At 44.3% G+C, this 72,089-nt stretch overlaps 2 long non-coding RNA genes across 2 annotated transcripts; one reads left to right on the forward strand and one right to left on the reverse strand.

Moving 5' to 3' along the window:
- Window positions 1-19,091: 19,091 nt before the first annotated feature.
- LOC123383912 lies at window positions 19,092-36,614 on the forward strand. Its single transcript, XR_006594294.1, has 3 exons — window positions 19,092-19,366; window positions 27,681-27,857; window positions 35,816-36,614. It is a non-coding gene; the product is annotated as an uncharacterized LOC123383912 (long non-coding RNA).
- On the reverse strand, window positions 32,148-35,228 carry LOC123383913. The gene is made up of 2 exons (XR_006594295.1): window positions 34,966-35,228; window positions 32,148-32,883 (listed from the first exon to the last, which is right to left on the reverse strand). It is a non-coding gene; the product is annotated as an uncharacterized LOC123383913 (long non-coding RNA).
- Window positions 36,615-72,089: the final 35,475 nt, after the last annotated feature.

The raw sequence follows: 72,089 nt of genomic DNA on the forward strand, positions 1-72,089 counted from the left end.
CTTTTATTTATTTATTTATTTATTTTTTGGATTTCTTTCCTTTTAAATGAAAGGCAATGATAGTCATAACCACCCAGGATATAATATTAATTCTAAATAATACAGTGTTCTTAACTACAAGCTCCCAGGAGCAGATATTTTATTTCTTATTAAGCACATAATTTACCTGTGTAAATGTACTGTATGCAGTTTGTAAGTGCTACATAAACTTGAATCAATAGAACAGATATTCAGAAAAAAAGGAACAGTAAGCACCTAGAAGGGTATGTATGTACTTATTCAAAGAATTAAATAACACGACTTTATTGATAACCAATTATGCATCGTATCTAAAACACAAAAGCTCAACGATACTGAATCATCACTTTGGTAAAGCAAATGCCACGAATGAATGAATGAATGAATGAACGAACGAACATCATTTTATCAGATCCTTCCCCTTTTTTCAACTTTCTCTTCCCACAACATCTTATCAGAGGGTCCTACTAAAGAATTGTACACTGGGAAATGCCAGGGAAATCAAGGCACTCACTGCTTCAAGGGTGCCTGGGATTTATCTGAATTGAGTGTGCTAAGGCAGGCAGACACAGAAAAGACTGTCATAAAAAAAAGTTTTTTATACCATCAGATGCCTAGAAACAGAAGGCTTAGCATGCCATGTAGGGCCACTGGGGAAGCATCCAGGTCGGTAGGAAGCAGAGAGAGAGGGGAAAACATGGGTAAGAGCCTTTATCTGTGCTTTCTGCAGGAAGGAGTAGACAAAGCAAGGTAAGCAGGTTTAGTACTGGCTGGTTGGAACAATTTCTGTGGTCTCTGGCATGTAGGGGCTCTCTCTAGTTGTCTGGTATTCTGGCTCTGTGATGATTTGGGCAGGGGAACAGTGGCTCAATGAGTAAGAACCCAACAAAGGAGGTGGTTGGAGGTGTGAACCCTTGATTGGGTAATTTGCATATGAAAGGCATGCTCCCAAGGTGAGTTGTCTGCTATCTCTAGGAATTAGCTAGCCCAGGAAAGGAAAGTCTCTCCAGAGTCAGCCAAGCTTCAATATGTCAAAGCACCAAAAATACAGAAGCAAGTGACATGATTAACAGAACACCAACTGCAATTCTCTGGGATTATATAGGAAATGAGAGGTAAGATCAAAACTTGCATCTCACCATATCCCTGACTTCCCTGGGGCCCAGGAAGACTCATTCTGAGAATTTGGTAGAAATGAAAACCAGACTTACAGAAATGAAAGCTTACTTGTCTAAGACTTTTCACTGAATTACCATAAAACCATTTATTTGAGCTGATAATACTTGGAAGTCCTCAAATTAGAGTATGTATCGATCCCACAAATGATGTGAAGTAATTAGTTAGGTTCAGCTATGTGTGACTGGAAATCAAATTAACAGTAAACAATATAAAAGCTTTGTGTTTTTCATATAAGTGAAGTCTGGAAGCAGGCAATCCAGGGTGCTAAGGGTGCTTTGCTCCACTAAGTTCTCAGGGATCCGGCCTCCTTTGAGCTCAGGAACAAAAAATAAGAGAGTAAGAGGTATGTATTGGCTTCTTTCAGAGATGATTCCCAGACTTATCACATGATACTTCAGTTTCATCATGTTGGCCAGAATTTAGGCACATGGCCATACCTAGGTGCAAAGAAACCTGGAAAACGTAGCTGTTTTTTCAGCTTCCCTAGAAATCAAAGGCTCAGCTGCTCTGAAAGAAGATTGGGTTTGAGAGGCAATGAATATTCCCCCACACTAGCACTGAGCACTGAGTTTCTGTCACCTATCCTTCCAAATTCCTTTCTCTTATGTGCCACCAATAACACCTCCAAAAGTGGTAAGCTAGAAACTTTGCAAGCCAGAAATCTGTCAGCCTAGGCTTCCGTTTTTTTCTTTCACTGCCCACATTCAGGCCCAAACTCAGTTCGGCTCATTCTACCTCCTACGTGCCTTGAGCAATTTCACAGAAGGGTTACTACCATTACCTCCCATCTGGTCTACCACCCTCCGGACCCAACCCCCTCCAGGTCCACCCGCCTGCCCAACCCCCCACATGCGCCTTCCAGATCATACTACTCTCTGCAGCGGGAGCTATTTTTCAAAATGCTCATCTGACCACATCTCTTCCTGTCTACAGTCCCTCTGGGGCTCCTCGTGGCACTCAACCCCAAGTCCAAATCCGCTGGCATTTCATAGATAGAGCCCATCATGATATGTGGGCCCTGCCTGCCTCGCTCACCTCGTCCTCTGCCTCCTACATATACAAGCCCATGCTACAACAGCCCCTACGGGATCCCAATCTCACCGTGCAACCCACTGACCCCATGCATTTCTGCACGCTGCTATCTGGGTGCTCTTCTCTTTTCTCTCCATCTTTGGGTTCCTGTTTATCCTTCAAGACCCAGGTGTGGAGTATCCACCTGTGTTAGGCTATCTGGGCTGCCATAACATAATACCCTAGACAGGGTGGTTCATGAACAACAGAATTTTGTTTCTCAGAATTCCGGAGGCTGGGAAGTCCAAGATCAAGGTGCTGTCAGATTCAGTGCCTGGAGAGAGCCAGCTGCCTCGTTTAGACACAGTTGTCTTTGGGAAGTATTCCCAGACCCTCACTTCTGGAACTGGATGGACACGGCTTCCCTCGTGCCACCCCCCATCTTCAAAAAAAATTTTTTTTAACGTTTATTTATTTCTGAGAGAGACAGACAGACAGACAGACAGACATAGCATGAGCAGGGGAGGGGCAGAGAGGGAGACACGAATCCGAAGCAGGCTCCAGGCTCTGAGCTGTCAGCACAGAGCCTGATATGGGGCTCGAACTCATGAATTGCAAGATCATGACCTGAGCTGAAGTCGGATGCTTAACCGACTGAGCCACCCAGGCACCCCACCACCCCAATCTTTTAAATACCCACCTGCCACAGTAAGGTACAGGGATTTATGTGCATGTGTATCTATCATTTCAGGTTCTGAGTCTCTGTAGGGCAAGAACTATATCTTACTCATCTTCATAAAACCAGTACTTCACAGCATCTGGTGAGTAACAGGTCCTTAAGAAATGTTCATTAAATAAACAAATCCTTCGCTAAAGGGGATGTGTTGTCTGAGCTTCGAGCCCCCGCCAGCGTGCCTGCATTTGTATGTCTCTTTGCTCGTAAGTGGCAATTGGCTGGTTGTCTGGCCAGCGTCTCAACTGTGAACTGTGCTAGCCACGACTTGAACAGCAGCTGGACCTCTGAGGCAGCTGCTTGGGGGGGGGGGGGGGGGGGGGGCGGGGGCGCATCCATTTCCTTGTGAGTGCTCGTTTGTGAAAACAAGCAGCCAGAAGTCACTGTTTCGTACCAGCCGTTCCAAAGTCAGGTTATGATCCTTGTAGTAGAAAGAACCAGCTTTTGTTTTTACCCTACAGTTTGATGATGACCCCCCCTCAACATGCACCATTGTGAAACACATTGACATCCCAAGGCTTGTGATATCAGCTGTCAAGATTCAGATTCTGTGTCACTTCTGTACCTCCTACCCTGGTCACTAAAGCAATTCTGGCACTTGTAAAATCTGTTCAGTAACAGCGACAGTAAAGATTTCTAGGGTGAGGCAGTTGAAATTAATTAAATGGTGTGTTGAGACGCGGTGGCAGTTTCTGGAGGTGGGTAAGGGATGGGGTGAAAGGTGGCCAGGGAGGCCCTGATGAAGGAAGCCCTGAATTAAGGCATCAGCTGTGCAAGCACCCCTGGAAACGGGCTGCTATGGACCTGGAGAACATGGTCCTTGGGGGATCTGGACTGGAATCCCGGCTCCGCATCCTGGCTTTGCCACTTGCCAGCTTTGCAATCCCCGGCAAGTTGCTTAACGACTTTACGTCTCTGTTTCCTTGTAAATTAGAGATAATACACCAGAGTGACTTTACTGTGCAAATTAAATTAGATAACTTATGTGAAGTGGCTAGCGCAAGGCCTGATCCAGACTAAGTGCTCCATAAATATTAACTCTTAATTCTATTATGATTAAGAGAGAAGAGTCAGTATTGCGGAGCTGGACTGCCTGGGATTGAATCCAAGCTCCACAACTTCAGAGCTGTGTGCTCTTGAGCAAGTTGTTTAACTTCCCTGTGCCTCAGTGGCCTCATCTGTAAAAGGGACACGATAGTAGGCAGTTGCAAGGCATAAGTGAGGCAAGGTCTGTTCACAACAGGGCCTGGCACGTTAAAAAAAAACAACTTCCAGGTTGGTGCTCTTTCCAACGGTGCCTCTGGAAACAAGATATACGGGACCTGCATAGCAATCTTGGTGGCAGTGACTAGGGTTGGAGTTAATACAGGTGGTACTGGTAAGTATTAGCAGCAGCTTTACGTAAAGCTCAGCCGATCCTCCCCAGGAGGTGGACACTGAGCCCAGCCTCTAAGGTCAGGTCATGTCCTTTTGCTCACCAGAATAGAACTACCCCTTAGCACCACGCCTGGCACGTAGTAAGTGCTCAATAAATATTTGTCGCAGGCGTGAAGTACAACAGGGCTCCCATGTTTCACAACATAGACGGCTGTACATAACGAGCATGCTGATCCACAGCAAGGTTCTATCAAACTTGACTTTGTTCATGCAAGTTCCCTGTGACGGGGGCTCCACATCCATTGATGCTAGCGGCCGAGTATGAATCCCTTCAGGATTATAGCTGCAGAGTGGTTCATCAACCTTGAGTAGTATCTAATGTTATCATCATTTTTGGCCTCTAGAGTTGACAATCCCAAATGACTGCAAAACTTAATCACTCATATTTATGTTGGTCATTTACAACCAGTGATTATTATGGCAACATTTTATAAGTGACGTGCATACTTTTTTTCCTCTCCTTTTCAGGGAAAGATTTCGGATGATTCTGCCAGATACCAGTTACAACCAGGCAATGTTGTCGCAGGTTTCTTGGGCCATTCACCTAGCAGCTCCCTTTCCAAAACACGTGAGCTAAAGTTTGCTCTCCACAAGTTCATTTATGTAGCTCCCCTGCCCCACTCCCTCGCAAGAACTTTGAAAAAATTACGTGCCCTCAGCACAAATGTAAGTGCTTAACATTTTTCATAAGCTTAAATAATTTCAAAGGATGCAATTTCTGGCCATTGTAAATATGGAGATTTGAAAATAAAATTCTGACATTGTTCTTTTTTATGTATCCGATGAAACTTAAATGTCATAGCAACTTGGGGCACGTGGGTGGCTCAGTTGTTTGAGCGGCCGACTTCGGCTCAGGTCATGATCTCACGGTCTGTGAGTTCAAGCCCTGTGTCAGGCTCTGTGCTGACAGCCCAGAGCCTGGGGTCTACTTCAGATTCTGTGTCTCCCTCTCTCTCTCTGCCCCTCCCCTGCTCATGCTCTGTCTCCCTCTGTCTCAAAAATAAACGTTTAAAAAAAATGTCATAGCAACAAATTATCCGTTTTAAAAATGTATGAACAAGGGGCACCTGGGTGGCTCAGCCAGTTAAGCGGCTGACTCTTGATTTCAGCTCAGGTCATGATCTCATGGTTCGTGAGATCAAGTCCCATTTTGGGCTTTGCCCTGACAGCTTGGAGCCTGCTTGGGATTCTCTCTCTCTCCCTCTCTCTCTCTGCCCCTCCCCAGCTTGCAGTCTTTCTCTCTCTTTCCCAAAATAAATAAATAAACTTAAAAAGAAATTAAAAAAATAAAAATGTATGAACATGCTCTTAGTTAATAATTAGAATCTTTATTGTGTTCTTTCTTTAAAACTTTAATTTATTCTACTTTTCCCACAGAATTTTTTTCATGATGTAATTTTTTACATATTCATTGATCACCCTACCATACTGCTTGATGGTCAAGATATGTATATGAATTCTGATTTAAATTTGTTTTAGTTCCTCATGACCATGCCATTCCAAGTGTTAACTAGTTTTTCTAGGTTGTGTCTGTATTATAATTAGGAGTACACAACTGAGCAAAATAATGTAATTACGTTAGAAGTTTTGATTAATAATTATCAAACCCAAGAAGGGAAATTTTCCTGGAAACCATTTCTTTAGGAAAGTCAAAGGAAAGTTCTAGGGCCTTGAGTAGAGGAAAGAGCCCAGATAACACCTTTTTGCTTGTTGGCTGTCTCTTCCTGCCGAATGAAGCTTCCTGAGGAGAAACTCTTTACTGCCTTTCACTGCTGTAGCATATCGTCCAGAACTGCCTGGCACATAGTAGGCATTTAATCAATGTATGTCGTCAAATGAAAGTGCCCCTTTGGCTTCTCAAAGGTTTTTATACCCCAGGCAACATACTTCAGAAAGATTTGGGATGGGCGAAGGTAAGAGAAAGAAAGAGCCTTTCATTTGTAGAGTGAGTGGCAGAAGGATGTTGGAAAAGGGTAAACAACCAGAGTCCACATGGTTCTGATGCAGGGCAGTTTTAGAAAATCACCAATAGGGAAGTTGAGGATACAAAATCCATTTTCACATGTCAATGCTCGATTATCCCCTTTAAAGTCTTCATATACCCTCTGGGATGGGCAGGCCCCAGTCTTAAGATCCCTGGGGCTTTATAACATTAATCCAAGATGTAATGTTATTGTTTTATTTTTTTTTATATTTTAAGTGTTTCTTTATTTATTTTGAGAGGGTGAGAGCCTGATGCCGGGCTCGAACCCATGAATCATGAGATCATGACCTGAGCCGAAGTTGGACGCTTAACTTACTGAACGGCCCAGGCGCCCGGTAATGTTGTTGTTTTAAAAGAGAGCAGTGGGTATGTCGGCAGCAGGAAGAATAAGGAAAAAAACCTCTTTCAATTGTAATCATTCCAGGCTGGAAACTTCTCAATCCAGGATCAACCTAAAAAGAAATGTTGGAAGAGAAATGTATGCTTTAAACTAATTTCACAGCAGAAAAACTTGGCAAGCATATATGTAGAAGGATATGGTGATCTCACCTTTCATCATGTCAAACATCTCAGAAGCCAACATCAGTGCAAACAAATTGAAATCATATTAACTCTTAAAGATACTTACACGCATGTACACACACACACACACACACACACACACAGCCTAGGAGCCACAAACCAATTCAATTCACACACTTATGGAATGGCCACTATGTGCCAGGAGTAGTGATAGGTGTTGGCTTGTAGCAACAAATCAAGCACATAGGACCCTGCCATAATGGAGCTTAGAACTGAAGTCAGCGTGGTCAATGGTTCTAGGTGTTGTACTACAGGTTATTTTCAATAAATCATATTTCAGAAACAAAGAAACCTCATGATTTGCATTGGAGAGGAAGAAACAGCATAAGACAGTTATGTTATGCATTGGAGAGGAAGAAACAGCATAAGAGAGTTATGTTGTAGGCTCTTCCCTACAAGAGCCTTTTCTTTCTAGCCAAATTCTGTTCAAATTTTTCAAGGTAAGTTATCCACAATTCATTTTATAGCAGTGCACCTCAAATGATGTCAAACTCAGTATTTGGGGGCTAGAAAGATGAACTAAATTCAATTTTCTGTTTTTACAGGGTACCGATAAATCCTGGTCAACGGTTCACATCACATGGTTTAACAGCCCAAGATGGTCTTGCTTAAGCATCTTTGTTTTCTTTAATCCCCAGACACAACATCATGACACCCTAGCAAACCAATTCTCAATGGCCTTTCAAAAGCTGCATTAGTTGTCTTTCCTCTCCTCCAACACACACACACACACACACACACACACACACACACACACACACACACTATTTCTCTCTCTCAGCTTAGGAAGATTGAAAAAATTGAAGGCGTATTTTCCATAGCACTTCAGCTCATGGTAATAACTTCAATATAAATGTTGACTCACAGGGAAACGGTAGCCAACTGGAATTGTAGCTTAAGAAATGAAATACAAAGCAAGACCTTATCTGCAGATACCAGTTCTTTTCTGTGCTGTTGCAGGGGTTTATTCTCACCGCTGAAATGGAACACATCTTTTTGACAGCATGCGGCACAATCAGGAAATCAATTCTAAAGGTTCTCCAATTAAGGGTGCCATTTCCACCAGTGTAAACGAACCCAGGTCTCGCTCAAGACGTGACAGACACGAGTCCCCTCCCACAAGTGGGAGTGAAAATGGCACCTCCAGCCTCCTCTTGAAAGCCTCCTGAATAAATGTCTACAGTTATCCACATCCTTTCCTACAGACCTCCTCCCCTCAAGGCAGGCGTATGTGTAACTGAACCTTTAAGCAGAGACATATGATGATTTTTAACTTTGATTAGGAGCTCTTGAAGATGATTGTCTCTTCCTGCTTTATCTTCTAGCAAGATCTCCCCTTCTTTAGTTTGGTCAAAAGTGGTTTCTTTTTAAAAAGGGCTACTCGACTTTAGGAAAACCTGCAAGAAGAGACTGAGAGTATTCCCACACCACAGAAAACGGGTAGTCAGCTGTTAAGGTATTTCATTGTCCTCTCGTCTCCAACCCTCCCACCATCAAAAAAAGACAAAAGAAACAAAGTTAATCAGAAATCTAAAATCTTATCATCCTTTTGAATTCGTCAGCTCTTGTACAGAAAGCGAAGAGAAAAGCAGGAAGGAGGCAAGGATGTCAGAGGGAGGGTTAACTGCTCAGTCCTCCCAACCCCTTTAAAAAAAGGTCATTTACAGAGTAAACATCAAAGAGGGCAAGCCTTGGAATGGAACCGGACTCGGGCTCTGCCCTGCCTCTTCTAGTGACAGGGGGTCGCTTTACTTCACTTGTCAAACCTCAGTTTTACCCAAAAAATAAAGATGTGAGGACAATGCCCAGCACTTGGTGGAGTGCTCAGTCAAGGCTGGTCGAAATGTTCTCAATAATAGTTATCATAATAACAGGCAACCCTATCGACAATTAATCATGTACCAGGCACTAAGAATTTTAATCTGCTCAACAGTTCTGTGAGGTAAGTTCGATCATTATCCCTATTTTAAAAAAACTTCTTTTAATGTTTATTTATTTTTGATAGAGAGAGAGAGACAGAGCATGAGCAGGGAAGGGGCAGAGAGAGAGGGAGACACAGAATCCAAGGGAGGATCCAGGCTCCGAGCTGTCAGCACAGAACCCAACACGGGACTCAAACTCACAGACCACAAGATCGTCACCTGAGCCAAAGTCAGACGCTCAACCGACTGAGCCACCCAGGCGCCCCGACCACTATCCCTATTTTAATGCCTAGAAAGGAACAAAGATGTTACATAACTTGCCCAAAGCCACAAGGCTACTAAGAAACGAAGCCCACACTTGAACTCAAGCAGCTGGGCTTAGAGCCACACTGTCCCACAGACCTTTCTGCAGCGACTGATGCGCTCTATAATCCAAGCTATCCAGCATGGTAGCTACTGGCCACAGGTAGCTACCAAGTGCTTGAAGTGTGGCTAGTGTGACTGAGGAATCAAACTGCTCGTTTTAATTCATTTTCACTCATCTACATGTAAATAGACACATGTGGTTAGTTGCTACAGTATTGAACAGCCCAGCTCAAGAGGATACACTGGTAGCCATCAGAGATTGGCACCTCCAGTGTGGGCAGGAGACTCCAAAAAAGACAGTAATAAAATGGGGGTTAATTTATTTATACATGTGGCTGCAATGCCGGAGAGGAGTATTATCTCATTATTATTAAGTAATATACTATTGTCCTGGTCACATTTTATTTGACTTCTTCCCACGTGGCAAATTTACTTTTTCTCTTTAAATCACAAACGTATTGTATTGAACTAACAAAAAGTCAAACAACCAAAAGTGTATAACCTAGGGGCGCCTGGGTGTCTCAGTCTGTTGAGCATTCGACTTCGGCTGAGGTCACGATCTCGCGGTTTGTGAGTTTGAGCCCCGCATCCGGCTTTTATGCCGACAGCTTGGAGCCTGGAGCCTGCTTCGGATTCTGTGTCTCCCTCTCTCTCTGCCCCTCCCCCCTCTCAAAAATAAATAAACATTAAAAAAAATTTTTCTAAGTGTATAACCTATTGAGCGGAAGTTCCTCTCTCGGCCACCAACCTATCTGAATCCCCTTCAGATCAGAACTCACGAACTCTGTTTTGAGTTTTTGAGTATATGTAGACATGAGTGCACATAAAAGGATCAAAATAGGACCAACCTGCCCTTTAGTGTTCTACATTTTCTTTACTGAGAACTATCTCACCCATTTTCCCATGTTGGTTGCATATGTATCTCCCTCACTCTTTCCTAATAACTATTTCATTATATGGCTGTACCGTAACTTATGACCTGCTCTTCTATTGATGGACAGTTTGGTTAATTCTAAACTTTTGCCTTTAAAAATAATACCACAACAGGGGCGCCTGGAAGCGTCCGACTTCGGCTCAGGTCATGATCTCGTGGTCCGTGAGTTCAGGCCCCGCGTCGGGCTCTGTGCTGACCGCTCAGAGCCTGGAGCCTGTTTCGGATTTTGTGTCTCCCTCTCTCTCTGACCCTCCCCCGTTCATGCTCTGTCTCTCTCTGTCTCAAAAATAAAATAAAACGTTAAAAAAAAAATAATAATAATAATAATAATACCGCAACGAGTGTACAATTGCCATGGAGTTGCAGCTTTGTGAGACTGCTCCCTAAAAGGGGCCAGCAGACACTTCTTTGGCCTACCCAAAAGACACCCCTCCCCTCATCTCTTCCTCGCTAACAGAATTGATTTGGTTCGGGGTGCACCTCAACACCTCCTGAGTCAAACGAAGTTCTGGTTGGAATAGCCAGTCACGTGGCCCCGTTCCTGCTGGTAGTCATTGGTGAATGGACATCCAATTCGATTCTGGAAAATAGCAGAAAGTGGCTGGGGGCCTTGAAAATACAAGGGGCTCAAGGACATTCTTCTGTCACTTCTCGAGTTGCTACAACCTTCACACAGCCATGAGAGGGGACTTCGCGTGGAAACGAGGCAAAGAAACCGGGGATGGCAGAGGGGAAAGATGGAAACTCCCGGGATCCTTAACGCACCGTTGAGCTGCTGAATTAACCAGCCCCGAAGCCTCCCACCTTCTGGACTTCTTCTAAGTGAGAGAAGTTGTTTTTCCTTTCGGCCAGTTGAGTTTGGGTTTCTATTACTTGGTCAAAACTATCCGAACCAATACAAGTGGCATTGCTGGTGGAAAGGGCATGCGTGGGCTTTCCCCTGATAAGCACCCTTAAGTCATTTCTGTTTAAACTTTTCATAGCATGAATGCGGGAAGGATCTCAATGGCTTGAATATATCTTCCATTCCCTGGAACGGGGTGTAGCTTTACTGCTACACTAGTCCCAGCATATCCATCAGTCTCCCCTGCCTTCTGATGCATACAGATGACACTATACTAAATATAAAATCAGAAATCTGGCCGGTCTAGAGATTCTTCTAGCCTTTTCATATCACGGTATACAGTAAATGGTAATATTTTAGGGTACATTGGGGTAAATGGGTAATGATACTCCAGGTCAAGGGTTTCCAACCCAAGGATTCCAGCTGCCCTAGGGCTTGCCTATCTCACGGAGAGCAGGGGAGAATGATATTGTGGCCCACCTGAAACCCATTAGTGAAACATCGGTTGTTCAGTGCTACTGTAGAGAGATTCATCCTGTTTCATTGATTCTAAGCACCATATTTTCCCACATTTTAATCTCTCTGCAATTAGGATGCCTCTTACAGCTTCTAATACCTTCTAAATGCTGTCAACCAGAGAGCCGGTATCATCTCATTGACATTTTCTATCTGCATGAATTCGATCTGAAAATCTGTTGCCCCTTCTGGTAAGGTCAGGAAAGCCCCAGCATCATGGAGAGTCAATGTTTAAAGGGTACAGAGTTTCAGTTTGGGGTGATGAAGAAGTTCTAGAGATGGATGGTGGTGATAGATTGCACAACAGCGTGAACATATTTGATGCTACTGAAGTGCACACTGCAAAAATGGTTAAAATGGTAAATTTCATGTTATATACATTTTACTACAATTAAAAAAAAAAAGGCCCAGCAGCAACCTCGCAGGATGTCAGTGGCTTAGATGCGGAGACAATAGTGGGACACCCTTCTGAGAAACACTGCATCTTGGGGCAGCTGGGGTGGCTCAGTCAGTTAAGCATCTGACTCTTGATTTCGGCTCAAGTCATGATCTCAGGGTTCATGGGATCGAGCCCTGTGGATTGAGCTCTGTGCTGACAGCGTGGAGCCTGCTTGGGATTCTCTCTCTCTCCCTCTCTCTCTCTCTCTCTCTCTGCCCCTCCCTCCAAAAGAAACACTGCATTCTGACTTGTGTTCTTGTTGGCACGGAGGATAAGACTATGTGAAAAAATTAAACATTGGGGATTCTGAATATGAAGCTCTAGGCATACATCAAGCAATTTGTTTCTCTGATAGTTTTTCTTGTTATGTATGCACAAGAGTGACAGGAGATAAAAACCTCCATTCTGGCAGTTCCCTATTTGACCAGCCATTTGTACCCTCCACCTTTCGCTAGGGAGGCTGATCTCTAGGGACTGTGTTGTGTTGGCTAGGCCCCTTGAGGCTGGGTTCCAATTGGGTTCAGCCAACGGGAAGCAATGGCAGCAGCCTGCAGAGCAGAGGAGAGAGGTCAGTGTATTCACTCCCTTGCTCCCTCCCTGCCGGGCAGTGGGTTGTTGGCAAAGGCTGCACTCCTCCACAGGAGGCTATATTCTGTGTGGTCTCCCCCGTTCCTTTCCCGATCAGATGTGCACCACTTGCAGCCTGGGAGCGGTTTCTGCTCCCCACTGTGGCCAGCCCCTGGTGGCACTTCCCTCCTCCCTGCTCACATACTTTGTGAATATTCTCATCATCAAACCTCCTTCAGTGTCCTTACCTTGAAAGGGTGCTCTTTGTTTCCTGCTGGGGTTCTGACTGATTCTTTTCGAAGATTTATTTATTTTTGAGAGACAGAGCCCGAGCGGGGAAGGGACAGAGGCGGGGGGAGGGGGGACACAAGATCCTAAGCGGGCTCTGCGCTGACAGCAGCAAGCCCCAACGAGGGGCTCGAACTCACGAACCATGAGATCATGACCTGAGCCGAAGTCGGATGCTCAACTGACTGAGCCACCCATGTGCCCCCTGACTGATTTTTAAAAATCTATATCCTAATAAATCTAAAAGAGACCTTTAAAAAAACAAAGATACATAAGCACTGTGTCATAGTATAATTGGGAACACTTTTTCTTTCTTAGTGGTACACAAATGATGAGGCATCTCACAGCCATTCGAAATGCCAGAGAGGGTTAAAGAGACGATTCCAATATTACACTCCCAGAATTAACTTGGGATTATAGCCAAGCAAGTTAAATATTTCGAAATATCATACACAATGCAGTTCGGCGCCAATTTTATTCCCTGGGTGAGTACCAGCAGCAAAATGTAAGGGCCTCGGGAGCGGGCTCTCTTGGAAGTTCTTCTGTGCTGCCCCAGGTCAGCTGGTCTTCCTGCTCTCCTCCTACGCCCCTCCACACTCCTCCTGTGCGTCCCACTGGCTCTTATGGTATCTCCCTGCCTGACTCCAATGGCTTCATAACTTGCTAGAGTCCATCTCTAAATAATTCCCCCTTCCCTTTGTTGCCAGAATCCCATTTCCTGAGAAAGCAGAGCTGGGCAGGCCATTTCCCTGCTCCAGACCTTTTTACTTGCTTCCCTTGGTTTTCAGGATGAAGTTCACATTTTGAAACACACCACCCAAGGCCCTTCGTGGTCTACCCCTGCCAATCTCCTTAGCCTCCTTTCCTGTCGCTGACTTACCCGTGATGTTTCTGCCTGCCACACGTAAGGACTTGCTAATTCCAGACATGCCTGTTTTTGCTGTTCCTTGGAACTAGAAGGCCCTTCCTGCCCTTCAGTCAGCTACCTTCACTCATCTCTCCCTATTCAGCTCAGTTATCACCTCCTCTAGGAAGCCTTCCTATTCTCGGTTGAGTTAGTAGTATCTCCCAGGGCCCCGGATGTCTCACACAACCCCAAACTGCTTACATCCAGGGGCGTTCACATGGTGGGAACGCAGAGGTTGTTGAATGCATTAACACAATTTTGTTCTTTTCTGCTTCTGTTGCTTTGCTTGTACCGTATCAACCAGGACATTTATTGAAGAAACTGCTGTTTTTTTTCTCAGCACTCAATTCTGCCCAGTGGCAAAAGTGACCAGTAGACTGAAAATAGTAAAATAATCCCCAAAGCAGTGTTATCTCAGGGCCCGGTAAACCAACCACACACATTAAAGACAGCCTGATGATTTGCATTCAGCTAAGACCCAATCGTGTTCAGTGCTTTTAATTTTGAACCTGGACCCCAGGCTTTGTACTATGTTGTAACCAATTAAGCAACTGAATGACACCCAGTAAAGTGTGGCTGCTCAGGTCACAGACTAATCCAGACTGCCTGGGTCTGTACCTTGCTTCGGCCATTGACCAGCTGTGTACCTTGGGCAAGTTATTTAGTCTCTTTGTGCCTCAGTTTTCTTCTCTGTAAGATGGGAATATTAACAGTACTGACCTCAGAGTAAATGATTTAACATATGCAAATGCTTATAAAGTGCTTGGCACAGATTAAGTACTGTGTAACTACCAGCTATTTTCAGTCTTTTCCTATTAAAATGGCAGAAAGAAAGGCACATCTGAGGAGCAAATCAGTCATTTCAGGCTTTCTGCTGTAGTGAAGCCATTGTTAGCTCTCCTAGTGCCTATTTAATGAATTCACAGATCACAATCATGAGACCTGTGTCTAATATTGCTAGAAGTCTGTAGAAGAGACATCATCTTCCATCTGGTTCCTCCAAGGCTACCAAAGTGACACGTATTTTTATTTCCTACACATCACATACAGCAGTGTGAACAATGAGTTCTGCCTTTTTCTCTTCCTGCCTACAGCTTTTGTATTTCTAAGCTTTCTCCGTGTCTGTAGTGATTACCCCATGAAAGCTCCCTGTGTGTACTGCCCACGAGGAAGAAGAATTTGAGTCAAATAGCGAGAGTTCAGCAAAACAGTGGTTCCTGAAATCACATGTGGACTGATGGTGGACTCCTCTGTCTCCTGGGTATCCTAAGGAATATGTGCCCCCTGCCCCCACTATTTGAAGAACATTGAGAGCTCCCGGGGCGGGAGGGGGGGTGGTGTTCTTTGGAATGAACACTCTTAGAGACACCAGGTTCCCCAGAATCCTACAATTGTAGCTGAAAGATGGGATTTGACATCACATATGTGAGGAAGGGGTCAGTGGCCTAATGATCACAGTGATCTAGTGATCTGTGCTTCCCCGGCTTTTCACGGCAGATTTCCTAGCATCCCTCACATTTCCCAATCTTTGCACTTGGAAAAATAAAAAATGCTTTAAAAATAAGTGGAAGGCCGCCAAGGTTTAGTGATAGATGCTTTCCAATGCACCTATTATTTGGTTTATTCACTTGAAATGTTGAAAATGAAGACAGGAGGGCCTGGGCCATGCAAAGCAGGCGCTGGTGATGGTGTCCTTTGGCCCAGTGACCCAAGTTCTGATAGCACCCAGCCTCCCCGCTGCACCCTGTTCTCCCTTTCCTGGCATGCTCCCCACTTTCCTGTATTTGTATTGTCTGCCTCTGGCACAAGAACGACCTCCAAGGGGACCAGGACTTCGGCTTATTTCACTCACCGCTGCATCCTTAACACTTAGAATAGCACCTGATCCTAAGGGGGTGACGATGCACGGGCCGGTGACTGTCTATGAAGCAATGCAAGGTTTACAGTAAGCACTCCTGGACTGCCAATTGTCCCAGTTCCTGTTCATCACCATCAGCGCAGCATAAGCCAGAGCCTTCCTGTCTACCAGTCCCTTTCCTCACCAGTAGTCACAGGTAGGAGACAAAGCAGATTTCTAGGCGCGCCACTTAAGCATAAAGTCAAACCAGACAGAATCGTGTCAGGGACTCCAAACCTTACCCTTCTTTGGCGGAGACTCTGACTTCATCTCTTTGCTTGATGACTGTTCTCGCCATCAACCACTCCTCCCTCCCCACACCCTTGGACAGCCACACGCATCCTCTCACAAAGTTGAAGTTTCCTTGGAGGTCGGTATTTTCAGAATACCTCACGGACACATTCAGCCACACAACTCGGTGGAAAGAATCCTTTTTACAAGTAAGCGTATCATACATTTCAAATGAATACAAGAACATGAGTCTGAATCACTTTATTTTACTGCAAAAACATAATTTAGCCATCTTTTGGGCGAAGGATTAAAGAACTAAAGCAAAACGGTCACGGACGGAAAGGTGGGAGAATGGGTAACAGCCACGTAGAAGAGAATACAGGCTGCCTTAGCATCAGGACATTATCATTCCTGTGAAAAGCAACTCCTAAGTCCTACCATTAAGCTCTAATATTGAGCAACTGACTTACTCAACTGGTCTTTCCTCCATTAGTACCCCTCTCCCACTGATACGCCAGCTGGAATACAACCAAGTAAAAAGTGGCTTTTTCAAATGATATTTGTGTCACAGAGACACTAACAGCCAACCCCAAGGCTTCTGAAGCATCCTACGAATTACATCAAATGGAAGTCCCTCCTTCACTTGACTGTCAGCAACTTGACACAGGAGCCACTTCCTTTTTTGCTCATCATCCTGTGCCTGCCACCTAGCAGGCACTCTGTGAATATTTGTTGGATAAATGCCTTCGTTAATAAGGAGTTTTTGTGAGTCCCTGGATTAATCAGCTCCAGCCAAAGGCTCATAAAATCAAAATAAGGCAATGTTGATACAACAGGACTAAAATTTGGTGCCAGTCACTGGCCCATTGCACAGAGCAAGCTATTGAAAGGAACTCACCAACCAAAACCCACATTCCAGCAAGGATGAGAAGAGCAGTGTCTCTGTGTGAAGTATCCCTACTGCCCCCAAATGTAAATATCCCCCCACTGTCCTTCAAAATGCTTTCTTGGAAACAGTGCTCCCTTTAGATTAATGAAGTCTATTTTAAAAAATAAAAATGAATCAGACCTAAATCAGAAACAGAAGGGAGAACAGATCCCCAAACTCAGTGCTTGCAGGATCTCGCTTATCTAGCAGGTCACTTGAGTAAAAGGACCACTACCAATGGTTTTTGTACAAATACATTTCCTTCTTCACGGGTAGAGAGTTTCAATTCCTGTAAGGCACTGAACACCCACATGCCAATTAATAAACCTGGGGCTCTCCTCTCCTTCCATAAGTGAGGCCAGTTTTTGGAGTGCCTTTTAAATAAACTTGCAAAGCCCAAAGTTTTGGGGCCTTTTTTTAAACCCCAAACTCTGCAGTGAGGAGTCCACCAAGGTAAAATGGGAGGATTTTCATTCTCATTTACATGATTTAACTCCCAGGCTTCAAAAGAGTTGGCTAAGCTCCTGGGCAGCACTTGGACCCCTCTCTGGCCTCGCCCCTCCCCCAAGGGAAAGGCGCAGCGACGTGGCCACCAGGGCTACCCGACCCGGGCGTCCGAAGCCCTAGCGGTGATGGTGTTGGCGACCACAGTCTCTAGAGACAAAGTTCTGTAGTGCACTGACTTCTATCATATTCAGAGTCGGAGTGTCTCAGAACTTTGCCTCAAAAGACCAAACAGGCTGTCTTCCTCCAGAAGTTTCTGCCCGCAGGTGTGCTCCCCACCCCCAACGAAGACAAAGAAGAGTAACTCGTTAAAAGCAATTTAGCTCAGGATGCGACCGATAATGGAACGGGTCATTAATTATGGAAAGTTACTGCCGCAGTCAGCAAGAGCAAATGCCCGACAGAAATGGTGTTTTAACAGCCCGGTTCGACAAATTCTAGTTGCAATGTCACAGCAAACAGGCTGCAGTAATCACACACCCTCCTCCCCCTCCTTCCCACCCAGCCCAGAGTAGAACTCATTTCTCCCCCACCCCGAACCCCACCTCCTCCTCGGTCCTGCTATTTAAACTTTTGCAAGCGGCTAACTCACTCCGTCTAAACTTGTGGCAACTTTTACCTTCCCATCTGGAAAGTTGGTGGGGGAGGGGACCGCACGAGGACGAATTCTCGGAGCTGAAAGAGTTAACGGGGGGGGGGCGAATACAGGCCCAGGAAATGTCCCACAGATGGGATACTCAGGAAAGCAAGGTTTTGCGGGACCGCCACAGCATCTCGCCTCCCCACCACTTTATTCCCGGTCTTCCCATAGCCCGCGCCCAGCCCCAGAACTCGCGTCCATGCAGTCCTCTCCCCTCCGCTCCACCCACCCACTCTGAGATTCTCCCTGCCCCGTTAGGCAGAAAGCTTCCCGTGGAACTCGTCTGCACACAACCTTTCCCCTTGCACACAGCCCCCTACTTGTAGCCCCCGCCCTGCACTCCCAGCCCCTACAGCATAGGAGACCACCCTCCTTCTTCACCCCGATCACCCCCTCCCCCTACGTACCGCACCTGAACAGCTGTTGCACCCGTGCAACAGGTCTGGAAAGTGTCTTCCCCACCTCCCCCCGCAAACCTCCCGCCACCGTCCCCTCCCCTACGTCCCCCCATAGCCCGGGCCGGAGGTGCAGTGGGCTGCGTCCCCTGGGCCGGGGTGCACAGGCGGCTGGTAAAGTGCGGGGCTCCCAGAGGCGCCTGGGGCTAGGGGCGGGTGGTCGCGCTCCGGCCGACGGAGGCCGGGGTGCCCTCCCGTGTGGCCCCTTCGGCGCCCGCCGCAGGCTCCCCAGCCTGCCACTCCAGCGCCGGCCGCCAGGCATTCCGGGCGGGCTCCCCCCTTCGCGCTCCGCTCCGCTCCCTTCCATCTTGACTTTTGCCGACGTGGAAATTTTGGGTTTGGAGACGACCTGCGCTCTTATTGGCTGCCGGCGGGCGGGGTCGGAGGTCACGGCTGCTCTCGCTATTCCGCGCCAAGGGGAGCCGCACAGCGGCTCGTGTCAAGTCAGCAGGTTCCCTCCGCCTCCCCCGAGGTCACGTGCGCCCCGGGCGGGCCCTGGAGCCGCCTCCTTATGCAAATAGAGCGGCCGCACGGGGCTGGGGGAGGGGGAGGGGGAGGGGGCGGGGCGGGAGTGGGCGGGGCGCACGGGGTGGGGGCGGAGGACGGGCCGGGGAGGGGCCACGTGGGGCGGGGCGCTCCAGGTGGCCACCTGGCTTGGCGTCCGGCCCCGCCCCCCTGCCCCCCCACCCTCCTCCTCTACCCTGCTGCTTTTGCCGCCGGCGCTGACTACTGGTCCCTGTCCCCGGCCGATAGCAGTCGGCCTGAGGATCCCGCGTTTTGCAAGGTGCCTCGGAATGCCCGCTTCCTTTGGAGCCCCTTCCACCAGAGCAGACCCGAACCCAAACCCAGGTTGGACCCCGGGTCTTTCCTGGGCTGGGAGGAGGAAGCGGCAACGCTGCCTGCAGGGCAGAGAACGGAATGGAAACCCCGGGGAGGGCAGTTTCCTCCTCTGGCAGGGAGTTACAACTAATAGCGAGATTCCCGGTAAGAGAATTCTAGGACAAAGCAAAATCAAGAATTCATCGAGGTTAAAAGTATTCCCTTTTAATTAACTACCTTCTCCCGCCCCAAAATAAAAAGAGGCCAAAATGCTAACTAAAGTTGCCAGTTCTGGTGGTTGTTTTTTTGGTTGTTTTTTTTTTTTTTTTTTTTTTTTAACATGTCTACAAGAACTAACCGAAAGGCCGGTCCGTCTCCACCCCGCCCTCTGACTAGTACTGGACACCGGAGAGTGGAACCTGGGACACGTTCTCGTCCCCATATCTGGGTGGAGGTGTGACTCTGGGGAGCTCCAAATTCCCGGAGAAGTCTTGGGGCATGTAAAAAGAATCAGTTCCTGACGTGTTTCCCCAAGCACGCCAAAGGTGCTTTTCTAGAAAGAAAGGGAATCGATGAATGGCCACATGACCGGGATGTCTTCCCTCCCTCCCCCTTCCCCAAGGAAAAGAAAGGAACAGCAATGCAAAGGTAGAGCTCGGATTATAAATGCTGACTCTTTGATGGTTATTGCAAAATCTGCCAGCTTCTAGTCACCAAGAAACAGGAGAGGAGCTCCGTTTTTTTTTTTTAAATATAAAGACTTATCAGGATTGGCCTAGTTTTTTCCCTTTGTGTAAGAAAATATCTGTATCATCTTTATAATTTTTCCATTATAAATCTGACCGAATGATACAGAAAAACAAACAAAAAAAAAATTCATGGGAAGATTCTTACCTGTAAAATTACTCCCATCCTCTCTTCTTAATTTACTCTCTCCTTCTCCCCATTTCCCCCCAATGGAAGGATAAATCATTGCTCCTTCCAACTGTTTTATCCTCAAGGATCTTTCTCTCCACTCTCCTTTCTCTTCCCTCTCCACACTTGGTTGTTTATCTGACCCCTCCCGGGTTTGCAGGGGCCTCTCCCCCGGCATTGTCTCCTCCAGCCCCCCACCCCCTCCTCGGCCAAGGCCTGCCGGCAGTGCTTGCTGGGCCTAGGAGTCGGTCCGGGCTCTGCCGCCTGTTCTGTTGTGTGCACTGGAATATTGATTTTTCAGTGTGTGTGCGCGCCGGCTCTGTAAAAATCAATATTTCAGTAGCTCGAGCACAGCCCAGGGCAGTGTAATGGAGCCGGCCTGCTGATGTAACGTGCGGGGTCCACCCTCGGCGATTGAGGTCAGTCAGAAAATGGCAGCGTGTTTTCCTATTTCATTGTTTGCTTCAGCGAGAAGGAAGGAGTGTGTATACCATTGTGTACGTCACCTTCCAGGACAGAGTAACCTTAGTGCTGTTGGGTAACAGGCAAACCTTGTTAGAAAATGATCCACGCTTAGGTAAAAAGGTAATGATGGAAAACCTCTGGTTATCCGCTCTAAAAACTCCTACGTAAAACATTGGGGAGGAGGAAGTTGCTGTCTGCCATCAATCCTACCAAATTTCACAATGAGAAAAGAAAAATAGGCTACTCTAGGAAAGTGCCAGAAGTTTGTCTTTTCTTACTGAGCATACTGATCATTATTAATCTGGAGCCCCTAAAATATGCTTCTGTTGAATGAGAACAAGATTTCTGGCATGCTCTGAAGGAAAAAAATCAATAATGGTACCAATTTAGGGGCTGTCTTCAAGGAGTCAGTTTACTGCCCCTCTGGAAAGACACTAACTTGGGGTTGGGTCAGGGAGTGCTGGCCAGTCATGCCCCACCAAGGGAGCCCTTCCTAGTCTGTTCACCTCTCTGGGCCCCAGGAGCTTTATCTATAAATTACAGGGTTAGTCCAGATATCGCTAAATACTTGCTAGCTAGAAAAAAATGATATAGTAAAACCTTCCAAAACAGAAATGCGGGGCGCCTGGGTGGCTCAGTCGGTTAAGCGTCCGACTTCAGCCAGGTCACGATCTCGCGGTCCGGGAGTTCGAGCCCCACGTCGGGCTCTGGGCTGATGGCTCAGAGCCTGGAGCCTGTTTCCGATTCTGTGTCTCCCTCTCTCTCTGCCCCTCCCCCGTTCATGCTCTGTCTCTCTCTGTCCCAAAATAAATAAACGTTGAAAAAAAAAAAAAAAAAGAAATGCAATTAAGTCAAGTATACACCATGGATAAGAAAAGTAGATTACTACTAGAAGTGTTGCAGAAATGAGAAGTATGTATTTTCTTGCTCTCGTGTATTATATTTCCTTTAAATTATATTGCAGCGCTATTTTGTGGAGGGTAATTTGGCCATTTTTTTTAAATGCACTTCTTTTGCCCTAGCATTACTAAGCACTTTTTCTAAAGAAGTTATTAATATCACTAGAAAGATGTTTATTACTGCCAACTTTAAAATATTGAAACATTAGAAACAACCTAAGTATCCAATAATAGGGGATTTAGTAAATAACATATGGTAATGGTATATTTATTCAGTGGAACACAACTATTTAATATGGTAGTGCTGAATGGGTATTAAAGTAATGTAGAAGATATGCATGTATTGAAATATATGTACTATTTAAATCTCTATCTATCTATGTCTATCTCGTAGTGGTAAAAGATATGGACTCTGGAGCCGGATGGCTTGAGTTCCTATCTCTACCACTAACTAGCTGTGTGTCTTTGGTCAGCTGTGAACGAGGTGTTTTTGTTTCCTGTTGCCGGTCTAACAGATTGTCACAGTGACTTAAAACAACACGAATTTATTATCTTACACTTGGTCAACTTTTGACAATTGGTCAAAAGTCCACAATGGGTTTCACTGGGCCAGAATCAAGGCGTGTATGGGGTTACACCCCCCTATAGAGGTTCAAGGGGAGGATTTGTTAGCTTACCTTTTCTAGAGGCCACCTGCATTCCTTAGCTTGTGGCCCCTTCCTCCATTTTAAGAACACAGGACTCCAACCTCTGCTTTTTCGGTCTCATCTCCTCTCTGAATCTTACATTTCCACCATTTTTTTAAAAAGGATTCATGTGGCTTATTGGGCCCACCTGGAGAATTCAGGGTACTCTCCCATCTCCAGATTCTTTTTCACATCTGCAAAGTTCCTTTTGCCATATGACCTGACATTCCTAGGTTCCAGAGATTAGGATGGGGACATCTTGGCAGACCATTACTCTGTCTTCTATGTTGGACTAAAATCCAGATGTTGGCAGGGTTGTTCCTTTCTGGAGACTCTGTGGGAGACTACCTTCTCCCCTTTTCCAGCTTCTATAGGCTGCCTGCATTCCTTGGCTTATGGTCCCCTTCCTTCAACTTCAAAGCCAGCAATGGTAGATCAAAGCTTCCTCAGATTGTATCACTCCCACACTGACTCTTCTGTCTCCCTTTTACACATTTAAGAACACTTGTGATAACATTGAGCCCACCTGAGTAATCCAGGACACTCTCCCTATTTTAATTAGGATTAAATATAAATTAAAATGATTTAATTATTTTTGTTAGCAACTTTAATTCCATCTGCTACCTCAATTCTCCTTTACCATATAACATAACATACTCATAGGTTCCTGGGATTAGGGTATGGACATCTTTAGGAGGCTGTTATTCTGTCTACTGTACTCAGGATAATCAGCATATAATAATGCAGGTGATAATCTTCATCATGACGTTGTGAAGAAGATCAAAAGAATCAGTGCATGTGGGGGCACCCGAGTGGCTCAGTCAGTAAAGCGTCTGACTTTGGCTCAGGTCATCAACTCACAGTTCATGGGTTCGAGCCCCACGTCGGGCTCTGTGCTGACAGTTCAGAACCTGGAGCCTGCTTCAGATCCGGTATCTCCCTCTCTCTCTCCTCCTCCTCATGCTCTGTCTCTCAAAAATAAATAAATGTTAAAAAATTTAAAAACAAAAAGAAGCCATGCATGTAAAGTGTTTAGAACCATGCCTGGCATATAGTGAGCACCCCATTACTAATTAGTCTATGGTAAGCATTCCGTAATAAATATCTATCATAGTTACTGTCTGGAAAGGAAATGCAGACTGTGAACAGTAGTTGTATCTAGAAGGTGGGATTAAATTTTTACAGTCTTCCTGTTGCTCGTGTCTGTTTTTCTTTTTTCTACCATTAACATATATTCCTCGGGGCACTTTAAAAATTTTTAAAGAAAACAAGACAAATGAATAAAGGGAGTTTTCATGGTATAATGAGAAAATAATTTTGATTTGGGGCTAAAAGTTTCAGGTGCTCGGGGTGCCTGGGTGGCTCAGTTGGTTAAGCGTCCAACATGAGTTCAGGTCATGATCTCATGGTTTGTGAGTTTGAACCCCGCTTCAGGCTCTATGCTGACAGCTCAGAGTTTGGAGCCTGCTTTGGATTCTGTGTCTCCCTCTCTCTCTGCTCTTCCCCTGCTCATGCTGTCCCTCTCTCTCTCAAAAATAAAAATAAAATATTAGAAAACATTTTTTCAGGTGTTCCTCTCAGCACGTCTGCTATCACAAATTGATCTTTGGCAAGTTACCTTACCTCTCTGCATTTGTTTTCCTCATCAGCCATATGAGGGGAGATGAACTGTATATTTTGCGAGCTCCATCCGGTTCTTTGTGTATAAAGAACGCCTACAAAATCAGTAAGAAAAAAAAGCCCTACAGGGGGGAAAAATGGATACAAAGGAAAAGCAGGCATCTCACGGAAAAAAACAAATGGCAAATAAGCATAGGTAAATATGTTAAGCCTCATTAGTAACGAGGAAATGCAATTTAAGTGAGATATTCAGTGAGATACCATTTTATAGCCATTAGATGAGCAAAAATTCAAAAGTCTGACAACATAAGCAATTGGTGATGATATAAATGAATTGCAATGTTTACACAGTGCTGCTGGGAGTATAAATTGGTACAACTACTTTGGAAAACAATTTGGCGTTACCTTGTATCGCTTATCATGTAAAGGTGAACATTCACATGCCTGGTGTCCAGTGTTTCCACCCAGAGAAACTCTTGTACATATGTGCCTCCTGGTGTGTCAGAGAATGATCATAGCACCGCTCATAGCATGGAAACACTGAAAATAGCCACAGCAGAATGGAAAAATTGTGGTCTATTCTCACGATGGATTATTCTAGCCATTAAAATGAATGAACTACAGTTCCTCACATGGCTATGAATGAAGCTTAGAAACATGTTAAGTAGGAAAAAAACAAATTCCAGGGGAGTACAAGCATTATGAGGTCATTTTTATAAATCAAGTACAAGCAAAATCAAACAATGTGCTTTTTCACAGATTCATAATAAGTGATAAAAAAAAAAAAAGCAAGGAAATGGTAAACAGTTCAGGACAGTGATTACTGGTGAGGGGGGCAGAGGGAAGGAGGGTAGGAGGATGTATCTGGTAATGCTCTAGTTCTTAAATTGGACAATGGGCTCCTAAGTGTTCATCTTATTATGCTTCGTAACTTGTACACACGTGAGATATGTATGTTTTGTATGTATTAGATTAAAATGATTTTTGGGGGACGCCCGGGTGGCTCAGTCAGTAAAGTGTTTGACTTCGGCTTAGGCCGTGATCTCACGGTTTGTGAGTTCAAGCCCCACATGGGGCTCACTGTTGTCAGCACAGAGCCTGCTTCGGATCCTCTGTCCACCCCTCCACCCCTGCCCCTCCTCTGCTAGCTCGCGTGCGTAATCTCTTTCTCAAAAATTAAATAAACATTAAAAATAATAATAATTCGTGGTTGGTGCTACCACTTAGCTTAGATTTCCTTTCAAGCTCTTAAAAGCAAACTCTGTTGCAGATTGGCTATTTGCAATCCTGCTGGTTAAACAGACTTCTTCACAGCCACCTGTATCTGGGTTTGTGCAATAGTTGTTTTCAGTTTACGCTCCAAATGAACCTCATATTCTTAGAGACCCATACCCCAGCGGGGATTTCATGCCAGCAGAAGCAGTGCCTCCAGAAATTTCTTGGAGCTTGCCTTCGGTGTGCCCCGGGAGCCGGCCATATTTTGTGTACCTCCTGCGACAGGAGCTGAGATAGACAGTCTGTAAATTTCTAGTCCAGCCCCGGTGAATTTGTTACTGCCCTGACTCATTACACTTTTGATTTCGATGTTGAAGAATCACATTCCCTGTTCCCTTGACCTGCCTCCCATCATTTCATAAGGTTGGTCCATCTAGTCATGGTCTAAAGGGGCTTGGTCTCACCATCCTACAACAATCCTGGCATTGCTGTTATTTTTGACTTCCATCTTTGATGCCACAGCCCCTAAAAGAATAAACCAGCTTTGTTGATTTGTTTTTCTGTTTCCTTGAATGAAGCACTGACAAGCACTTATCAGAACTCAGGGGACCTTCAATGTCAGTGTTTCCAATGAGAAGATTGGCTTGCATAGGGTCTGCCGAGTGAAGCTGGTACCAAGTGTGGGTAGGAGGATGGATGTGAGTGGGGCAGCTGTCTTTGGGGCAGCAGTGATACCTGGCATCCAGATGTCAACACTTCCATCCATCTTTGGGTGTTGGACACCACAGACACATCCGTTGGGTGGAGTACTGGCTTTTAAGATGCACTACCTAAAGTGAAGGGGCCCCTGAGTCTTTACATACTACTTTGTGTGAGAGCTTCAGTTTGGGAGGCAAAGATTTTTTTTTTTTTTTGCTTTTTATCATGAAAAATCTCCAAAAATATACAAATGGGAAAAGAATATAAATATACTCTATAGAATAGATATAAACATTGTATAAAGAGCATAACGAAATCTATTACCCGTCACCAGTTTCAATAATTATTAACTCATGAATACTCTTGTGACATTTGCTCCTCCCACCCCCTTCACGATTATTTTGAAGCAAATCCCTAATATCATGGAGTGTAGATGCTGTGAATGCATCATCATGATAAGCAACCTCAAAGATCCCCAGAGAGTATTATTAATGGTAATAATGAGTTCCATCCTTTTTGTAACATTATCATAAGCTATGTCTTTTAATCAGTTAAATCATGAGAGGCCAAAGTCCTTCACGCTCAAGACCACCTTTAACTTCCCGGGGAGGGCTCTCTCGGATAAATTCGACATATGGAAAATCACTTTATAGTTGGGACATGGAGGGTGATAGAACAACTTAACTCGGTTAAGATTTCTATTTTTTCAGTCTCACCAGCGTACCAAAAGAGTCAATGAAATAACATCAGGTCTATTAACAGTAGTCTTAGCTGACCTCTGTAATCCATGCTACATAAAGTTATCTTTCTAAAGGCCACCTTTGCCTATACTTTTAGTAAATTTGAGTGCCCATTGTGTGCAAATTATTAGGCACAGGAGGGGATTCAAAGACAAATCAGATATGGCTCCTGTTCTATAATGAAGAATTTGTCCGGTCTTTGTCTTTGGGCTCCTGGGAGGGGGTTTCTAAGTCCTTGGAATTTGCCAAGCGATAGGGGTAACTTTGTTATCCACGGTGGGTCTCAAGATGAGAGACACTTGAGTTTATGATAAACAAGATGACTCAGGGTGGCTGGCTGGCCATGATGGAAAGACCAACCGTGTAATTAGAGGGTTGGGTCTTTGATCCGGATGGTATCAACCTGATCTCCAGGGAAGAAAGAAGGACTTGAGATCGAGTTCAATCATGTGATCAATGATTCAATTAATCACACCTGAATAATGAAACCCTAGTAAAAATTTTGGACCCCCAAAACTCGGGTGAAATTTATGGTTGGTGAACCCATTAGTGTGCCCAGGACTTAGTGTCCTGAGTCCACACTAAGAAGACACGGAATCTCTGCGTTTGGGACCCTTACCCTATGTGTCTCTTCATTTGGCTAGTCATGATTTATATCTTTTTTGAAGCTGTGATCATAAGGACAGCACTTTCCTGGTTTTGTGAGTCCTTCTAGTGAATTATCAAACCTCACGGGGGTCATGAGAACCTCTGAATTTGTAGCCAGTTGGTCAGGAGTGCAGGTGGCCTGGGGACCTCTGGCAGGGCTGCTGGTGTCTGAACCTAAAATGGGAATAGTTTTGTTGAGGATTGTGCCCTTCACCTGTGACATCGATGGTAGCTCAGGACTGCACTGCAGTATTGCAGCTCCTACCTTCAAACATTCACAGATTAGTAGAGAAGAGAAGACATAGATGCAAATAAGATTGCAAGTGCCATGCAACAGTTACAGATGTGCTCTGAGAAACAAGAGACAGGAAAAAGAACTCAGAACTGGGGATACTGGAGGAGGCCTTGGGGAAGAGGATAGCCCTTGCCTGGAGCCTTGAAAGATGAGTCCGATTTAGACGTGCAGAAATTGTAATAAACACTTCTTGAGCACTTACTCTGCATCAAGCTCTGTTCTGCTGCTTCACATATAATAAATTATATAACATACATAGTCCTGTAAAGTTGCACTAATATTATCTTTCTCTTACAGCACAGTACACTGAAGCACCCGGAGATCAAACACAGAGGTTGCATAGCTAATAAGTGGAGACCTGAGATTTGAACCCAGACAATGAGAGTCTTGAACAATTACTCTTGACTGCCTTTCAAGCAAGAGGAAAGAACATTCCAGGAGGAAGGAATAGCAGAAACAGAGGGGAAAACAGAGGTATGAGCAAAAAAGGAAAAGGAATAATGTCAGATAGGTACTTTGAATGCTGGACTCAGGGCTCTGAACTTGACTCGGAAGCGTTGGGACATCAAAGGTTGTTTTTCATGGGATTCTGTGGACTTTTAGGCACTGCAATCATGTAGGGAATTACCATTGAAAGCATGTTGTGCTCCTCCAAAGCAGGAAGCTGCTCTTCCCCTCCTAAAGAACAAATCACTCTCTCCCTGCTGATACTCCAGTTGTGATGTATAGAGTGGAGGCTCCAAGGAAGAGCTATACTATACTATATTCATAGTATATTCATAGTATATATTCATACAATATATTCATGGTATAGTGCGTATATATATATACACATAAGTACCTATATACACATAAGTACTATATATACTATGAATATACACACACTATATAAAAGTATGTATATATATATACACACACACATAAGTACGTAAGTACATAAGCACATATACATATATACATACATATATATAGTGTATATATATACATAAGTACAAATATACATATATGTATGGATATTATACATATATGAACATATCATAGAATATATGCATGTGTGTATATATATAGTGAGAGGGAGACACACACACATAGGAAGGCCTATCCACAGATTATTTCTACAAGGATTGTTATTCATGCAATCTGATCTTTAAATTTTTTTTTTTCAATGTTTTATTTTATTTTTGGGACAGAGAGAGACAGAGCATGAACGGGGTAGGGGCAGAGAGAGAGGGAGACACAGAATCGGAAACAGGCTCCAGGCTCTGAGCCATCATCCCAGAGCCCGACGCGGGGCTCGAACTCACGGACCGCGAGATCGTGACCTGGCTGAAGTCGGACGCTCAACCGACTGCGCCACCCAGGCGCCCCTCTTGCAATCTGATCTTGATGTCAGATCAGAAGGGGAAATTCCACTCAAATCAGATTTATAAACGTGAGGTGAAACTCAGTACAGTAGATCAAAAATGAAGTGGGAGAAAGAGAAACAAGAAAATTAGATAAACTTTATCCAATAGTCGATGTTGGATACAGTGTTTCAGAGACAATTCTTTCTCAGTGGGCACGAAGAGGTCATTTTTAGCTGCCTTCCACCAAGAAGTTCGGAAATTTTAAAAGTCAGGTATATATCATGTTGGAGATGATGCCATCAATCAAAGGGGAGAGATGAGCTGGTGTCAGTGACCCTCCTAAAGCAACAGAGACCTGCCCACCTGTGAACCGTCTCACTGAGCTCATGACTGTTTCCGCAGAGGGTCCAGTATGAAAGCTAAACCCCCAAGGGTGGCCTTCGTCTGTGCAGCTTAACCAACAGAAGTGAACTAATGACCCAGATGGCATAAGTAAAGTCTGGATGCAATCCAGGCTTTGCAGCCACCCCCAAACTTCCAGTGAGGTATACGAGAACCACAATTCAAGGAAAAGGGGAATTAAAGTAGATTTAAAGTAGAATTAAAGTAGAAACCCAAGTCAAGATCCTGCCCAGCAAGTCTGTCTGTATTCAGCGTGTTTGTTTAATTGAACGGGAGATTGTAGAAGGCCATTTATTCCTGAAAGCAGGTCAGTCCTGCTTGTTGCTTGCTGACTCTCCTAAAACAAATCTACCGGTGGGAAAGATTTTTCCTAAAGATTCTCTGCAAAACAAAGTGCTCTAAACTAAATATTCAATAGAGATCATTATGTCCAAGCTAGCGGAAGTAGAAAAGCTGGGCTAGGTATGTAATCATCTGACTTTCGATTTGCACACAAAGGTGCTTGCTCATAGCATCTGAAAGTATGGCCAAATTGAAGTGCAAATGTCCCCCTCCCCCCAATTAAAAAATATTGATCAAATGGCATCAGGTGAATCTCACATTTACAAATCACTGGGAAATTCTGTCTCAAATCTCAAGCTATTTAATTTCTCAAACACCATAGTCAGAAAAAACCCAGCTTCTAATCTTTTTTTTTTTTTTTTTAATTTTTTAAATGTCTATTCACTTTTGAGAGAGACAGAGACAGAGCATGAGCGGGCAAGGGGCAGAGAGGGAGAGGGACACAAAGAATCCGAAGCAGGCTCCAGGCTCTGAGCTGTCAGCACAGAGCCCGATGCGGGGCTCAAACCCATGAACCGTGAGATCATGACCTGAGCTGAAGTTGGACGCTTAACTAACTGAGCCACCCAGGTTCCCCCCAGCTTCTAAACTTTAAATTTCGTAATCAGTACTGATTTTGCCCCTCAGATGTTGATCGTATAAAGTGAAGTCTATCGGGTAGCTTCCTAATACTCTGCTAACGATGTAGAAGCCCCTTTAATAGCACCTTTTGCAAATCAACCCCCACCCCCAAGAGAACCATGCATACAGGTACCCTCAACCTCTCTTGAAATCCCTCAACTTTGTGTCCCATGAAAACAACAGTACGTTCCCATAGAACTGCTCTTCCTTTTCTCCAGGCTCTCAGTTTTCTTTATGAGGGAGGAGAGATGGGGGGAATCAGTTCTCCAAGCTGGGGTGTCTTGCAGAGTGAACAGCCTGCCCAACACCCCAGCTGCTCAACCTTGTTTTGTTCTTTCCCCTCCCTTTTGTTCCCCTGCTCTAACATGAGGGAAGAGCCTGTTTTCCCAGAAGCCCCTCTTGCCAGGAGACTTCAGAAAACCCAAGGACTCGGGAAAGCCATATAGCACAGACTTCTAGAAAGAGAGTCTCGTACTAAATTCTCAGAACCTTCTCCCCCAATTTTCAGTCTGCTTAGTACCTCATTCCCATTGAAGCTAAAAGGTCTGGACAAGTATTTGTTTCCCTGGCCTTTATAGCCTCCCTCCCCTCTTTCTTGTCTCTGCTCTACAGCACTTTAGTGATAAAATAATGACATGGCTACCCTTCTGGAACTGTGCCTGGAACTATATGAAATAACACAGCTCCCCTCTCCCCCTCCCCCACACCCTCAGGGCTTCCGACCATCCCTTACCCTTCTTCTGACCATCTAACATGCTTACGCAATGATCTTTCTCCCCCTCTCCCAGAAGCTATAAGCTCCCCGAGGGCAGACACTTGGTCTTTCACCCCTGTCTCCAGAGGCCAGCACACATCTTAGGCATTCTATAAATAGTTGTCAAATGAACGAATCAGTGTGCTTAGATTAGATGATATAAACAAAGACAGTGAAGGACAAACTTGCATAAAATAAATTTTCCAATACTTCCTCACATAACAGTCTGTTGAATATCCAGTAAAGGGTTATAAAATTACCCAACAGGTATTCATTAAAGCTATCCAGGACATTCTAAACCTGCCCCTCAATAATAGAGGAAAAATGACTTTTGCTTTCAGAAATAACACTGTAGCCTGACATTCTTTGTGGGATTGTTTTTTTTTTTTTTTTTTTGAGAGAGGGAGAGCACGAGCAAGCGTGGGGGAGGGGAAGAAAGAGAGGAAGAGAGAGAATCCCAAGCAGCTGCAGCCAACAGCCCAGAACCTGACTTGGGGCCTGATCTCACGAACAGTAAGATCATGACCCGAGCCAAAATCAAGAGTCAGAAGCTTAACCGACTTGAGTGTGAGACAGACAGAGAGTGAGTGGGGAAGGGGCAGAGAGAGAGGGAGACACAGAACCCAAAGCAGGCTCCAGGCTCTGAGCTGTCAGCACGGAGCCCAATGCAGGGCTCGAACCCATGAACCGTGAGATCATGACCCGAGCTTAAGTCAGATGCTTAACCGACTAAGCCACCCAGGCACCCCAAACACCTTTTTATTATTTAAAGCATGTAAAATACAGAGTCTATCATGAATTCAGTGAGTTTTTTTTTCTTTGTATGTCCCAACCACCAACAACCTAGAATACCTCTTAAAGTAATTGTATTATTTTTGGAGAAAAGTCACCTTCACCAGATATCCTATGAATGGCGCAAATGGCTTTTTAAGCAATATCTTAATATCTTTTTAAAATGTTGGCTGCAAAATCAGATGGTACTTTGTTAAAGCCTCCAAACTAGTCAGAAAGTTTGTTTCTTTTAAAAAAAAAATGAGGGGCGCCTGGGTGGCGCAGTCGGTTACGCGTCCGACTTCAGCCAGGTCACGATCTCACGGTCCGTGAGTTCGAGCCCCGCGTCAGGCTCTGGGCTGATGGCTCGGAGCCTGGAGCCTGTTTCCGATTCTGTGTCTCCCTCTCTCTCTGCCCCTCCCCCGTTCATGCTCTGTCTCTCTCTGTCTCAAAAATAAATAAATGTTAAAAAAAAATTTTTTTTTTTAAAAATGAAAGAAGAGAGAAAGAGACTCTGCTGGGACCTCATTTAATCTTTCAGAATGATTCACTTTTTATAATTTTATTTCTCCATGTATTCTCCATGTCACAATACAGTGTTGGATTCACTCAGGATCAAGGAATCTCTTGTTGAATCAAAAGCTGACGTGTGCATTGTAAATGCAGCTCAGTTCAAATTTATTAACCTTGGCATCGGGGATCACCCTGCTCTGGATTCAGTTTTGTCTGTTTCATGTGAGTCGTGCTATTGGAACGGGTACCGATCCTCAGGCTTACTTCTCCTCACTGATGGGATTTTGATGGCAAGATCCAATGGCACCAGTGGAGGACAGCCTTTGGCACGATGCAGAGCCCCACGTGTTCCAGTGTTCTGTTCCCTTCGCTTGGAGTTCTGACTTTCTTTTGGCTGACCAGGCACCACTCGGTCGCTTTCCCCTTTACACTTCAGGAACACTTCCAACAAATCTCCCTACAGCACCTAACACAGAGTTTTGGGACCGATAACTCACACCCAGGACGGCTGCCAGTCCATACAGCACCTTGGTGTCACTTAGAAAAAGGCACCCTTCCTCTGGGTGAGTCAGGGAGAGATGGGCTAGTACCAGCCATGCATTTTCAAAAAGTTCAGGGAGAATAAATAACAGGGCAGAGGACACTCACCTTCCTTCCTCTTCAGCCCGCACCTCCACCATGGAACAGGGGAGAGAGAGGTCAACAACATTTTTTTGCGAGATAGATCTTGTTAACAATAGTGAGGGTTTTCCTGTAAAGACCAAATCTCTTTCAGAGTAAATGAAACCAGGGCAACATTGTGCGTGAGAAACATTTTTTTTTTTTTTTTTAGAGACAAGGCACTTGATTTTCAAGTGCAGGCTTTGTGGGCTGTCAGCCATTCGATGATCTCTTCCTTTTTAAGAGTTGGTCTTGGACATTAGTCTTTCAAAGAGAATCAGAGGAAAAATGCCACGGTGCTTTCTTCAAGTGCCCGAGACCATCCCCAAAATAACCTGATCGTTTCTCCCTCCTGCACACTCTTTTGGAGAAGGAGGGAGACTGGGCGTTGGGGGATGGGGATTGAAGTGTGAGGAGGTGAAGAGAGACAGGTGCCACAGGAATCATCACAATATCCTGGTGAACAGTCTGGATGAGCTGGAGCACTGGATGTTTCTCTCCGTGGTCTTGGCCACCAGGGTGTCCTCTCTCTGGAGAGTCCCTTTCTCAGTAAGCTAGAGGCTCATCCTGACAAGGGGGAGCTCCACATGCCTTTCCACTCCCATTTTCTTAACCACACTCTCAGTTCTTTGATGATATGTGCTACTACATGAACTGGTTGACTATGGGTGCCTGTTTCAGGGAGTCTTAGGTTTGAACCCCAAGAGATCATCTGTCTCAGTGTTTTCAAGCCTCTTTGACAATCACCTTTAGTAAGAAAAACATTTCGCATCGCAACCCTGTACACAGATAACTATGTAAACCTGGACTTAACCGAAACAGACATGTTTGGAAACAATATTTAGTCATACCACGTGTAATGCACTCTAATATTTTCTATTCTATTCTGTTCTTTTTAAAAAGTGCTGATCACAACTCACCAGATTGATTTCGTGATTCACTAATAGGCTGAGGCCCAGAGGTTGGGAATCACTGATCTATTTTAATCCTCTTAGGTTATAGAACAGGAAACCCAAGTCAAAAAAGGTTAAGTGATCTGGACAAGGTTACACAGCTACTGCCTGGTGGCAGAGCCAGGATGAAAATCCAGGTAGTGAAATCGTCTAACTCAGCTCATAGTTACTAATAAGCACTCTTGCAGAACAATGAGCAGATGCTGTGCTAGTTGTGTGAAGGGTGTGTGCTGTGAAAGAAACACGTAGATTTTGTTTTGATGGTGGAAAATCAAAGTCACTCAGGGGAGAACTAAATAGAATGTCATCCCCAAATCCTCACACACAAACCATTTTCAGTTGCAAACTCAAGTGTCTAAAGGGCTGTCTTTCTGTATATACAAATACAGAGAGACAAATGTAAATATTATATATATGCTATATAACACATTTATTATAAGCCTAGAAATATAAATTTTATATATATATATATATATATATATATATATATATATATATATATGCTTGTTTTACAAATGTTTTAAATTACGTCTACAACTTGGCTCCAATTTGCTGGCTCATATAAGCTTCCCTGCACTGACTTCTATAATGCAAGAGAAAAAAAAAAAAAAAAAACACAAAAAACCTGAGCAACCAGTCCTTCCAGCGATCTCTAGTTAAGCCTGGTCAAATAAGGGCTAGTGGGCATCTTTGTGATCAAAGAGGGCCTCTCAGAGATGAAGGGACTCTACTGAGGTATGCACATGAGGGTGAGGTCCATCCAAGACTAAGAGCCACCTAGCAACAGTGCAAGACTGGAACAGCCTGAGCAAAGCTCAGCAACCTCACAGCCCGTCATTCTTGGGTGGTTCACTCACAGCTGCACCCATAGTAACCGCCGTTGGCTCTGACCTTATTACCCCTCCAAGAGTACTATTTCCATTAAGATGAATTAGTCATCAAAAACGAAGCTCTAAATTTTAGCAACCAGCATGCTTTCCTTCCATAAATGCATGTATGCCTTCCTGTTCCACCTAATTTTATTCTGTTTAAAAAAAAAAAAAAGTCCTCTCAGCCAAAGCAAATCCTCTCTCTTCCTCCTCACACACCACCCCCCTCCCCATGACCCCACCCCCAGCCAGCAGCAAGGCTGATCTCCAACCTGCACAGGACACAAAACTGAAGATGCAACATGCTGACTTTGCTCATGGCTTTTTTTTTTTTTTTCATTGATAAGTTACCTGTTCATTGGTTCCTGTGTCAGCTGATGAAAGCAGCAATGACCTTTTCCAACAGTCGGCCTCTGTCTTTACATTGGCTTTCTGCACTTGACTGGGAGCCATGAAGATCACCTTTAGGGCACCTTTCAACCTATTGCTGTGAAATGGCAACAGAACAGAAAATGAACCAGCAGTAAACGGACATTTGTGGATACACTGAGGAATAGATACGGGCACTTTTAGCTTGTGCATGTGAAAATGTCACAGGTTGTTTCTGAACATGTTCCAGCTGGAGGCAAAAAATGCTTTGGGGTAAACATCTGGGGCACATGTGCAGAAGCACTGAAAATTAGGTATGAAAGTTATATATGCAAAATTACCACAGAAATTCCTGCTGTGATCATTAGGAAACTGCCTGCGAGTGTGGGTTTCTGGCTCACCTTCCAAGCTATCCAATTCCTTGCATAAAACCCTGAGGCAACATTATCCCCACTCCCTTTAGTCTTCTTTACCTCAGCACAGCACAGTAAATGGCATGCCCGTTCCAACCCCTATCTGCTAGGACAACCGTGTAAGAAATGATTCCTTTCCGGGGGGGGACAGGGAGAATGAATCAGAGGATTTGATTATAACCTTTAAAGATCAATTTTTAAAAATTGGTACATTTCAGTGCTTTCTAAAGACAGGCATCTTTAATAGTAACTATGTTTGCTTTGGCAGCACGTGGTGACTTTTGCAACAGGCAGCTTCCTTCCGTATCCGTATTTATGGCAAATATGTCAGAATGTAATCCATTCCTGTGTCCATGGAGAGGTCAACAATTACAGGTTCTTGTTTCCCTCTCATTATATTCCTTTACTTCTTTTCAAAGCATGACACAGAAATTGCCATGAGATGGAGAATAATCAGTCGTCAGAAGAAAATAGAAGACCAACTCTTACAGCTGAGTAGAAGGGAGGCATATGTAAGGTTTGTTTCATTTCTCATTTCCTCTTTGAGTGATGCAATGTAACACCACAATTCAATGTTATCAAGGGGGTGGCATTTCACAGGAAGGACTCCTAGCGTGGCGGATAGAAGGTTCCATAAGCCAGATTTGCTACTGATGACGCTAGCAATTCAGTGACATTAGAAAAAAAAGTCAAGTATTATTTCCAAAAGGGATAGGCACCTTTGAGGAAATAATATTGCCTTTTCTTTGACTTTCATGCTCCAGTTCGTCCCCAACAGATAGACGCAGTGAAGAACCTGTATCCGTACCCAGAGCAACATGTTTCCTTTAATGTCAGTCCCAGGTGAAATGAAACTAGCCAGGAGGAACATGGCAGTCTCTCTGATTTTAGTAATCAGTCGTTCTCAAAAAACCAGACCTGTATTGTTGTTATTCCAGCAAGTTGGCCGTTTACAAATAGATCATCTCCAAAATTTTCATTTGTATATCTGGAATAGAGAGTGTCAGGTATAGGTGCCCATATATGTATTATAAAAATGATAGGCTCCCAGACCAGCCATACACATCTCTTTCATTCATATTATGCCAATGGTGTTGGGAGATTCAAAGAAGTATGAAGGGTTCAAAGAGTAGTAGTCTGCTTTGGGAAGATAATCTGTGGCATAAAATCCAAAAACAATCACCTTATGAGTTCTGCTACTTTCAGGAAAGAAGGAAGGAAGGAAGGAGAAAGGGAAGGAAGGAGGGAAGGAAGGAAGGAAGAGAGGGAGGGAGGGGGAAAGGAAGGAAGGAAGGAAGGGAGGGAGGTAAGAAAAGGGAAGAGAGAGGGAGGGAGGGAAAGAAGGAGGAAGGAATAATCATATCAGCCATGGTCCAGCCAAGAAACAGAAACCACTCTGAGTATTTTGGTTTCTCGGGACACAACAAAGCTGAGTGGCTGCTAGGAGGTGGCAAGGCAACCCAGAAATTAGAACAGCAGAAACTCACTGCCACCCTTAGAGTAGAGGGTCAAAAGGAGAAGATGATGTTACCAGAATCCAGAAGCCAGATCACCCTGTGGAAGTTGGAACCACAGTGTGCTGGTCCAGGGGGGGGGGCTGGATCCATGAAGGAGCTGCCGTAGATGCTATCGGGGAGGCATTTATGGATTCAGGAAAGGACAAGGAGAAATACCATGGCTTCTCCCTTCCTCCCACCATCCAGTTCCCATTAGTGCCTCCCACTGACCAAACTCCGCCAGCAACCAGCTGACACAAGGGTCCTAGGACACTCAGCCTGCAGGGGTCAGTCTCCTGCAATATAGAGCAGAGCGAGGAAGGGCAAGACATGGATCCGAGGGCTCAAAGACCAGGCCTGGCGCACTAGCCAACTAATTAAAAAAAGCGGGGGGCCAATCTACCCTCAATTCCAGCATATCCAACAGGAGGAGGTTGCTTATTAGCTCTGAGAACAAGGATTAGCTCTGAGAACAAGAACGATCCACATGAAAAGTCAGATGACGATATGACAAAAATAACACTACCAGGCATCGATATGAAAGATGCTACAAGAGGAATCTGTGACACCTGCGAGATGAATGAGCGTGAAATGGGAGGGACCATGTTGGCCTGGAATTGACTGGGTTCTAGTTCAGAGAGAAGGAAGATCAGGATGAAATCAAGGTACCGAGACCAACAGGTGTTTTACTGGGTCGAACACTGCATAGTCACCGTCAAAAGATAAGTGAAACCCGACGAAAGGCATTGGACTCCTCAGTGGGCACAGGGGCAGGTGTGACCCGTGGTCTTACCAGAGGGCTGGCGTGGAGGCAAGAAGCCACACTGCAGGGCATTTAAGGACTAAGTGTATTCCCGTTGTAAAGTTTGACAATGAATGGAAAGACAGGCTTGCAGGGTGGCAGGTTTCCCCAGAGGATCTGGTTTGAAAACAGACGGAAGAGAAAGTAGAGACTAACACCAACCTCCCAGAAGCCTGCCAGTCTCCCCCGCAGCCTCTAAGCTGCTCAGAGACAGATTTGCACCTCATCTGTCTTAGAATTCCCAGAGCCTTGAGCAGTGTCTGGCACACAGTAGGTGCTGATCGCACAGCGGTGAAATGAATGAGTGGGCAGACATGAAACCCAAGTAAATTGGGATTGCAGAAGGCCCTAGAACGTGTTGAAAATTGTCTGAAGTGATGTGGCAGCGTGGGGGCTTGCTGGAAAACCCCAGCGGCAGCCAGACCAGTGTGGGCAGCTGCAGTCAGAAAATGAGATGGTTCTTTCTGAGAAAGTACAAAGTGTCGTAAATAGCGTCGACGGATGCAAATGGCCACAGCTGCACAGCAAAGCAAGGAGTGTGCGCTCAGCACGGAACACGTACCTGCCCACCAAGTTCTTCCCAGCTGTAGCCTCAGCTCAGAGCGGGTGGGGGCTGCCACCCAGAGTGGGGACCCACCGAGTGAGCGCAGGATAGTCCCCGTGCTCTTAAGGCTTTGTAAAGCTGTGCCTGAGGAGTGTCCCTGAAGAGCCTGTGCTTCCAACATTACCTGGCTGTTAAAGTGTCCCAAGCACGGAGCTGGTTTCAAAAATAAATTAAAATTAGGGGCGCCTGGGTGGTTCAGTAGGTAAAGCGTCCGACTTTGGCTCAGGTCATGATCTCATGGTGTGTGGGTTTGAGCCCCGCGTCGGGCTCTGTGCTGACAGCCCAGAGCCTGGAGCCTGCTTTGGATTCTGTGTCTCCCTCTCTCTCTCTCTGCCCCTCCCCCACTCGTGCTCTGTCTCTCTCAAAAATAAAAAAAAAAAAAAAAACTTTTTTAATGATGTCAAGAATAAATTAAGAAATGACCGATATGGAAAGTCATCACCTAATGTACAGCATCTTTAATGTAGGAATTTTTAGTGTGACTGTCTATCTCCAAGTGTACCAGGCTTTCTCCGTTAGAGAAATGCTTTAGCTTTAACAGGGGTAACAGCAACCTGCGAGTGCTTTCCGATTTGTATTGCCTCCTAAAACCTCTCACCAGGGCCAGGATGAGGGTGAGGCTCCTAACAAAACCAAGAAGAAGACAGTCGTAATTACTAGTGTTTTGAGAGAGAGAACCACACCCTATTAGTGTTGGTTTCAAGTTCCCTGTCCCATAGGCAAGAATCTAGCCTTGTGCCTGCTTGACGCACAGACTCACATATTTCTTTTTTTTTTATTAAAAAAATTTTTTTAAGTTTATTTTTGAGAGAGAAACAGAGCAAGTGGGGGAGGGGCAGAGAGAGGGAGAGAGAGAGAATCCCAAACAGGCTCCGCACCGTCAGCACAGAGCTTGAAGTGGGGCTTGAACTCACAAACCGCAAGATCATGACCTGAGCTGAAACCAAGAGTCAGATGCTTAACTGACTGAGCCACCCAGGTGCTCCAGATTCAAATATTTCTTTATTTTTTTTTTAAATTTTTTAATGTTTTATTTAGTTTCGAGAGAGAGAGAGAGACAGAGTACAAGTGGGGGAGGGGCAGAGAGAGAAGGAGACACAGAATCCAAAACAGGCTCCAGGCTCTGAGCTGGCAGCACAGAGCCCAACGCAGAGCTCGAACTAGTGAACCACAAGTTCATGGCCTGAGCCAAAGTCAGACGCTTAACTGACTGAGCCACCCAGGCGCCCCCAGACTCAAATATTTCTTAAGTGAAATAATCCCATCAGAGAAGTTATAAAAATTCTCCAAATTCAATTTTGAATGAAATTAAAGACTACCAAATACATTTAGTTATAATAATAATACTACCAACAATTAAAATGTATCGAACATAAACTAAGCTCCTGGATCCATGCTACAAAACAGTCGACACACTACCTCGCACACCAACAATTCACAGTCCACATTTAGGACGCTGCTGCTGGATGTAACCAAAGCCTCAGTCTTATTTTTATTTATTTATTCTCCACTTTCTTCCATAAAAGATTTGAGGCGACCTGCAAGAATACACACGTCAAAAGAAGACTTTGAAAGCGTTTTCGTTTCCTGGGGCCAGCATAACAAAGTACCACAAGATGGGTGGCTTAGACAATGGAAATGTATTGTCTCACAGTTCTGGAGGCCAGAAGTACAAGACTGGGTTTTGGCAAGGTTGGTTGCTTCTGGAAAAGCTAGGGAAAGATCTGTTCCAGGCCTTCTCCTTACTTCTGGAAGTCTCTTGGCTTTTAACAGCATAACTACTGTCTTCACATGGCATTCTTCCTGTGTGCATGTCAGTGTCCAAATTTCACCTTTTTATAAGGACACCAGTCATATTGGATGTGGGTCCCACTTTAGTCCAATGTGACCTCATCTGCAATGACCCTGTTTCCAAATAGGATCATATTCTGAGGTACTGGGGCTAGAACTTCAACACATGAATTTTGAAGGGATACGATCCAACTCCTCACAAGAAATAAAAATGAAGAAAGCATGGAGAAATTTTCAGGAAACAGAATACACACATTCATCTCTTCACCATCCTAAAAACCTCAGCAAATTAATAATAAATAATGGAAATAATAAAAAGTTATCAGTCCACAAGCAGAAAGTGGCTCCAGGAAAGACCCGAGTATGTAGGTGATGGAGGACGGTTAGCAGAGAGACAGGAGAGGGAACTGACTTGGCAGGAAAGGATGAACAAATTCTAAATAAGTACAAATTATAAATACAGTGAGGAAATGGTGAGATGAATTTGTAAAACACGGTCTACCCATAGAGCAAGCATCAATTACATTCTGCAGACAAACTATCTGTATTTTTATAGGCAATTGTTTGCACTGCTATCAGTTTTCTGTATTTTAAGGAGTTGTAAAATAAGTCTAGTCAAAGATAAACAGGGGTGCGCATTCCTAGAACATCACATAATCCCAGACTCTTGAACATTCCTTTGCCAAGATGTCTGGTAATTGCTTTTGCCCATTTGAAAGTCTTAATATTTTTCCTTATTTGTAGCTGGGGGCTCACCAGCGTCTGGAATCCCATGTCATATGGTCTTGGGTGATTATTCAGTAGTGGGTACAGATTTGGTTTGAGTCCATGGGAGCCAAAGCAAAAGGGGAAACTGGTTATATACCTTTATTGGAGTGCCCAGTGGGGCTTAAAATATTTGAAACTGAAGAAGTTTCATTTCATTTTTAATTACTGGCCACTTTTTTTATTTGAAGAAAAGAAGGGATCAATTTGCTTCTGTAGTCAGCTTCCTTTGTTTGTGAGAAAATTATCAAGACGATTCTTTTATTTATACAAAAGTAAAGCAATACCCACCCATTGTTTTAAAATACCCTGTGAGATAGCCATTAACTCTGAAAGCGGTTAGGTTAAGCAATGTGTCTATAAAGAGAACTCGAGTGGCACCTGGGTGGCTCAGTTGGTTAAGCTAAGCCTGACATTGGCTTGGGTCATAATCTCCCCGCTCGTGGGCTCGAGCCCTGAGTCAGGCTCTGTGCTAAAATAAAAAAAAAAAAAGATATTTTCATTGTGAGAGAAAAAATTGCGGTAAGTCAAGGATCTCACTTGTGCTAACAAGTGTTTTTCGTAGTAGAGCTACAAATACAATCTAATTAATGAATGTATCAACTGTTTCTTCCTTCTTTTGAATCATTAACATTTATCCTAGCCTGTAGCAGGAAGAGTTTTTCGAAGCTGACATTCAGAAAAAGAAAAAAAAAAAAATCAACCTTGTGTTTTGATTTATTCCTCTACACTTTTCTTGTGTCTCGTCTCCCAAATTTACAAAGACTCAGGTTTGTGGTCAGCCTTATTAAGTGCATAAAGGGAAACAAGAATGTCGGGTGGGAGTGCGGGAAGAGAGAAACCGGTCTCAGGTGTGCAGGCTCAGGACACAAATTTAGACGAGTTGAGAAAATGGGGACTGCAAGCTGGAAAGTATTTCCTTTCCCTCCTAAATGATGAGTGGGCAGAGGAGGAGAAAGGAAGGGTGGTGCCATCTTGATTAGGAGAGGAAGGCGATCATGAGATGGGTTTGTAGGCATTGCCAGATGCTTGCCGATGACACCTGTGTCTCTCAGCATCAAGAGGCGGGGATGGTGTGATGTTGCACCCACAACATCGTGATTTCACTTTCTTCTTTCTGCTATATCTGTTTTAATTTGCTAGCCCCGTTTTAATGGTCAGGGGATGCATAAATGAGTATGGCAAGCTTGTAGCACCTGAAATGATACCTCATCAGATTGAAAATGGAAAGTCCTCAGTCACTGTTCAGAGAAAAATGTTTCTGGTTTATTTCTTGCAAAAGTTTCACCCCCTTAAGTAGATTCTGAATTTCGTCATTGTAACCATAATATATGAGAAGTTAACAAACCTAGTACTCCAATTTTATCAGTCAGAAAATGTCACCCAGAGAAATGACATGTAAGTGATTGTAAAAGACTGGAATTTCTCATAGAATTCTAATGGTTGATTCCTCTTATAGTGAAATTTCACACTGAGAACTAGGATCTGGGAGTGCCTGGGTGGCCCAGTCGGTTAAGTATCCAACTCTTGATTTCGGCTCAGGCCATGATCTCACAGTTTGTGTGATCGAGCCCCGCGTTGGGCTCTGCACTGACAGCACAGAGCCTGCTTCGGATTCTCTCTCCCTCGCTGTCTGCCCCTCTCCCATTCGTGGTCTTCCTCTCTCTCTCTCAAAGTAAATAAATAAAACAGAAAAAACAAAAAAAAAACAGAACTAGGATCTGAGTCCTAGCACAGATTTCCAGAGATCTTATGCCCAGAGCCTGAGAAAAGTCAGCCGTCACACGATACTCTTGCCTGTTCTTCATGTCCCTTACCTTCTCGGTATCAGTGACTTCAGTCACCTGTGTGATAACTACATGTAAGCCAAAAATGCAAAGTGCTCTCAAAAAATTCCAGTGTCACGAACGTCCTTGTGGAAATTATGACTTCTGACTCTTGCTTCTTGCCTTCATTTTTCTAAAATAAAGCATTTATCTATGTTCACAGACACTTAGACTACTGAGTGATTTGGCTGACAGCATTCTTAAATATTGCCAAATTTGAGTGGACAGAGGCAGAACAAGCCAGGAAAATTGAGGCTGGATAGAATTAGTATTAAAGGTGTCTCACTGTAGAGAACCATTTGAATGTCCCCAATGCCAGCTAAGAAATATCTAACTACAAACTAATCCCGTTTGCCTTGTAAGTTGTTTATACCTTTGAATATTGATTGATTATTCAATCAGTAATTTGATTGAATGGGTTAACCATTCATGAAAGATAGACCTGTCATAAGGAAAGACTGGGGAAAAGAGAATTACAGAGAAAAATGCTAGCAGTGTCTACATTAATCCTGTGAGAAGCACCATTTCAAAGGCAGCCAGTCAATCCTAACAGTGAAGTGTGTGGGTTTTGCCATCAAGCAGTCTTTTGGGGTCAGAAATTTGAACCTCATGTCTCTTAGCTGCTCCCTCAGTGTGACTTTGGGACATTCCATTGGCCCCTCTGGACCTCAGTATCATCATATGTAAAATGGGAATAATAATAGTCCCTATCACATAGGTCAGTTGTGATTAAATGAGATACCATACACTGTGTTGTGTTAGAATGGTACTTGGCACACAGTCAGCCCTTGATATCAGCGATGGTGATGATAATGATGTCCGTATAGCCATTTCAATGTCAAATATTGTTTACTAATAAATGTTATTTAAATGTCGCATGTAAAAACATCATGATTTAATAAATAATATTTGCTATCAATATTGATTTAATTTGGGGCACCTGGGTGGCTCAGTCGGTTAAGCGTCCAACTTCAGCTCAGGTCATGATCTCACGGTTCATGGGTTCGAGCCCCGCGTCAGGCTCTGTGCTGACAGCTCAGAGCCTGGAGCCTGTTTCGGATTCTGTGTCTCCCTCTCTCTCTGACCCTCCCCCATTCATGCTCTGCCTCTCTCTGTTTCAAAAATAAATAAACGTTAAAAAAATTAAAAATGTATATTGATTTAATTTTAATTTAATATTAAAGTCAATTTAATTCAAGTTTACTTTTTTAAATTATGCTCTCTTGAGGCCACTGGACTCTCTTGAGTCCTTCCCCTTCCCCACATTCCTTAGCAGATTTTGTGGAATCTGAGACTGAAACAGAACAAGGTTGCTATGGGCAAGTTGGGAGACCAAAAAAACCCACACCTACTGTGTCAGATAACCTTAAGGTGACCCCAATAGGTCACCTCCCTTGTCTAATCTCCTGTGACTTGCTTGTGACCAATAGAATATGGCCACAGACTATGCCCCTCCCATAACTAGAGAAAGAAGCCGTCTGGAGCCACAGAGAGAGACTCTCCCCTACAAGCCTTGAAGGAACAAACGTCTACACTGTGAACTGCCTACAGGGAAGACCACACGGCAGGAGACTGCAGGCGGCCCCCAGCTGGCAGCCAGTAGGAGGCAAGGGCCCTCAGTGGACAGGAATTGTGCCAACAACCTGAATGAGCTCGAGGCAGACTCTTTGCCCAAGCCTCCAAATAAAAACGCATTCTGGCCAACACCTTGATTAGAGCCTTGTGCGAGTGAACAGGAGATCCAGCTAAGCCGTGCCTGGACTCTGACCTATGGAAACTATGAGATAATAAGCGTGTGTTGTTTTAAGTTGCTAAATTTGTGGTAATTTGTCACACAGCAATAGAAAATAAATACACCAGACCTTAGCTTGAGTCTTGTTATAGGTTAAATTGTGTTCACCCCAAAGATGTTGAGGTCCTAAGTCCCAGTACCTGCGAATGTGACCTCACTTGGAAAGAGAGCCTTTGCAGATTATCTAGCTAAGATAAAGTCACTGGGGTGGGCTTTAATCCAATCTGACTGATGTCCTTTTAAGCAGGAGAAACACAAACACACCTACAGAGGGCAGCCACAGGGAGAAGGAATGCCTGAGTCTACCAGAAGCTACAGGGTAATGGCACGGAGCAGATTATCTTTCGCAGGCCTCAGAAGGAACCAACCCTACCAGCCCCTTGATTTTTGGCTTCTGTCCTGCAAAACTGAAAGACAAAACATTTCTGTTGTTTCAGCCACTCAGTTTGTGATACTTTGTGATGGCAGCCTGAGAAAATAATAGGTTTCAAAGGCAGGAAGCTGGGAAGGGCTGCTTTCCCATCACGGATGGGAAAAGACTAGGAAGGAGAATAGAATTCATCCATCCACCCATTCAGTAGACATGGAGCCTCTACGTTGCCGGCTGTTGTGCCACGTGGGCCCTGCGTGCTATGCAGTGGGGTTCTGAGATCAAAGCACAGCCACTACCCTCAAGATGCCCATCATCTAACGGGGAGGGTATAGAAAGCACAGTTCGGTTTGACATGTGCTAGAGCAGAATATGAACGTAGCTTTATGGTGCTTAATCCTATCTGGAAAGAGGGAGAAGGAAGGCTCCCTGGAAGAGGGACATAAAAGGGGAAAAGGAAGAAGAGGAAGAAAGAGGGTACTCTAAAGACAAGGAATCACACATAAACACATATGAAGACGTGAGAGAGCACAGACATTCCAAGTACCGCTCCCCAGGTCAGAGCAGAGAGTGCTTGTGGGCACAAAACCAACCGTGCTGCTATGTGCTGTGCCAAAGGATCTGAACTGCATCCTGCAAGTTTGGGGAGCCACGGACGAGCCTCACAGAAGTCAGAGTCGGGTGGGATTGTGACATAGAGTCCCGAACCATGACCGTGGCAGGGGGATGAAGAGGAGAAGGCCCCTTTGAGAGAGATGTGGGAGCCAGAATTGACGAAACTTGATGAGTTGTTGTGTTAGAGAAAGGAGGAAAAGAAAGGAGTCCAGAATGATTCCGCATTTCTCTTGCCGACCAGGCAGGTGCTGGTAACTTCCCTAACCCAAGGAATATGAGAAAGAGATGAAATTAGTTGCCACCCCAGTGACCACTGCCCTCCTCTTTGCTAAGAGAACCCCAGCTTTGTTCACCCTCCTCTAAGGGACCATGAATTCAAGGGAGGCTGGACCCCTTCCCAGTGCACAGGCAATAAATCTTGTTACACTTAGACCCACACTGTCCAATACAGTACCATTGGCCACATGGAGCTGTAGCTCACTTGGAATGTAGCTAACCCGAAGTGAGATGGTCTGTGAATGTAAAATATACACTCGATTTCAAAGACTTGGTATTTAAAACAATGTAATATAGGGGTGCCTGGGTGACTCAGTCGGTTAAGCGTCCGACTTCAGCTCAGGTCATGATCTCACGGTTCATGGGTTCGAGCCCCGCGTCAGGCTCCGTGCTGACAGCTCAGCCTGGAGCCTGTTTCGGATTCTGTGTCTCCCTCTCTCTGACCCTCCCCTGTTCATGCTCTGTCTCTTCCTGTCTCAAAAATAAATAAAATGTTAAAAAATTTTTTAAAAATTAAAAAAAAAAATAAAACAATGTAATATCAATAATATGTTGTATTGGGTAAATGTTGAAATAATATTTTAGATATGTTGGAGGGCAATATAAAATATAGCATTAGAATTAATATCACCTTTTCTTATTGTTGTTTAATTTTTTTTTTTTTTTTTTAGTATTTATTTATTTTTGACAGAGAGAGACAGAGTGCATGGGGGGGAGGAACAGAGAGAGAGAGAGAGGGAGACACAGGATCTGAAGCAGGCTTCAGGCTCTGAGCTGTCAGCACAGAACCCATGAACCTTGAGATCACGACCCGAACCGTAGTCGGACCCTTAACCGACTGAGCCACCCAGGCGGTCCTTCTTGTTGTTTTTAATGTGACTGACTGCTAGAAAGCTTAAAATTCTATATGTGACTCACATTATATTTCTACCAGACAGTGCAGGTTTAAGCCAATCATGGTGGTCTCATTCCCTCACCAGGTGAAGAATTGAAGATGGTATATGAATGTAATGCATTTATGATCAATGAAAACGGGGGGTGGGTGGTTGATGACAAGGCTTCTAGAAGGTTCTCCACTCTCTTCAGATGGAACATAAAACAGGGAGAAACATTCCTTTTTCTGCCATGGATGTTGATATCAGTGTGCTGCCTGGAACAATGGCAGCCATTTGGGGACCCTGAGGATAGCTGGCTTAAGTAAATAAATCAGAGTCTAAAGATAGAGAAAAACTATATCCTTGATGACATAAATGAGCCTCTCATTAACCCACAGAATTTTTATGTTAAAATTCTATTTTTTTATGTAAAATATATTGTTAAAGTCAAATTTAAATGGGTTTCCTGTTGTTTGTGGTCAAAAGCATTCCATCTAGTGACAACAGTGTCAGAGGCTGTTCTCTGTGTATGTTATCCCTCTTCTTCCTGTATATTCGAGTTTTTCCTCTGAAAAATAAGGAGAAAATCAGATTACTATTTGGATAGTTTTGTCTTACGTTTATTTATTTATTTTTGAGAGACACAGAGAGAGAAAGGGAGCGGAGGAGGGGCAGAGAGGGACAGAGAATCCAAAGCAGGCTCCGAGCCATCAGCGGGGAGCCCAGTGTGGAGCTCGATCCCACGAACTGCGAGATCGTGACCTGAGCCAATATCAAGAGTTGCACACCTAATCGACTGAGCCACTCAGGCATTCCTGGAAAATTCTTTTGTGTTCTATTTCACTATGCCATCATCTTTTGTGTCTGTGGCTGAAATGGTCTTGATGGGATAACACTTTTTCTGAGTAATACTCCACTTTTTTTTCTTTTTCCCTTTCTTTTTTTTTTTTTTTTTTTCCCCCGATATGTAAATAAGGAGTAGACCCAGGTCAGGCAATGGAGGATAGATTTGTTTCTGCAGTAATTCCGGTGCAGGTACCGTGAGCTCTGCACGTGGTGGGGAAGGAGCCACTTTTCTGGACAGCTGCCAGACTCCAGACCTTTCAGAACGTGGTAGCTATTGTCTCTGGAAGCAGCTTGATATGGTTTCAAAGAGAGGGGGGCTGTGATCACCACAGCCTGCTGCGTTTAGGGAACCAGTATTAAAAACCTAAATTTCACAGATCTCTTCTCTGGCACTTGATTATGTATCGATATGAAGATTTTAGTGTTCATGACTCTGACCCACCATGCCATCTCTTCAGCTGTCCTCCCCAAGGTCCAAATATAATAAGCACCCAACATCAGAAGGGGGAAACTGCTGGGAATTCTGGTCAGTGCCTGAAGCGAGTAAGAGAGACAAGGAAAAGAAAGAAAGTGTTTTAAACAGTTGTTGGCAGCAGAGACATTTGTGAGCGTGAAGCAGCAGAGAGAAAACCGAAGAGGTGTGGGGACGGAGCGGTGTGGAAGCTGAAAGGGACCTTTGAGCTTTCAGTTCAGCTCCTTCCCTTAAACATGAGGTAATGGGGCCCAGGGAGGTGCTCTTGGCTGCTTCCTTCTGCCTTCTACATGCACAGAATTCTGGCCACGACCCGTCCTCTAGGAAACATAGGGCTGTGGGCATGGGAGACACCGCAGCCCTGCCCTCCAGGGGCTGGTCCCGACACCAGCTGTGACAGAGTCAAGATCAAACCCATGTTAGGGCGATTTTGTTTTTGTTCTTACTTTGCTTTGTTTTGTTTTCCTAAGTCCCTGCCTCCCTCTATTCCAGATATGAATCAGCACTGGCTCTCAGACTACTTCTGCTTTATGTCTGTGCTGGTGGGGTTTGGTGACCATTAGATTAAGAAAATAAAGCAGTAAATTCTTGCTCATATGTTATTCTGGGGAAGCATGCTGTTACCCTGTCTCTCTTTCCCTCCTTCCTTTCTTCTTTCCTGTCTTCTTCTTTCCTTCCTTGCTTGTTTCCTTCCTTCCAATATACATTATTTCCTTGAGCAGATTTATTTACCATTTTTACCGTATTTACTATTCTTCCTAACCTTGGGAATGACCAAGAAACATCTTGGTTGGAATCATGAATCCAAACAGAACTACCACAAGCATAAAAGTCAAGGGACAAGTGCCATCCACTGACCCTTCTCACACTCCTGTCGGGAATTTTTACTTCAAATACAGCTATTCTCTGGAGACATAACAAAACTAGACAAGTTTGCATCTTGTGTCTGTTCCTGGAGCCTGGGAGGGTAGATTGAAGTCAGAAGAGCAGAAGGGAAGGAAGACCCAATACATTTGGAAGGACATCCGAAAAAGATGAGCCAAGAAGAAGGTCGGCTCTGGTGGAGGACGCCTTCCCTACCCTTAGAATCCAAAGCCCCCCCTCCCAGCCTCAGCCCCAGGCAGCAACAAAAGGCGGGTCTAGAACTCACTGAAAACCTGTCCTGCACACCAGCAGAAGAGCAGGATCCGGAGGGCTGACTGAGCAGGGCAGGGACCGGGCCAGTGAATAAGGGAGAATGGAAAGGATAAAGGCGACAGGGAAGGAGAGAGAAAGGGTTTTCTCTTGAGAAGCTGCAGGGAATCCTCTGGATCCTCTGTGCCTCCCTCACCATGTGGCTCTCCAGCAAGGTTCTCCAACATGTTCCAAAGCCATCAGCCCCTCCCCCACCCTCGTCCAGTGCACCACCATCAGGCAGGAGGGCAGAGCCTCCTAGAAGGCCTCTGAGCCTCCACCCCTTCCTGCTTAAAATGCGTTCTCCCTGGAGCAGCTAGAGGGACCATTTAAAACCAAAAATCAGATTGTGAGGTCACAATTCCGCAGCCCCAGCAGTGCTCCGGGGGCATCCAGCCCAAGTTCCTCCCTAACTTTCTCCATTACCACTAGCTCCCTCCCTCACCCATCCAGTCCTTGCTGGCCTTCTTTCGGGTCTTTGCAGATCCAGTTGCATTCTCCCCTGAAGGCCTCTCCGCTTGCTCATCCCTCCTGCCTGGAACACCATCCCTTCAGCACCTGCCATGGCTCTCTCCTCCTCATCCTTTGAGCCTCAGCTCAGTCAGTGCTCCCAGGGGTCCTTCTCTGACCACCAGCCTCACTCTTCATTATGCGCTCCATCATCACCACCTGAAGTTATCCTGCTGATTCTTTTCTTTCTTTCTTTTGTAATACCTATTTTTTTGGTCTGTTTTTCCAACAAGGTTAAAACTATCTTGTCTGGGGCTGTCCCTTCTGCCTAGAACAGAGCCTGGCACAGAATAAATGCTCCATAAGGGCTTGTTGAATGAATCAGTGAGTGGATGAAGAGATGTGGGGTGGTCTCAAAAATCCAGAAGGGACACCCCAGGCTAGGGTCGCCTAGATTTTGTAAATACAAACCCAAAGAGCCCCTGTACATTTGAATTCCAGATAAATAATGAATGCATGTAATACTAAATGAGTAGATGTCCCAGATATCGCACGCGTTCACTGTTTATCTGAAATCCAAATGTAATTGGGGGCCCTATATTGTACGTGGCAGCTGCTCACCAGAGCCATCGAAGGGCTCATGAGAATGGAGTGGAACAAAGTAGACCCTCTCAACTCTCTTCCTTGTAGACCCTCATGTGTTATAATAGGCATGAAGTGATGTTCAACGCTGTTTTGTTCTTTCTTCTGGACTGTGTGTGTGTGTGCTATTTGGCTAATAGTAAGGTGGTTTTGGTAATGGATTTACCACCAAACCCTCCCACCCTAAAGGGTACAGGACAGAATATGGAGCACTGAACGAAAGAGCTACAGAGCAGATACCGCCACAGGAAGTTGTGGCTTCTTTCATGTTGACACAACAACCCCAGGCACATCTTCTCCTAGAGGAGGGCTGTCCTTGCTGGAATTCTTTCTCTTCTCACAGAGAAAAGGAGTTCTGAGGTCATTTTTTTTTTTTTTTTTTGCAAAAATGGAATAATTCAACAAATCAAATGTTTTCTTGGATTTTGTGATTAAAAGAAAAGCTCACATTTCTCTCAGAAACATTTCAGTTCTTTTAGTCTCAAAAATACCAAACTTTATGAGGAAACCAAATTATGTACATTCCAGTATTATCCTCTTGTGTCCATAAAATGGTTTCAGATGTGGAAAGTGCATTTAAAAACTTGCATATATTTCAATTTCCTCCAAAAGTTCCTGTCCAAAGAATGACTTTCGCCCTCATGGCTTCAAAATGGCTAGAAATCGTGTGGATCAGAAGGGGCCGGGTTGCATGACCTCCAGGAGGCTGTGGAAAGGCCCTCAGGGTAAAAGGACAAGAGACATTTTTGCATATAAAACAGGTTGGGTCAAGTCCCTTAACACGTTAAAGCAAAGCAAAGCCTGAGATGCTCTGCCTTGCACTGTTTAAAGGGTTACAATACATTCAGTTCACTCCTAGAGCCAAGAGCACTTAATCTGGGGCAGCCCAGAGTTTTTGTGTGTCTTAACAAATCTCACCCAACTTGGGCCCCTGGGTGGCTCCGTTGATTAAGCATCCAACTCTTGGTTTTGGCTCAGATCATGACCTCACGGTCCTAACAGCGAGCCCTGCATGGGGCTCTTGCACTAAGTGTGAAGCCTGCTTGGGTTCTCTCCTTCTCTCTCTGCTCCTTCCCTGCTCATGGTCTCTCTCCAAAAAAAACAAACAAACAACAACAACAAAAAAAAAACAAAAAAAACCTCACATAACTGAAAAATACCTTTACTTCATGAAAAATAGAATATTGTTAAATATATACCGGTGGGGGCGCCTGGGTGGCGCAGTCGGTTAAGCGTCCGACTTCAGCCAGGTCATGATCTGGCGGTCCGTGAGTTCGAGCCCCGCGTCGGGCTCTGGGCTGATGGCTCAGAGCCTGGAGCCTATTTCCGATTCTGTGTCTCCCTCTCTCTCTGCCCCTCCCCCGTTCATGCTCTGTCTCTCTCTGTCCCAAAAATAAATAAACGTTGAAAAAAAAATTAAAAAAAAAAAATATATATATATATATACCGGTGGGTGTTTTGTTTTGATTTGGTTTGGGGGCCAATAAGGCAGCTAAGTAACAAGTGTTCCTTGGACTGACGCAGCCATTGCCAAGGCCTTCAGAATAACGGGTACATTTTATCTCATATACTTCACAGTAATTTTTGCTTTTAGTATTGACATCCCCTCCTTGCAACTTTGTGGATGGGGCAGATGCCTGATAAATTTAGCGAGCTGCAATAAATTCAAAGCAAAGTGATCTAGCAATAAGTTCCTCCTCCCCACAATCACCTGTTAGATGGAAGCCAATTCAGTATTTTAGTTCAGCTGGAAATTGAGGGAGATACAAAGGTGATGGCCCTCATTCTGTTTACCCATTGACCATATCAAACATCTGCCCTGTCTCCATGAACATCATTATGCATTTCATATTCGTTTTTCTTAACACACCCCATTTCTAAAAGAATCTATGGTGGTTGTAACACAATGAAAATATATAGACCTTTTTAATGTAAGTATATAAAATACACAAAGATATTTTTAAAAAGCACTTAATCATTTTTTTGTTCTTGGACACAAATACATAGAACTCTCTAGAACACAGTCTTAGTGATGGGTTACTCTATAAAAGACCGGATTAGCACACTGGTTAGTATTGACAGTAGGGGGACCTCCAAAATCCAGCCTTCAGATGCTAGATGAATGATACAAGCAGAGAATGGACACATCTTTAAAAAATAAGACTTTACAAACACATGCAAACATGTACCGTTTTTTCACTGCAAGAATGATATGCAGGGTTTCTGCTCCACAGTTTCATAGATAATAGAGTCTGCACTTTTGTATTCTTGGCAAAGCCATTTGTTACCATTAACTCATCTCAGTTTTCTCATAATAGCTAACATTTTCCCCAGCAAGCCCAAATCTACTTCTGGCTAACTCCCCTGGGTAAACTGTGTAAGTATACCACAGGGCAAAGTACATTCCTAGAAAAAGTCACTTCAAGTTTTGTGAATTGAAATATAGCTTTACATGTGTGTGCTGAATTGAGGAAGAAGATTGGTAGGGAGTCTACTATTTAAAGAAGCCCGTCGGTGAAGGTTTTTTTAATCTGCCTGTCATACAATTTTCTATATTTTATTTGACATTAATTTTTTTCTTCATTTCATAAGTAATGCCCACTGTTGTAATAAGTCAGAACATCCAGAGAGGTACAAACAAAAAGCAAATAATGTTCCCACCAGCTCCCATGTCACCCCAGGTGATGAATAACTGACAGTTCAAGGTGGATCATCCCACACTTTGCTCATAAAAATATATACAAATACATGCCTGCACTTACTGAGGGGTGGAGGAATTTTCATTCTTGCTTTCACTCTTTTTTTTTAATGTGTATTTATTTACTTTGAGAGAGGAAGAGAGCACGTGTATGCATGGGGGAGGGTCAGAGAGAGAGGGAGAGAGAGAATCCCAAGCAGGATCCACAATGCCAGCACAGAGTCTGACGTGGGGCTCGATCTCACGAACTGTGAGTGAGATCATGACCTGAGCTGAAATCAAGAGTCAGGCATTTAACCAGCTGAGCCACCCAGGCGCCCCATTGTTTCTATTCTTTTTATTGAAACAAATTCTATTGTATACATTATCCTTTCTTTTTTTTCCATTTAGCTATATGGCACAACAGTGCTCCCAGTTAAGTGCTCATGGTTCTAGCTAATTATGTTTGATAACAGCCATAGTTACCAAATATTCCACATATAAATATATAATGCCCCTTTAGATGGACATTCCATTTTTTTATTTTCCGTTGCCTTTTTTTTTTTTTTTAACTGTCACAAACCATGCTACAAGAGGCAATCTGGTACAGCATTTCCTATAGGACTAGCAACTCTTGTACTTACTTTCCAAGTTCATTTTGCCTATCAGTTTTCCTTAACATAATCAGAACTAACTTAACAGAGCATAGAAATATCTTGGAGCAAACTACTATCTCTCCTTAAAATGCGTGTTTTTACGTCGATCGAGCCGAGCGCCCACAAACTGCCAGCCGCTTTCTGTCTCGAACTGGTAGGTAGAGCAGCTGCTCCTTGCTGGAGCCAGAAGTGTTTGTCCTGCCAGGCTTTGACCATCCCCTGGCCTTTCCACACTGGGAACAGTTTTTCCCCATGCACAGGCTCTGTGACCTGTTAGTGAACTTCCACTCTTCCGGAAACTTACGGAGATGCACGAGAAGTCTGAACACTCAGCCTCAGGACCATGTTAGTAATTGAGTCCTTTGTAAAACTACAGCCTATTTATTCAGATAGGAAGGTGAGGCTCCAGCAATGGTTTGTATGTTTCTTGTGTGCAAACATGTAGGGTGGTAGGTGGCAAGAGAGAGCTACATGGCTCCAAAACACCTGACTCTGAACCTCTATCACCCCAGAGAGTAATCCTATTTCTTATTATTCTGGCTGTGATAGCAGAGTTGCAAGGTTGAGGAAATAAAAACAAAGGGTGACCATTTAAATTTGAATTTGATAAACCACAAATAAGTTTTTGTTATTTTCTTATATATGTAGCTCTATAACAGTTTACAATAGTACACAAGACATGCTTACGCTGAAGAATTATTTGTGGTCGATCTGAAATTCAAACTTACTGGGTGTCCTGCATTTTACCTAGCAACACTGTATGATAGAAGAAATTTTCTCCCTGCTCCCCACCTGGAACTTTCTTTGTTTTTTTTCCCCCGAGTCAGAACCACATAGCAGAAGGATTCACCTTTCTTTCCTTGGCCTCTCGGTTTCCCTGCAGATTTGGGGGTGTTCACACCTTGAAGCCAGCTCCTGTCAGTATAGGGCAAGAATCTAGTCCCAAAAATCTTTACCAAGCACTGAGCGTGCTGGTGTTTACCTTACAGCAACCAGCCTTACTTTCTGGGTTGAGAGATCTCTGTATTCCCAAGCTCCTCTCTGACTTTGACCATGAAAAATGGCCACTCCCTGACATCTGTCTGAACTTGCTGGATAGCATACTTTTTGTATTCTCTTATGTCTTCTGCATTTCTGGTGTCTGCAGGACCTTCATCTTCTAAAACTTCTGAAGCAGCTAAGATTGTGTAGTCAGAAGATCCAGTTTTGTTACCTACATTATATAAACGGGGAAAATCCCCATCTGAGCCTGTAAACTGTATGTAAATGGGGGTTGGGTACAATTAGGAGATACTCAAGGTATTTCTGGCTCTGACACTCTGTGGTTCTAGGGTCTTCTTCCCTCCAGATCCAGTTTTGCTGGCCACAGTCCATATCTGAGCATTCCTCTGAGCCCAAAGCCTGCCTGCGTCCCAGCTGGACACTCAGTTTTACTGATAAGAACCATTTCACATGGCTGTTACGGTAGGGTGGACAATCCCCGTTCTTCTGAACATTTGGCCCAGCTAACATCATAAATTGCCAGCTTTTAAAACCAGTAGAGTGTTTGACCAAGGAAAACACACAACTGTTTGTCAGAGATGGTCAGCGCAAAACTTCTTGATGGCATAAATCACTGTGCTGTTTCCAATCACGCTATTTACATATGAACACAACTGAATACCACACAGCTGCAACAGCTCTAAACTAGGTCAGTTTTCACTATGTGGAAATCTTTGTAAGAAAATGTTGTGACCCTGAACATAAATGCGTGCTCTTTTAAATAACGAGGTAAGATGTGTAAATCCACATGAACAACGACTGGAAGAGAATTCAAAAGAAAGTAAACCTGTTTAAAATTCAGAAATTGTTAAAAAATAAAATTGCTCACATTTGTAGTGGTTTTAATCACCCCAAATACTTAAAAATAGAAGTCTTGTGGTGAATATCTAGAGAGGTCAGCCTGCTGAGGCATTTCAATTCCTCACACCCTGAACCTTCCAAATCACAGGACTATCTGTCTTTTCTACTGACATGCGGAACATTGTTCAGAAACGTGTAGAAGTTTATACTCTGCAATAAGCATGTGAAACACGTTCATCCTGGGAACTGGAGAATCAAACAAATGAATGGCCCTTAAAGATGATCTGGTCCAGTGTTTTGTAAACTTGTTTCTCCTGACCTGCCATGAATACTTTTCACAAGAGAATACTTACCCTTGCTATGTGAGCCCATCTGATATTTATGTCCTATTCTAGCCCATATTTTAAAAGTGGCTGTGACCCACCTTATTGATCTCACTGTCCACTAATGGATCACAACCCAGTTTGAAAAATACTAAAAATAATCCCAGCTCCCTCATCTTAAAAATGGGAAAATCAGAGGACATTGTGGTAAATGACTTGACCAAGGTGAGTTCAAGGTAATCATACAACCATGAGAAGCCTCTTCTGTTTCCCACTTAAGCCAGAAAACAGTTCACTCCAACCAGCTTGTCTCCCATTATCTGCCAAGTAGAACAACTTTATTTTTTTTGTTTATTTTTTTTTTTTGAGAGAGAGAGAGAGAGTGGGAGAGAGAGAATCCCAAGCAGGCTCCACGCCATCAAATGCAGAAGCCCAATGAAAGACTCGAACCCACAAACCATGAGATCATGACCTGAACTGAAACCAAGAATGGGATGCTCAACTGACTGAGCCACCCAGGTGCCTCCAAGTAGAGCTACTTTAGATATGACATGGGCCTCTCGAGGGGGAATAGGGGTTATATTAGTGGAGGAACGTTGTCCTTACATCCACACAGAATTCTCTGAGATCTCAAAACAAAAACATAAAATTAGGTGATTTGGCTAATACCCTCATATCTGGCTCTCAGGGCTCTCTAGACAAAGAACAAGTCTGTTCTCCTGATTTCATTTGGGCACTCTTGGCTCCTGGCACAGAAGTGTACTAAAAACTCTGAATGTAATCTTTCTTTTAGTGTTTGTCTATGTTGCAATGTTTACATGTGTGATCTCTAGAAACTTTGCTGCTGCTGTGCAGCCACTGTCTCAGCAGATGAGCTCACAAACGATCGCCCAGCAATAAGAAGAAGACCTGGCATCTGTACAGGTTGAAATAACCACCCCCAGAAACCGGGTGTGCAATCCGGACTCAAGCAGCGGTGGAGATCTGGATTGACAGGACCCCGGAAGGCAATGGTCTGTCCTCCAGCTTGGGCTGAAGAATGACCACAGTGGGCACTACATTGCCAGTCAGACACCTGAAGCCCCACGGCTTAATTGTCAGGCCTTTGTGTCAGCATGACTTTATTGTTCGTTTGGTGGAATTATGGCGCAGAAAGATAAGGTCTTAAACCAATAAGATCTTCCAATACTCATTAATCTGAACAACAGACTGCTCAGCCAGCTGTCTTCCTAGGACAATAGGTGATTCATCTGGGCAAACAGCCTACCTCTCAGGACAGTAGGCCACTCAGTGGGCCAAAGCTGCTTGCCTCTCAAATCACCATTTATACACAGTCTCATTACGAAACTCTCTCCTGTCTGTTGCAATTTTATCACAGATTGCGCCCGATTCTAATTTGATTCCCGAATTTAAAGACCCACCTTAAACCACTGAACTCAGACCCAAAACTATGAGTATTCTCCCTCTGAGATACTACTAACACCTCACTAGGGTGATGCTTTTCCTCGTCATAGTAAATGATAAACTCAGCTCTGTTTCATCAGTCGGTGATTCTGGTGGTTTCACGGGAGAGTCAGCAGTTGGTAACCTATATGGTTTCAATGAAAACAATTTAATGGAGGGACTCTGCACAAGTGAGGGCAGGATTACTGGAATAAACAAGGGATGGTGAGGCACCCAGGGTCCAGCAAGAGTGGGAAGCCATTGTCATCCCTAGGTCTCAAGGGACAAGGAGAGAAAATGGTGTCACTGGAAGCCAGTGACAGCGGGCACTCTAGAGCAGTGGACTACCCAACACAAACTGGAGTCCTGGAAACACACATCCACCGTCAGAAGCGAGGTGCATGTAGAAAGGGAGCAAAGAGGAAACGCTGCCACGCCTCACTTCTCTTACCCTTCAGTCGACTGCTGGTTCGTCCCACTGACCAAACCCAAATGGAAGCCAGCAAGTGGGGGGGGGGGAGCTGATAATGCAAGAGTCAGAGCAGAGAAGGGAGTAGAATGGGTCTGTGTGAACAGGGGGAGGAGCTGGAGGGGTGAGCGAATGGACAATAACCAGTACATAGCACAATGGATGTGTGCTTATCGAATAAATGAATCCAGCAAGTTACCTAGGTTTAATGTTTGTTAATGAATGAATAAATGAGTTATACTGAATATACATGCTTCCTACTTAGGCCTTTGTTTTGTGGCTGGGGAGTGGGGGGGCCGTCATAATCAGTAAGTGTCAATTTCGTTCCTTTGCTTGTAACTTCATCCTAAGCCAAGATCAATAAGGAACTCAAAGAAGAAGGAAAATTGGACCTGTTTTAGAGATTTCATAGATACTGTCTGTGCAGTAATTTGACTTTAAGCATGGACTTAGGAGCTGCAGCATAAATAATTCTTCACCCCACCCCCTAAAATATCGCCAAACCAAGATTTTGTACCTAGGAAGCTAACCGTAATTGCAAGAGCTACCCAGATCACATTTTCTGGAAGGAGTTGAAAAGGTTAGCAAATTTGGAAATACCACCAAATAAGTTGCCAAAATAATCCTTTTGTAACGGTCTGTTTTGAATTATATAGCCTAAAAGAATGTGAGCTGATGAGAGTTAAAGCCAAGGAAGCAAATTAAGTTTTGGAGCTATATGCCATGTGATAGCTACTTCCCAGTACAATTGCTAAGAACCTCTAGTTCTGAAACCAGATCGACCTGGTTTTGAATCTTTGGGGAAGGTACTGACCTCCAGGCCTCAGTTTTCTCATTTATAAAATGGGAGTGATATTCCATACTTCTTTTGGCAACCAGCATTCGTTCCCCGCCCCCCTCCGCCAGCTTTCAACGTTCACCCATATATCCGAGGACTGAAAGATGGGTAATTACATGTCCCAGACTCCTCTGCTTTCATGGTTCTTGATTAGACATCAATTCCGACAATGATCTATATGACCTCGTGCAAGATTTGGAAGTTCAGGCTTTAGCGGATGTGATGTTTTGCAGCAACTTGTAGGTTTTCCCTTTCTAGTTACCAGCCTGAGTGCTACAGGATGGCTGTGACCATGGGCAGCAGTTTCCTGTAATCTTTCTGACCTGGGAAGTAGCAACTTCTTGTAATGAGCCTGCAGTGGCAAACCTTGAAGCTACCAGGTGCCACCGGCGACTTGATTTGCAGCCTCAGACTTTTCAACTTCTTTCTACAAACCTCAAATTCCTTCTGTTAAATCCTTTCCTACTTGAAATACCCAAGGTGGTTTCTGTTTTTCTAACTGAACTCCGAGTGATATCTACTTGAGTGTAAGTTTCATGCTCAAGAGGTGCCTTTTGCAGAAATGATCCTTGAATGAATCACTGCAGGGGCCGTCCTTTGGCTTGCGCGTAACTGTTTGTGGGAAAAGTTAGCAAAATTTGTTGGTGATCCTGTTGGCCCTTTAATTGAAATCATTTATTTGGTTAATATAACCATTTCTAACACCTTAATTATAGAATCATATTATGTAAAAATACAAGCTGAACTGGGTTTCTTGGTAAGAAAAGTACGATTTATAAAATTCAAACATATATTTAGAAATCAAATGAAGGTTTTACTTACCAAGAGCCACTAATAGCCATTCCTTCAGACAAAACCTTTTACTTTGAACGATTAGTCTGCTCAGTGGGAACATGAATACTTTACATGTTTACTGTTCTGCCATCTAGTTTGATGTGTTGTACTTATTAGTAATTTTTATATTATTTTCATTAAAAACAGACGAAAGTTGGACGATTTGTTACAAACACTGCCATTCTTTGCCAGTTCTACTAAAATGTAGTAAACAGAAGACGGCCTCTCTTATGCCACATCCCTCCTTCCCATCCCAGCACCTCCTTTAAGTACTACCTAGTATATATATTTGAAAATACTCCATACTGTATCAGTGAGGCACCCCCACCCCTCCTGGATGAGATTGTAATCTTCTTGAAGGCAGGTTTATCGCTTTTGGGAAATTCCTGGTACGGTGTTCTGCGTGCTAAAAATAGTACTGAGGAGGCCACACGTGAGATTTCAAAGAGAACCAGCAGCTGAGCCTCCAGCAGCGCTCCCTTTAGTGCCTGTGTTTTTCAAAGCTAAGTCCAGTCCTCACTTGCCTCAAAAAATCTAATTAATCTTATCTCCTAACTAATGAAACTGACTGCATGGCACTTTGTAAATATCCAGGGTACTCCCCAGAAGGTAAACAGCGCAATAGTCAAGATCAAAGCCTCGAGGTGCTGCTATTATGGTTTGAGGGTCATGCCTGCCTGGGAAGAACAATAAACACAGGGTGGCTTTGATTGTGTCCCTCTCAACACAGAACCTTCAGTGGCTCCCCGTTGCCTTCACAAGCCCACCCTCTTCTGTTGGATTCACCCTCCTTGCCCCTGCCCTCTGGTCCCAGCCCACTCTCCCAGCCTTACCTCCCACTGCTTCCCACCCCCATGAACAAATCCACCAAGCATGCCACACACAGCTTGTGGCCTCAACACATCCTCCCTTCTCCTTCCTCTCCACTCACCATCGTGTGCATTCCACATTCCCCAACGTGGGTCCCTCCTCTTCTCCACCCACACAGCACAGGAAGAGCAAATAATGTCTCTTACCTACTCACTAAGCATTTTACATATGTTATCTCACTTAAATCCTCTGAACAACTCTACAAGGTAAGCTTATTCCCTCCATTTTATGGATGAAGAAATTAAGGCAAACACCATGGTATTTTCGGGCTGCATGACTCAACTCTCAGATAGTGTTTACAGCTCACTTGGTCTCCAGAAGAAAATTTGGCTCATTTACTCCTAAGATAGACAAAGGAAATCTGTAAGATTTCTTGAGCAAAGTAGTCGGTATATTCAAACTTCAGTATCATGATCTCAAAATTACAACAATGTACGTGATATCAAATACTTCAGAGCCCATAAGCACATGAAAAGATATTCACCATCACTAATAACTGGGCAGTGCAAATCACAACCCTAATGAGGTAACACTTCACACTCATTAGGATGGCTATTACATTAAAAAGAAAAAGAGAAAGGAAATAACAAGTGTTGATGAAAATGTAGAGAAGTGGAGATCCTTGGGAAGTGCTGGTGGGAATGTAAAAGGTGCAGCCGCTGTGGAAAATAATATGGCAGGTCGCCCCCAAAATTAAACACAGAATTACCATATGATCCAGTTACGCCACCTACAGGCATATACCCCCCCCAAAATAAAAAACAGGGAGTCAAAAGATATTTGTACCCCTGCCCCCCGTATTCATAGCAGCATCATTCACAATAGCCGAAGTTAGAGCTCAAAGGTCCACTGGCAGATACATGAATAAGCAAAATGTGGCATACACGTACAATGGTCTGTTATTCAGCCTTAAAGAGGAATGAAATTCTGACACCTGCTACTACACAGACGAACATTGAGGACATTATGCGAGGTGAAATCAGCCAGTCACAAAAGGGTAAACATTGTGAGATTCTACTCACGTGAGGTATCGAGAATGGTCAAACTCATAGAGACAGAAAATAGAATGGTGGTTGCCAGGACCTGGAGGGCGGGGATTGGGGGGTGGGGAGAGAACGGGGATTTATTTTCTAAAGGGCACAGAGTTTCAGTTTAGGATGGCAAAGAGTTTAGAGATGGATAGTTGTGATGGTTGCATAACAATATGAATGTTCTTAATGCCATTGAACTGTACCCTTAGAAACGGTTAAAATGATTGATTTTATGTTAGGCATATTTTACCACAATAAGAAATACTTTATGAAAAATGCTACATACCATGCGTTTGGTCCTTTAATACCCTGTGAGGAAGTAGAGGAGATTTTAGGATCTTTTGTTGCAAAGACATGGAAACAAGACTCAGAGGAAGCCACTGACTTGCTTTAGATGTGCCTAGGATCCTCTGGGGACTCTGTCAATGCAGAAGTCAGAGTCAGTGGTCTGGGAAGGGCCTGAGACTCTGTTTCTAACCTGCAATGCTAGGGATCTACAGACCACAACCCTGGGTCAGAACCAGGAAGCAGCAGGGCTGACATTCAAAACCCGATTCTTTAGGCACATGATAGAGAATTCTTTTAACTCTCAAAAAGTCTCTCAGAAATCACTCCACCCTCACAAGGAGCAAAAGAAGAAAAGTCCCACTGAGAATACAGATCCTCATCATTTCAATGGATTAATTAACTCAGATATTTCCAGAAGACCATAATCAGATTCACCTGTTTTTGTGAATGCTCTGGACACACAGAGAAAGCCTAAGTTACACCCTCCTTTCAATCTTACACACATTAATTTGTTAAAAACACTACTTGTATGTTAGCTAAAACTATAATAGAAAATAATTTGATTGCAAACTAGTTAAATTACTTAATGAGATTATTTGTCAGAGATATTTCATATAGGGCAGAAGTTCTAATCCCCAGAAGCACATTAAAAATATCTTGTATATACATTTGTTACTGTTGATGCCCAGGACCAATCTAGAGAAATGATTCGGTTGGTCTGGTGGTGCTGTTTTATTTTTTCAAGTTCTACAGGTGACTCTAATATGAGTCAGGGCTGGAAACCATTGACCTAGGATGAAATAGCAACCCCAATTCAAGATCTTTAGTAAATTACATTAGTCTCTATTCTTGGTTGAGATTACAAGGCATTAGAAGAAAAGTCTGGTATATTTTGTTTACTACCTGCAAATGCAAACAATATATTTCAGACATTTTACTGCGTCTAAATTTGTTTAAGGAGCAAACTTTATGCAAAATAAGGCAAGACTGTTAGCGATTGTGTGTCCCCAGGAACACCAAGGTTAGTTTGAGCATTATTAAACTCCCAATTGGACCCACTAGTCTATTTGAAATCATGGCTGGGCTTACCAAACCTAAATTCAAATCCATGGCGACTTTACTTTCCCTGTTGACGTAAAACTTACCACCATGGCCATATTGATGGCCCCCTTCTTGCTGATTACCATCATTCATATTCAGCCATAATTTGGGTATTGCCAACCAACATTTCCAGCCAGGACCCTTCAGAATAATGTATATAAATTGTGCCTTGTTGATTACAGAAGATCCGTTGGCCCTTTAGGATGCTGACATATAAACGTGAACACAAGTTTGCACGTTTGTATTTCTGATACTCATAAAATTATAATTTATAACAATGAACAGTTAATGCTTTTTTAAATCACCTTCATAACGATGAAGCAATAGAAGCAGGAGTTTTAAATGGTGAAAACCATTAAAAGAATGCAAAATCCTAACGTTTTTCTTTAAATGATTTCTAGAGGGAAAACATTACTTTTCTTTTATACCTGATACCATTTCATTGCATTTTTGCCACTTGTATGATGAAAAATGAAACTGCCAAACTGTAATTATGAAATCAGAAATTATAATGTAATGAAGCAGTGTTTTCTTAAGATATACGCTATTATTATATTACATATATACTTATATATCTTTTCTTACTTTAAGATTTCAGGAGTCCACTAAGATTAGCACAGTTGATTTCTTGGGACACGTTTCTCGAAGATAAGGTGGCATTCACAGAGTAGAACACAGTTGTTAAATAAAGCACAGGGTCAAAGTCTCAACCCCTGTCATGAGGTGACTGTAGTTAATACTCTTTATTATGAGTAAGAAGCTGCAACTTTTCCCATGGAAAACAAGATAAACCAGGCAAACAGTGCACAGGTGTTGACCTGCCCTACTCTCGCTCAAAATCTAGGAACGAGGCAGGTGACTTCATCAGAAGGCACCTTCCTCACGCAGGGAAGTGAAGGTTGAGTTTCCAGGACATCTCCAAGACCGATTCATTACCAGGCATGTGTCACGAAGCTGCTGTCCTATCAGTTCCTTTGTTCCTACAGCGAGGGGAAAGCTAACAGTCATGGAAGGTGGGGGCTACAAGATGGTCTAGGCCTATCCTAAGAGGTCCAGAAGAATATAGGCCACATATGCTATATAACAAGAATAATATTTTGAAAATATTAATGGTGTGGGTTTTTATTCCACTCCCACCTCACATTCCCTGTGGACAGTCCATAGCTCCAGGAAAGGGGGAGAGAAAAATGCCATTCGGGAAAAAAGCAAGAATGCAATCCCGGGAGGTGGATGTGCCAAACAAGATGGGGAAGTTAAAAAAAAAGGCTTCCGGTTCTCAAAGAAAGTCAATGGAACAGAAGTGTAGGGAGCAGGCCCGTGGGTTCTGCCCCTCCTCGCACTCTGGACAGAAATCCTGGCATGGGACAGAGCTGGGCTTTAGAAATACTGGGAGGAAACTGGGCTGGAAGGCTTTATTACTCCACTCTTCATGGGGAACTCCAGGAAGTGACTCCCATCCCCGGTATCACCGTGCCAGTATAGCATAGGCACAGCAAAGCAAAAATAGCAGCCCAGCAAAGCTAGGCCGAGAAGCATCCTGAGTGAGTGTTTCTGCCCCTCCCTTGGTTCCTGTGTGGTGCTGAGGAGTAGACAGTACACACCTGCCAATGAGCTGAGGTGTTAAGGGATGAGTCAACTCCATGAGAGAGGTCAACTTGAGATCAAAGTTGAAATTGAGACAAGTATGTAGAGCCAGTGAGAGCCAAGACGGAGAGCTCAAAAGGCAGCAGGCCCAGCCAGCTAGGATTGGGATTGATGTTAGGGTTAGGGTTGGTACTGGGGTTGGAGTTGGAGTTAGGGTTAGGGTTGCTGTTGGGGTTGGGGCTGGGGTTAAGTTTAGGATTGGGTTAGAGTTGAGATTGGGGTTAGGTTTGCATAGGGTTAGAGTTAGCATTATGCTTGTGGTTGGCTGGGGTTGGGGTTAGGGTTTGGGCTGCACCTGTTGTTAACGGTTCGGCTTGTGCTGTCGTTGCATTTATTTTTGTCAGGGGAAGGGTTAGGTTTAGGGTTAGGCTTAGTGTTTGAGTGGGGTAGTGTGTGGTTTGGTTCAAGGATAGGGTGTGGGTTGGGGTTCTGGTTGGTTCAGCGGTAGTTTTGGGATTAGGGTTAAAGTTGTGATTAGTGTTAGCATTAGCTTTAGGATTCAGTTTGGCCTTAGGTTTAGGGTTCGCGTTAAGGTTGAGGTCGGGGTTCGAGTAGAGCTTCGAATAGCTGCATTGTTTCTGCAGCGACAGAATCAGCAAGTTCATTCCATGACGTAACATATGGTACTCTGTCTCCTAGGCCGGAGTTGGAACCCAGAAATATTGCCACTAGGTCTGATAATTTTTTATCAAGGAAGTCTATTCTATGCGTTTGAGAGTAATTAGCAGTATCACTGACCTCTACCCACTTAGATAGATGCCGGTAGCTCCCTCATATGTTGTGGTAATCAAAAATGTCTGCAGACATCAGCAACTGTTTTTGGAAGACAAGATCACTAAAGAATTAGAAACACTGCACTAGGCCTGGACACTCCCAGGTGTCAGGGAGGAGACCCTGACAAACTGAACATCCATCCCAGAGACAGCTCTTTCACATTTAGACCTGGCGTAGGAAGAAACGAGGACACTGTCATTGTCAAGTTTAAGGAACCTGCTCTTCCACCTCACCCACCCATCCGTGGGCTAACCAGCAGAGTTGAAGCCCAGACCAATAGGAAGTAAAGGAAAATAGAAAATATTGACTCTGGGAAGTGTAGGTTAGTGCTCCATTTTATAGATTAGGAAACTGAGTCTCAAAGAGGTTAAGCAACCTGCCCAAGGTTGTACACCAATTAGTAGCCAAGCCTGTATTTGAACCCCACGGAGGCTGCATCCAAAGCTATATCCATCCTGATAAGCCAAGCTACAATTCCGTCTTGCCCACAGTGCTGGATTATAACTTAGTACGTATCAGCGTCAACTCCATAAGCGATGAACTCCTATGGGGAAGAAGTGATATATGCCTGGTTCTATACCAAGCATTTCATTTGTGCTCTATAAATATTTGTTGAATGAATGAATGAAACCCTGCCCTCCACCCTTGAGTTAAGTAGAGTTATTTTCCAAGGCCAGGCTGCACCTGGGAAAACAAGAATGGAGATAAAGTCTCCGCGAAAGTTGACAATTGCAGGACCAATGTCCTTTCTCAGAAGGTCCTTGAAAGAGGCAAGAAAATATATGGCTGGCTTCCAATCAACAGCACTCCTGTGTATGCCAAGAGATAAGCTCCATAAACCTGCAGAGATGGGAGAGATGGGATGACGTGGGAAGAGCCGCACAGGAGATGATGGAGCGTCAGCAGGGTTTGGGTTCAACTTGGAAGGACTGAGAATGAATGGAGAAGAAACTCTAGGGTTGAGCTGGTACAATAAGTAAGAAGAACAAGGAAAAGGCAAGAGTGAACAGGACAAGAAGTCCAGGCTGGGGGAGGAGAGACGGGTCTGGCATAACGAAGAGCTGATACTGAGACATAAGATTGGGAGTGAGGGTGAGCGGATGGGGAACCAGGCAAAGATGTTCGAGGTTATACAGGTTTCTGAGTAACAACAGCAATGATCATTGACACCGACCGGGGCGGGGGTGGGGGTGGGGGGGGTTGCCACAGGTAAGCATCACTCTGAGCACTTTACAGAGATGACCTTATACAAGAGAGGTTGATTTCCCACCTGAGGACACCTGGAGGAACTCAGACCCTGACACCTTATGTTAGGAGCTCCGGTCACATAATTTATAAGTGATGTGGGCAGGATGTGAATCCAGCTTGAGGCCTCAAGACCCATGCCCTCAGCCACCGGGCTACCGCACTTCCTGGTATGTGATGTGATGAAGGCAATTAGCCCTTCACTAAAGAGACGATGGGTGCGTCAGGGTCCCTCCTTCGTGTCCTTAATTTGGGTGATAGTCATTCATTCCATGGGGATGGGGCCTGGGCCATGGCAGGAAGAAAGATTCAGGATACACTAGCGAAAGCTAGGGCTTAAAAGCTATTTGCTAGATGACTCCCTCTGATGTGTGTAAGATACAATTACTTCACAGGCCATTATATACGAAGCCTCTTCGTTCCTTGCTTTTCTGCCTGACTTTCGAATGTTCCACTTAGATTTAACACCACCAAGGGGATGGGGAACGTGCCTGTATTATCCCCCTCCTTTCTGCAACCTCAGCCTGGCACCACCCTCAGTGAGCATCTTAATGATGGAATCGTGTGGCCACTGATTGTAAAATGTAGAGCCAGCGTGATTCTGGTCCTTAGCAATGCCACCAGCTTTGTGGCTGGTGAAAACAAGTGATCTGTGTGTATGTGTGGTGGGGCAGGGGGCGGTTGGAGGGTTATTTGTGTGTTTTATTCATTCATTTATTCTTCACTCATCGATGTCTGTCGAGTGAGTACCTGCTATGCACCAGGCACTGCTCTAAGGGGTTGGGACACATCGTGGAGAAAACAGAGACCTCTGCCCTCATAGTCCTGGCATCTCCAAGCAAAGACGGATGATAAACATAATAAATAAGTAAATTGTATCGTGTGTTAGAGGGCAGTAAGTGTCTTGGGAAAAAATAGAACGTAAAGGAAGGTAAGAGAGACCAGAATGGGAGTAAGTGAGCCTGGTAGGATTGGGGAAAGAAGGAGCAAGTCTGTTGTACTCAATGCTCAGCAAGGAGGCCAGTGTGGTTGGAGCGGAGGGAGCATGAAGCCTGAATGTGATAGGAGACAGGTCAGGTGGAAGATGGGGCGAGGGGAGAGGGTACGTTACAAGGGGCCTTGCAAGCCTTTACTCTGAGTGAAATGGGGAGCCCCTGCCAGGTCAAAAAGCATGGGAGGAAGATGATCTTTCTTAGACATAAGGATAGCTCATGGCCAGCAAGGGTAAGCTGTTAGAATAATCCAGGGGAGCGATGGTGGAGGCGAACGCCATAGTAGTCATCTTTTCCCCAGGATAGCGCCTGTCCAACGTCGTTCCAAAAATAACTGATGGGGTCAGAGTCAACCAAAGCAAATTCTTCATGATGAGTCAGCATGGGGGAAACCAGTACTGGGGGAGACATGACACACTGTCCTGCACTGTGCAAATAGCGACAGAACGAAGAATCACACGCTCGATTCCACCCGGTTATGAAAAACAGCACTCCACCACCCAGACCACAGATCAGGCAGGCAAAGCATTAACACCTGCATTATTGAAACTTCTGTCTCTTTGGCCCTGCTGAAGACTGTGTAGGCGATCAGCGTTGTCTCTCCACTATCCTGGAATCTTTCCATTGGATACGACTCCAATCCCTCCCCAGATGATTCCTCCCCTTGTGTGAAATGTCTTGGTTCCCAGCGAACTGTCTTACTCTGGGGAAATTCACTTGATTCTAACCAGGTTGCTTTAACTAAACACCTAAGGTACAGTTTCGCTTAAACCACATGGGAACTATTTTGCATTTGTATTGTATTTTTTGCCAAGGAGTCATTGCAAATGCTTCTTTGCATTTTCTTGTTTCCTGCAGCAATTTCTTCGGCTCTGGGGTCTTAGTTACAAAACATTTTATTAATTGTAAAACTGGGTTCTTTTGTGAGATCGGGGTGACCTTGTGTTAAAATACTGACTGGTGATGGGAACATATTTCTTAGTTTTAAACGAAAAGTCCACTCGATTCTGGCTCCCATGGAGCACCTGTGACCTACAGAGCTGAGCATGTAGAGCGTACATGGAAACACACTTTTTATTTCCCACCCGTTTTTGTGCTCAATAATTCTTTGATTCTTCAAAATTCTTCCAATTTGGCTGCTCCTCTGGAGTTAAAGAGCCTACGGTCTTCTTCCTCTTAGCTTCCGAGGAAGAGGAGGGAGGACTTTTAGCACCTCTGCTCTAGTTCTGTACCCAGCTTCCTATGCAGGTGAAGCTGGCCGTTGGACGAGAGTGTGGCTCTGATTGTTTGGGAATTCACTCCTCCTGTGCCAACCTGGCTCTGCAATGCCATCTTTGAGCGCCTCAGCTTATCAGTGAAGGCTCCAGAGAGCACCCTATGACTCCCTCATGAGCCCGCCAGTAGCCCCCGTTTCCAACAATGGAGTTTGAGGGACCAGTGAGGATTCGTGTGTTGAAAGAGCAGCTCTGGCATTTGAACAATGTGTATTAATCATCTACTATATGCCTGGACCCTGCCTTCAAGGATTTACTATCCAGTGGTTCTGGCAAGCTACACCAGATCACCCTTACCTACTGGGCAGGACATCAAAAGACTCTTTCTACAAATGGAGCTATGGAGCCTCCCTGGACACACAGACCCATCCCTGCAGGGCTGCCTTACATATCAGAAATGTCCAACATGGACTGCACGGGGGACATTGCCTTCCATTCCATCAATCATGCAATGAGTAGGAAACTTAGCTTCATAGCCATGGTCCAGAATACGAAGTCTGGAGTCAGTCAGGTTGAATTCAAGCTACTGCTTTGCCATGTGCTTGTTAGAAAGCTTCAGGGAATCCCCACACTTTGTTCAGGGCCTGGCACATAACAAACGCTCAGGTAACACTCTTTATGTTGGGTATCAATTCTATTTTACTGCACAGTAGGGAGCAGCATCTGTGGTTGCTTGATAGTTGGGGTGGGCAGAACATGGTCCTCATGATGTTTTAAGACATGAAATTCACAAAATCCTCCAGTGGCCAGATTTGCTCTGTCTACCCCCAACGGTACCAACCTCAGTAGCAGGTAAGGCACGAACGTCTGAATGGAGAGCTGAGGCCACATATAGAACAGCTGGAATGTCATTGTTGTTGCTGCTGCTGCTGTTATTTTGAATTGAACTTGAGTGTTGTAAGGCAAGACCCACCTGTTCTCTGAGCCCCACACTCCCTGTAGCCCCACCCAGAAGCTTCAACATTAACTTTCGCACCTTGCTCAGAAGATTTTGGAAGTCTGGCCACCCCTCACTTCACTGAACATTCAGATGTGCCCATTTAGTGGTGAAGAATTTCTACACGTCAGACTGTAACACAGCCAGGGCCCTTTAAAAGTCCCACCGCTTTGGCCACAAATGAGGATTCACTTGCCTGCCTTCTTGGCTCTTAATGAAGACTTTGGTTTGGTTCTAAAGTGTGAGTGACATTTGGACTGCGGATGTAACACCAAGAAGGGTAGGGGAGGGTCTCCTACCTACCGATAAGGTATTTTCTCTGTGGTGCGCGGTGGACCTGAAATCCTGTTAGTGATTTTTCTCCAGACCTGGATAAGAGGCCATTCTTTTTGTTCATTCTCCTGTAGAGGCCGGTTGATGTCTTGCCAATGTAGCAGGATGCTTCCCCGCTCCAGATGGGCAGGAAGCCAAGAAATGCAGTTTTGTGTTTGTCCAGGCACAGATAGTTGAGGAAAAGCCCTGAAGCAAATGTACAGTTTCTATCTCTCCAACGCCTGGTGCAGATAGAAAGTCTCTTATTTCTTAGCAACAGGACAAGCCCAAGGCAACATTCAGTTCAACACAAGAACCATGCTTTTCCAAATCTACAAGGTCCTACTATGCATCGGGTTCATTCAGCCAATAATGTCGGTGATCCTCACTAGGCAGTGCTGCTTTCTTGAGCTGTCCCCTATGTCCCTTCTCCTGCTTGTGATCTGGGCGACTCTGGGAGAGCAAAGTGATTTTAACACCAGCTTATGTCCAACCTGATCTGGAGGGGAAAACTGCTGCTAACCACAACAGAATAGCAGGTCACTTGACAACTGCCAAAGTCAAACAGAAAGAACCTTTGCATCATCGGAGCTCTCTTCTGCACAAGCCCACACACAGAAGAACGTGCTTTCTAGTTCATAAAATAAGACTTCAGTGAGTCAATGGGAAAGAAGAACTCACTTGTGAATTCAGATTGTACCTAGTGATTGTTTTTTTTTCACCAAGCCCCTAAGTTTGAATTGGATAAAGAGTGTGACTCATGAAAAAGGTTTCATTTAAGGGATTTGGGATTTTGATTTTAAATGTATGCTTATGGGTATGGGAACGCTATGGGGGGATAAAAACGTATAATCACGGGTAAATATTCAGATCAGAAACCCAGAATGCATTCCAGCTGTACGGTTCTTGTTGTTGTTGGCTGGTTTTGTTCTGGGGGTAGGGGGAGTGGTGCAGTCTATCCAAACTAGCCCCATGTAAGTACACTTCCCTCAGGATTTGTGTTTTTAGCATAACAAATGCCCATACATTTAGAAGTGAGAGTTAAAGGCCGTGTCTTTATTTTGTTTAGCCAGGTGTTAGTTTAATCCTCCGTTTTTTCCACTCTGGTCTCCTAACCTCACCAGCGGTGAGCGTCAAAGAGAAACCCTTCGTTTTTGCTGGGAAACTCATCACAACATCCGGTTCAGCAATGCTCACGAGTTTCTTCTGACAGAGGCATCGATAGTTTCCATTCCTTGCCCAGCCCTCCAGGACACGCAGGTTTGGTTGGTTTCCATTCGTTGGCCTGATGGAGAAATGGGAAAATCAGTTAGGAATTAATGTAGATTGTCGGGCTTGGATGAAGACAGCAGGCAAGGGCTATGTTTGAGTCCACCTTAGTCCTCGATGTCTGATGGAAATTTCCAAGCTACCAGCCTCTTTGGCACAGGTCTGACACCGCTCCCCGTGAACACTGCCTTCTGACTGCCATAACGTCAACTCGAAGGCAGGGAGGAGAAGCCAAAGAGAGAGAGACCCAGGGCATCCAAAGGGGTTTTCTGGAAGTGTCTCCTCTCAGTCCCTGATTTGAGACCTTGGCCTCCAAGTCTTCATTTGAAGGCAGGTAAATGAGACCATCCTTCATGTTCCTTCATTCAAGATTGATTCCCTCTTATGGACTCTAAGACCTCAGAGGCCAGGCAGGGTAAATAACAGTATCTGTGCTTTGGGGTTCAGGGGTCAGGAACCCTGGGAAGGAGGTCTGGAGGCTGAAGGGTGCACTTGCCAAGGAGGACACAGAAATGTGACTTTTCTTCAACTATAAAATTATAGACTGGGAAAATGAATACCTACTCTGGATTGGGGTGCCGGTGAAGTAAAATAACGCATAAAGTATATAGCACTGTGCCCATATGCAACAGGTTCTCAATGGTAGACGATTGAAATAACAAATAAGTGAATAAAACTTTCGAGGGAACAACTTAGCCCAGGGCCTCACAACTCACAAGGAGCAGATCCAGGCTATTCAATTCTCTGCGTTCCCTGATTTCAAGTCCAGTGATCATCCTGTTGATGATCACACCTACTCCTTAGTCCCCCAAGCTGGGTTGCCTGCCAGTTAACTGTGGTCATTCTGTAGTAGAAGTTCCACTTAGACATTCATTGCAAATTACTTGATTCAAGGCAAGGAATTTAGTCTTAATGGTGGATTCACTCAGGTGGTAGGCAAAAGTGTATGATGTCCAAATTGCATTCAAACCACCTACACCTTCCTCCTGTATTAGGCCCAGCATCCATACCTTCACTATTGCCATTGAGTATTTCCTGAGAGCTGACTTTGAGTCTAGAGCCATGCCCAAGGATATTAA

This window comes from Felis catus, chromosome A2 (genome assembly GCF_018350175.1).
Source record: "Felis catus isolate Fca126 chromosome A2, F.catus_Fca126_mat1.0, whole genome shotgun sequence".
NCBI classification, from domain to species: domain Eukaryota; kingdom Metazoa; phylum Chordata; class Mammalia; order Carnivora; family Felidae; genus Felis; species Felis catus.